The sequence below is a fragment of the Thunnus thynnus genome, chromosome 19 (assembly GCF_963924715.1).
Source record: "Thunnus thynnus chromosome 19, fThuThy2.1, whole genome shotgun sequence".
In the NCBI taxonomy this organism is placed as follows: domain Eukaryota; kingdom Metazoa; phylum Chordata; class Actinopteri; order Scombriformes; family Scombridae; genus Thunnus; species Thunnus thynnus.
This window is the reverse complement of record NC_089535.1, coordinates 5,579,303-5,633,424: the sequence shown is the minus strand read 5'-3', so window position 1 is coordinate 5,633,424 and position 54,122 is coordinate 5,579,303. Positions and strand designations below refer to the sequence as shown.

General features: G+C 39.6%; 1 protein-coding gene and 1 long non-coding RNA gene across 2 annotated transcripts; one reads left to right on the top strand and one right to left on the bottom strand.

The window, feature by feature from the left end:
• The first annotated feature begins 1,132 nt into the window (after positions 1-1,132).
• zswim6 (zinc finger, SWIM-type containing 6) lies at positions 1,133-52,670 on the top strand. Its single transcript, XM_067573886.1, has 14 exons — positions 1,133-2,132; positions 30,588-30,944; positions 32,525-32,673; positions 32,774-32,924; positions 36,493-36,672; positions 37,192-37,368; positions 37,500-37,646; positions 38,331-38,477; positions 40,390-40,650; positions 44,328-44,463; positions 45,217-45,374; positions 46,684-46,847; positions 46,944-47,025; positions 49,734-52,670. Exons 1-14 carry the CDS (start codon positions 1,667-1,669, stop codon positions 50,594-50,596), a joined length of 3,438 nt encoding a protein of 1,145 aa, XP_067429987.1. The 5' UTR covers positions 1,133-1,666; the 3' UTR covers positions 50,597-52,670.
• On the bottom strand, positions 38,496-40,208 carry LOC137170467 (uncharacterized). Its single transcript, XR_010924609.1, has 3 exons — positions 40,143-40,208; positions 39,722-39,853; positions 38,496-38,647 (listed from the first exon to the last, which is right to left on the bottom strand). It is a non-coding gene; the product is annotated as an uncharacterized lncRNA (long non-coding RNA).
• Positions 52,671-54,122: the final 1,452 nt, after the last annotated feature.

Genomic DNA, 54,122 nt, shown 5'->3' with positions numbered 1-54,122 from the left:
TGCTCAAATGTATAATTTATGGTATAAAAATATTGAAATCAGCTTATAAAAGACACTATTTGAAAGTTTTCATTGTATATCTACAGTAAAATAGTGTTTTTTATTGTAATGTAAACCCTCCCCTGCTTGCAAAAACAGAATTTTACACAATAATGATAATAATCTTTAGAAATAATTATAAAATATTGAGGACATGACAATACATGTGGTTCTGTTTCCATCTACTGTTATATTTCACAACTTTATGACACATGTAACATATAAACAAGTGTGAAGTACAAAAAGAGGAAACAAAGGGAATTCAGTCGTGACATAATAAAATAAATAGGGAATTGTGCAAGAAGCTTTTTTATATCCAATAAAAACATAATAACACACAGAATAAGGAACACATTAGCAAATAATGGGGCACAGATGAATAATCAAGTAACATTGGTCAATAATTTAATATATTTTAAAAGTTGTTTGTTGTTTTTTTGTTTTGCAGCTTGACTAGAGAATTGTAATAGAGCTCAATATCAGTTATAAGTTTGTTTTTCTATTGGTCCATTTCATTAAAAAGTAAACATTCTTGTGCATTTAGTGATTTTCAACATAAATTAAAGTCCTCCTCCACTTAAAAATCTGTTTTTCTTCTTGTTCCTACAGTTGGATGTTTGAGCTTCACTGTGCAGAATGATGTATGTTCAGTTTTCACTTTCATCTGCTGAAAGTGGAAAGTTTCTCTAAGCTTATTGTAAATCAGATTTTAAGCGGTTCATGAGAAAGATTTGTGACAAATAGTCAAAACAAATAGTTTGGAAACCAATTGTAGTCCAACATTCAACTTACAGAAGCGTGATGTGGAAACTGGAAGCATTTCACTGCACAAACACATCTTGTGTCCAACAGTTAAACCTAAGAAATGAAATATATTTGCACATTTATAGACTCTGGATTGTTTTTTTTAATAAGGGAGAAGGAGTTGATGTCATTTTAAGAGTTTTAACAAGATAATTTAACTTTTTTTGTGTGGAAAAAGTATCTTAAAACACGTCTAGAGGGGATCTTTTAAATATCTCAACCATAAAAGATGACCATGAAAATGAGCTGTGTTTGCTTTAAAGCAGATCCACATTCCGGTGGACCTTTGAACGTCACAGGAGGGGGGGTTGGTGGTGGGTCGAAGGGGGGGCGGTGTTGCGTTCACAGCCCCCTCCCCCAGAACCACGAGGCTCCTCTGTTGACAGGCCGATCACCGCCCATAAAGGCTCCCAGCGTTCAGCCCCGGCTTTACTGGTTCACCAGTAGGACAATGCAGCCTTCCTGGTGCCTCTGTCTGTAATTTCTGTCGACGCCCACCGGGAGAGCCACAGCCTGGAGAGCAGAGACGGGCGTTATTACCGCGACCCCCGCCTCCCTTTTTTTTTTTTTAAAGCTCAAACTCACAAAGGATTAGCAGCCGTGCGGGAATTCCGCCCTCCAGTCCTTATTTAGCACCGAGCCGACCGGACAGACCACGCCTGCTCTCAATTTGTCAACAAAGGGGTTTGACAAGCCCGGAGAAGCCCTGCCCCCATGTTTCCATAAAGGGATGATTTGGCCATACACGGCCAACAAGCCGCGGGTAACCTCTTCCCTTCCCGATCCCGTTCATATGGTGCGTTGACGTTAAAGCGGAGCTATCATGGCGGAGCGCGTACAGCAGCCCCCGGCCAAGCGGCTCTGCTGTAGACCGGGCTACAGTGCGACATGTCGGCAAGGCCAGCGGGCCGCGGGGGCGCCGTGCGGCGGTTCGGCTGCCGCCCAGGGCGAATCGAGCAAAACCCAGAACCCGGAGACTCTCCTGGACATCGCGGCGCGGAAAGTCGCGGAGAAGTGGCCGTTTCAGCGGGTGGAGGAGCGCTTCGAGCGGATCCCGGAGCCCGTGCAGAGGCGGATCGTGTACTGGTCTTTCCCGAGGAGCGAGAGGGAGATCTGCATGTACTCGTCGTTCAACACCGGCGGAGGCGTTGGCGGCGGCGGCGGTGGCGGTGGCGGCGGCGGGGAGGAGGTCGGAGGTAGCGGGGAGAGCAGCGACGAGACGCGGCTGCCGTTCCGACGGGGCATCGCTCTGCTGGAGAGCGGCTGCGTGGACAACGTACTGCAAGTCGGTGAGTCAAGTAGCCGCTTTATATGCTACAAATACACACATATCAACCCAAAATCACCCTTTTAAAAAAAACCCCCAACAACATTTACGGTTATATAGCTGGAATAATAGATAAAGTGACAACAAAGGGTGAAGCGGTCAGACAGACAGACACAGGGGGAGGCTACAATGGGGGCTTTAAATCTGCTGTGTGCATGAATGGGAATGTGTGACTGGGGCATTTAAATCCTGTTTTTGCTCAGGGCGGTTTGCATTTGAAATGTAGGGCATGTAAAGCCTCAAAATCCACTAATTGTGTTTAAAAAAAAACTCCACAAAGAGGCATTTCCATATCTTCACATCTCAAAAGCCACCAGAATATATGAGAAAAGAGAACTTATAATAATAATTTTTGGAAAAAAAAAAGAAAAAAGGGAAATACCCACATCTGCTTTTCTTGCTGCTGCTGCTGCTGCTTCAGAGGTGTCAATAAATAAGGCGAATGTGATATTTTGAGGTAGTTTGAGGTGAATTCATGACACTGGCAGACATTAAAAAAAAAACACCTAAATACGGAAAACATGACATTAATCCTAATATCACACTGATTAAACGAGCTCAAGGGGACTTTTGGAGATAGATCTTTACATTATAAATAACTTTTAACTAAAAATATCACACAGAAGTTAAAGGTTATGCTAAAAACACAGCCAAGGTCTTTTAAAATCAGTGTTAAATGATTACATGGAAGTATTGAGTAATAAAGGAAGTGCTGAGTGAGTGCTGGGTTGGGTCTCAACTGACACACATTACATTTGAATGACTTGTTCTGTTTGGCACAGTTGAAACGTTGCCGAATGATAATTGTTGTGTGTACTTTTTTTAGCATAATGAGTCGACATGTTGTACTTCACTTCCAGTAAAATACAGAAAATATGAGTTTGGGATGAAGTCAGATATGCGGTCGCACGCATTTTCTTGATGCATATTCAGATCTACTGTAGCTAAAGTGTGTTATTACTGGAGTGTTTTTAGTGCAGAATAACCACTACAGAAGTTTGCTCTCTTGTGGCAAGAAGAAGAAGGAAAAAAAAAAGAGAAGAAGAAGAAGAGACCATCAGAGTTACCGTATGTCGGCTTGTTTATAACCCAGTGAGTGAAACAGGAACAGACACCTGTGTGCTGAACTGACAGCCTCCTGTTCATGACAACTTTCCTCCACGCGACGACATGAATCAGTGACTCTGCAACACTGCGTTTTGCGTCATTTAGTTGCTTTTTTTTTATTACCCAGCACACATATCAAATACCCAGCATTCCTATTGTGAGTTTGTTCCTATTTTTATGTTCATTTGTGTCTTTCAAAGCTTCCTGTCGCCTCTTAAAAAAAAGAAAGAAAGAAAGAAAGGCAAACAAAAGCATCTTTTCACTCCCTTGTTAAGTAGAAGAGATTTGGAAGGGAGGAAGAAGAAGAAGCGTATTGAGCACAACGATTCCCTTTTTAAATGGGCCATGATTCACACCGATCTGCAGCCAATCGGCTCAGGTTTGTGTCTTTTTGTGTGTGTGTTGGTGTCTGTAATCACAAAAGACATAAGAGAGACAGAGACAGAGAGACAGAGAGAGATCGCTCAGCGGTGGTGGCGAATCGAAGAGATAGCTCACTTTAAATGAAGACAGTCTTCCAGTTTACAGCCGTTAATCGCTGGCCCGGTCAGCCGGGAGTCTTTTGATTGTGCTGCAGCTTGTCACCTGTGAGTTCAACCAGACTCGGGACACCTTCTTCACACAGCGCTGAAGGACTGTAATCCCATTACTCGGCACGGTTAATTTGAATTGTAATGCAATCTGAACACTTCAGTTTCTGCATGACCCAGTCGCCCCCCCACCCACACACCCCCTCATTCCTTCCCACTACTCCCCCCCCTCAACTTTTAAAATGCAGGAGGTTCATGTGGGCTTTGTGTACTCACTGAAGGGCCACAGGAAATACACACTCTCAACACACACACACACACCAGCCTCTGTCCTGCCAAAACCAGAGGCCTATATATTCCCAGATATTGGGAAATGTTTTTTTCAGGGAAACTGAATCGGGGGTTGTTATTCCAGAGAGAGAAGGTGTGGGAGGGGGGGGGTTTGATCTGCATGCTTACAAAGAGGAATAACAGTAGCGCACACACACACATCATATATAGGGAGGGTTTCTTGGCTGATTGCACCCTGGCTTGGAATTTGCCGGAAAAATAGAGCCAAGAAGTGATAAATAAAAGATGTAATCTCCCCACGTGTGGGCCGTACCAGAGGAGGGAGGTTTGTCGCAGCAGACCTTGAGGAAATGAATTGGCACACATTTGCTGTGGACCCTCTTACCCCACAACAAACCCTCACTGTTAATCAGCGCAAAGATAAAGGGAGCCATTTTTCTTTACACGAGCAAATACAGCAGCTTCAGACTTGAGGGTTACTGTAATTTTTTATTTTATTTTTTTCCTCCTCCCCTCTCCGCATCCTTGTGGTGATGTTATTGAGCTGGATGAAGCTTTTTGCACCAAAAGAAATAACTAAAAGTGTGAACACACAGGAAGCCCGTCGGCACTTTAATACCAAACAATAATAAAAAAATATTTGTGCCTTTTTTCAGCTATAACCTGCAGCAGACACACGGTAACATGCGACGACACAAAAATCAAATATTAAAGGATAAATTCACAGTTTTTAAAGTGTGCCTCAGGTGTCCATATGATCTCCTGTTCATACTGGCTGTTAAAAGATCCCTTTCAAATGTGCTTTTTAAACTTTTAAATACATGACTGTACATTATAAGTGCATTATGAAGGGATCTTCTAATGGTCGGTATGAACAGGAGGAATGATTACAGCAAGAAAAAACATGTTTCACTGTTGATTTAGTCTCCTGACTGTTGTTTTAAGACAGACAGTCCTTTAAAAACACAGAAAAAATGAAAACGCTGGTTTATAACTATTCATAACTGGTCAATAATTGTTGCCATCAGTGATCTAATTGGCTTAAACATTTCGTTAAGTTTGGAAAGTCATGGCTCTGAACATAAGATGGAACTGATTAAAGCTTATAAATGAGATTAAATCCTGCTGTTTTTTAAAAGGTATATGCAATAAATTGTCAAAGCATGTGCAAATAAAAATATGAAGAAAAAAAAATCGGTGAAATCTGCATAAGTTCAAAGTGAAAAATCCACTATAAAGTCAGTATGTTATGGGGTCAAAACCAAAACAAGATCATCTTTAAACAAAGCAGACGAAGCCTCTTTTTTTTTTTTATTGAGTCTGATTCAACATCCTGCGAGCTCCTCCGGCGTGGAGTCACTCTGCAGTGAGTTTCATGCAGAGAAGCAGCTGAGAACATGAAAGCCTTTTGTCTCATTCAGTTTGTACTGAGGGACGGGGGGTGGGAGGGTGGGGGGGGGCAGAAAGCAGAAACACACAAACACTAACTTCTGCTAAAATTTCCAGACATATATAACAGAGGAAAACCCAGATGTGATGAAGTGAAAAAAAGACTACATCTTTATTAATTGAGCGTATTATATTAGTTTAATACAATAATAATAGTCTGATAGTGAGGTAAATATAATGAGTCAGTGTCAGAGGTGTGAGAAAAAAACGTTAGCTACAAACATTAAAACGACTTCCCCTATTTTTGGTAAATTTTCTTTATAATCAGCTGACTGGAAGTGTGTCAGTGTATTTTGGTGCTAATTGTCGACTGTGACGTCATGACAGCTTCCCAAAAATGAAGGGAAGTGGCTGCATTATATCATAAGTCCCGCCCCCTCAATGTTAGCGGATGGGACATGAGCCAAACTAAAACAACCAATCAAAGTGTACGTCAAATACATTATTCCCAAAGATTGTTTCTATCATTTGAGGTCGTTCTTATCATGCTGATGTTTGTCCAAGTGCTCATTTTGCTGATGAGTTTGTTTTTAATTAGTTATTTGACGTCATGATTGACAGCTGCGACAGCCGCTCTCGAACTTCGGTCAGGTCCGTCTCTACCGCGCAGACTCTGGCTCCGAATGATGTCACGCAAGATGGCCGCCCCCTGTAAAGGAGATATTTTGGCTTCACTTTTGCACAGCGGCAGGAAGTGGAGTCGTGTCGTCCATATTTATAAACAGTCTATGGTGTTAATAAGTGTAAGATTACTTTTAGTGACGTTTGTTTCAGTCGTGCTGAAGAACGATGTTGTTTTAAAAGCTTAATCGTCTCTTTAACTTGTGTCTTTTATCAGAAAGTTATGATGAACAGAAGTGTTTCTATCATTTCCAGCCGTCATCACTCACAACTAAGAGTCTACAGTCATGCTAGCAGCTCTGTGAGGCTGCACTTACAGAATAGATGCTAATGACAACATGCTAACATGCTCATAACGAAGATGCTAATGCTGCTAAATGAAAAGTTAAGTTCACCAGAGTTACTGCAGTTCATCCTGAGCGGAAACATGAATGTATTTCACGGCAATCTGTCCAACAGCTGTTGAGATGTTTCACTAAAAAAAAACACAAATATGAACCTCATGGTTGCATTAATAAGGAAAAGTCAGAGGATCAACAGAAACAGCAGCTAACCACGAACATTTGTACAAAATTTAACAGCAAATGTATGATGTAGTTGTTGAAATATTGCTAGAAATGCAACGATTAGTTGATTAATCGGCAGAAAATGAATCAGAACCAGCTATTTTCATAATCAAATAATTGTTTTGAGTCGTTTATTTTGACAAAAAAATGCTAAAATTCTCTGGTTTCAGCTTCTTAAATGTCAATATTTCTTATTTCTTTCATCCTCTATGACAGTTAACTGTTGGTCAGGGAAAAAAACAAGACATTTTAGATTGCATCTTGGGTTTTTTTCTGACATTTTATGGACCAAATGACTAACAGATAATGAAAATAATCACTAGTTGCAGCTCTAAATATTCCAGTCCGAACCACAGCGGCGGATCAACAGATCCACCGACGTTTTCATCCGTGAAACTGCATTTCATGATAAGATTTCCTGGATGTTTCCAGTATTGCGGTTTTGTTTTTGAGGCCTAAACCGCTTTTGGAGTCCCAACGAGTTTAGGTTCAACGCTCTGTCAAGGACGCCGGGAGTAGCTTGATCTCAGGGCTGAGGGGTTTTCATGGTAAACATGACGTGGACGCGGAGCGGAGCTTGAGCTGGTGCGCGTCGGTTGGGGGTGTGTGTGAGTTGAAGTATAGGTCTGAGCTGAAGTATAGGCTTCAGTGACATGTTGAAGTATAGGCTGTGGTGTTTATGTGCACTGAGTGATGTTTATTTCAGATGGAGAATCTGCACTCACTCTGTCAAAACAACTTGAGAATGGAGAGGAAAAAATGTATACTAACAAACACCGAGCAGGGAAATACATGGTTTCTATATATGGAGGGAAAACATGTGCTGTAATGTGTTCGTTACCGGCTATTATTGCACTTTACAGCAGGTCAAGTTCACACCTCTTTTTTTTTTTTTACACACTTTCTCTCCCCGTCTGATCCCCTGTTGATGAGTTTCCATCTGCCTCTGCTGTAGAAGGTCAAAGGTCATTGAAACATCGATGCTGTTAGTATGCAGTGTTTGTTGCTGACGGAAAAAAAAAAAAAAAAATGTGAACGCCTCCGTCCTCTTTCCTCTTCTTATTTACCTGCTCACAGCCCTTAAAGGAAGTCAAGAGATTATTTTCTTGATTAAATGTTTGAAAATAGTGAACAAAGTGTCCCAGAGTCCAAGTTGATAAAGTTAAATGTGCTTGTTTTGTCCAACCAACAGTCCAAAAACCTAATGACACTCAATTTAGAGCTGTTGATTAATTGATTTAGTGCAGCTATGTTAATATTTGTCATTTTTTAAAGAAAAAAGACAAATATTTGCTGGTTGCAGCTTCTCAAATGTGAGAATATGAAGCTTTTCTATGTCATACATGATGATAAACTGATTATTTCTGGCTCTCAGGGATTATAACTGGTGTTTTTTCACTATTTTCTGACATTTTATTGACAAAACAAAATTCGAAACAGATCGATTAATCAAGAGTATAACCGGTACGTTAGTTGATGATGTAAATAATGGTTAGTTGAAGCCTTTATGCTGAACATTTTCTGGATCCAGCTTAAGATGATTTGCTGCTTTTTTCATGTCATTTGTAGCAATAAACTAACAATATTTCAATTTCTGAGTGTTTGTCAGTCTATTTTGGGCACTTTTCTGTATTTTTGGACATTTTATTAAGCAAATAATTAACCGATTAATCAAGAAAACATCCAGCAGATTGTGTCATAACAAAAATAATCAGTAGTTGCCTTAAAAACATAGTTTTTCTCCTTTGGGAACAGAAAAATGCTTAAATCTCGTTTCAGACATTCTTTCCTTTCTGTCAGACAGAGATCGCGTGTTTATTTGCACGTCCGTACCAATTAAAACTCAAGCGCTGCTGAAACGGTTACGACTGAGTTTACGTCAACATTACCGTCATTTTGTACACTGACGTGCAGAATTTGAGACTCGGCCCTCAAGTCTGTCACAGGCCTGTTGCTTCATCGACGGAGGGCTGATAGAGGGACTGATGGTCTGCTGGAGTCCGATACGCTTCTGTATCTGGAGTTTTTCCACACATTTCATCTTGTGATATTGATGAAGAAGCGCTCTGGTCTGTAAGGTCAGAGGTCAGGTTGGCATAGCGTCACTCCGCAGTCATATCTAACTGGGTGTGATGCATTTCTGAGTCCAGAGTTCAGCCAAAACTTCACCCGCTCTTCCCTGAAATGGACGTTTTGGCTCGATGATCAGCCGGCGAGGTGCGGCGTCCTGAGACAAGTGTTACTCCTTCTTCACTCGTCATTACGTACTCCTGCTTCATGATTAGACGCTTCACTCAGAGAGCTCTTGACATCAGAGTCAAGTAAGCTTCAGCTCAGACTTGGATGCTTTTTTTTTTACCAGACGGTGGAGCTGATCCTGATCTTCTTTTACAGATCTGTATTTATATATAAATCTACTATTTAAACTACTGCTTAGAATAAAATACCAGGTTGTATTACAATCAATCAATCTAGAACACCTGATCGATGAATCTATTAGTCATTGGACATAAAATGAATCAGCAACTTTTGAAATAATTGATAAATCTTTTAAGTTTGGCTGCAACTAACAATTATTTTCATTATCGATTAATATGCAGATTATTTGCAATTCATTGTTTTATCGCTTTGTCTATGAGTTCCATCTTGAAATGTCTTGTTTTATCTGATTAACAGTCCAAAAATTTAATATATTCAGTTTACTATCATGTATGACACAGAAAAGCTTCAAATCAACACATTTTACAACCTGCAAACCAGCAAATTTTTAGCATTTTTGCTCAAAAAATGACTAAAACTATTAGTTGATTATCAAAATAGGTTGACTAATTAATTAATCGATTAATCCTTGTAGCTCTACTTTTACATCAGTGTTTTTAACAAAAACATTTTCTGGTTCCAGCTTCTCAACTGTGAGAAACGGCTGCTTTTCTCTGGTTTACATCATAAATTAAAAATCTACGGATTTTGGACTGTTTGTCAGACAAAACAAACAATTTGAAGACAATTTTTTTTGCTATTTTCTGACATTTTAAAGACAAATATTAGAATAATCAGCTGATTAATTGGTTATAAGATGAACAAACCCACTTTAGCTTCATAATTCTGAGAGAAACAAACATGAATTTTAGTCTATTTGTGCACAACTGTTGCTTATATTAATCTCTGATATTGTGATTCAGCACATAGTTACACTCTCAGCTGCTAAACTCAGCATACTATATTGAATTAAACTTGAGCTAAGCACCTCACAGCACAAATTTGTTGTAACACACACACACACACACACACTCATGAAGCTTCAGGCCTCTTGTATACACTGATTATTGCTGGCTCGCTTCCTCATCTGCAATTTTATGAAGAATCGATGAATCGGCGCTCACCTACTGAATGATGCAAAGCTTTACAAGCATGCCGAAGGAGCTCGCACACACACACACACACACACACACACACACGCGCTGCACTCGGCCCTTTAGGTTGTTGATCAGCATTAATAGTGTATGCATAGCTCAATATGCTTCTGCTCTGCAAGATCAATTTTTATTGGAGCTACATGTTTTGAAACGAACGCTGGGCTGGATTTTCAGACCAGCCATTGGCAAAAAAAAAACCTGCCATTTTGAAAAATGATTTTACACTTCAGTGAGCGTGCTTGTATAAATTTTAAGGGGGGAAAAGAGTCTAACTGAATGTTAACAGAGGCACATCTGAGCGGAGTGGACAGTGAGGCAGTTTGATGTAAAAGTCCCACAACTGAGTTAATCTGAGTTTTCCTGTTGTTGCTGGTTGAAGCCTTGGAGTTCTGCCCAGGTATTTTCCAGGTCAGTGTCAGACACCACGAGGAATGTAACTAAGTTTTTCATTTCTGCTTCCACATGGACATTAAAAGCCGCACGGACACATTCACATTCACATTTTGAATGGACTTTTTGGCTGCGTATAAACACATTTTATGTTTCATGAGTTAAGACTTTTAAAAAGAAATTCCTACGAGAAGACTAAAACCAAAAAGTGCTCTCTGACATGCCTACCGAGTCTGTGGCACACTGTAAGATGAGGATTTAATTTTTTAAAGGGGACGTATCCTGCACATTTACAGCTCTATATATTTATATTCTGGGGCTCTACTGGAATATCTTTGCATGATTTACAGTTCAAAAAACTCCTTATTTATCTTATACTGGCCCTTTTATGCAGCCCCTCAGTTCAGCCTCTGTCTCAAACAGGCCGTTTTAGCTCCTGTCTCTTTAAGGCTCACTCTCTTCTGATTGGTCAGCCTCAGGAAGCTTCCTCCTCGCTTCTTTTTTCTTGTCCTTTACTTGAAATAGAAACTTCTCAAATACATCTGTACATGTTCGAGCCCGAATCCGATCCGAAATGTTCGAGTGGACAACGCAAACAACCTTAACGACGATGTTTGTTGGCTTGTGTGAACAATCTGATGTCAGTTCAATGAGGAAGTAGAGGTAAATACGGCTTTTAATGTGAAAGGAGCATTTTTACAGATGTTCACCTCTAGTTTTAGGACTTTGACCATGTTTAACATAAACATCCGACATTATAACAGCATAAAAATAACAGAAAATCACAAAAATTAAGATGCGTCCCCTTTAAAAACAGCAGTGTAGTTTTTTTGATACTCTAACAGGAAGAGCGAATTTTTTGGGGACTATTTTCAGCAGCGGATTAATACACATTTGGTGCTCTAGCGAGTATTTCTGGCAGCAGGACAGTGTGTGTGTGGGATTGAGTCGAATTGATGTGTTTTTAATAGTTTTTTGGACAACAACGGAGCTCTGTGGCACAGAGGAAGAATATATATATCAGGCTTCTTGTTGGTAGATAAATCCCGTTGTTGGTTTTGGTCTTTTCATGGGATTTATCGACGATATAGAAAAATATTGAACGTCACCAACCTTATCCTTTTAAGGCCTGAGCCGGTTAGCAGGTAACATTTGCTTATAATCTTTCGCCACAGCTGCTCCAGACTGGTTTTTAACACCCTTCCCACATCCATCCACATCTCCCTGATCTGTATTCCTCTGCCGTATCCCTTCATCATTAACCTTCAACTCAAGGGAGAGGAGAGGCGACGGAGCAGAGAGGCGGATGGAGGAGGGGAGTAACTAGTTTACCTCCGTCTGCCCTCGACCGGGCTCGATAAATCCCGTTTTGTTCTTGGACGACACATAATGCTACTGCTAATATGAACAGCTAGATACACCTTTTCCTCCTAGAGCTGTAGAAACCAGCCAAGTTGTCTCTTTTCTTTGTGGTGGTGGGGGGGGGGCGTCTGGGGAGTTTTATTCAACCCCACACTGTCTCAGCAAGTCAAAGCCTGCCGCTGTCCTCGCCGCATGGGACTCCCGGGCCCCCATGGGGTCGGTCTCCGTAGACGAACGCCCTTCGGACCTCTCCGCAGCTCTGCAAACAAGAGCGCCGTAGTTAATAACAGGTGAACCGCTTCGAGCATTTCAAACATATTAGTACGGCTCACGATTTTTTTTTTTTTGTGGTCTGTTCTCGATCTGCTCGTGAAGAAGTGTAGAGGAAATGAGATGAGCTGTGAGGGCCTGTGGTGAGAGACTGTCTGAGCGGAGCAGCAACCGGCTCACCTCTCCCGGCCTCGACTGTTAATCAGAAGCTGCTTATGAGCAATGCTTACCTTTTTTTAATGGGAACTTAAAGGTGTCATCCATCAGAGGGCCGTTACCTTAGCTCGCAGCCAGAGCGTGCTTAATGAAGACTGATGGTTCCTCTCTTTACCTCTCCTCCTTGTCCTCTCTGAACACTTAAATCACTCGTGTTTGTTTAGCCAAATTCAAAGACTGTGTGTCACATAAACTAAAAAACCCATCGACTGAGACATGCACATCTTCCTCCCCCTCCCCCCCCCCCCTCCTCCTCCCTCAGCGTTGTCACGGGACCTATAACCATCCGCTTCCTGTTCACCTCTTTACTCGGGGATCTCCTGTCTGCTTTCAGTTTATTATTCTGCCTCTTTGCATGCTCCACCTTTCCACCTACGTCTGTATCTGTAATAACATGCAAATGATCTCGTTCTCCTTGTCCAACTGAAGCTGCAGGCCCCCCCCCCCCCACCCTCCCCACACCCCCTCACCCCCCACCCCCCCTTCCCAACCCCTTCGGCATAGCTCTCTGACTCATACATGGGACGCTGCTTTTGGGTGAGCGCCTCATTGCTTCAACAGGTACACATGTTGAGGTTTAGACAAGTAAAACCAGGTTTTTAAGGCTCACCCTGAAACTATTTGATTATTTATCCATCGTTTTAAAGACTTCCAGGGAAGCTGTTGCACAACTTTAGTGCCACGTATGAGAAATCCTTCCATGTCCTCTTGACTCCATGATTTCATCCGAGCTAATCGATTGACATAAAATAAATCGGCGACTATTTTGATAATCAATTAACAGTTTATGTCACTTTTCAATGACGTTACAGCTTTCAGTCGTCTTATCTGTTAGTAAATTGAATATCTTTGACTTCTGGACAGACGAAACAAGCAATATGAAGGAAAAGTGTGACGGATTTTACGCTATTTTCTGACGCTTCATAGACCAAATTAATCTATTAAAGAGAAACTCAGGCGATGCTCATAAAGTCAGGGGGACTTATAAGAGACTGATTAAAAAACAATGACCAAAAAATCAAAGCAGCAGGGGCCAAAATACCCTTTAGTATGAGTCAAAATGCCTTTAGTGTGAGTCAAGCTTCAGTGACTCTGGATCCTGCAATTCCCATAATGCAACTTAATAGGGTCAGAGGAGTGAAGTGTTTTTCTCCATTCTGTGTTCCCATTTCAATTTTTTTTTTCTTGAAATATTAACCTCAGTGTTCCTTACGATAGAAACACAGGAGTCTCCTGAATGAAATAGTTTTAATTATCTTAACTTTGTTTGTCTGTTTGGCTGACGGCTTGAAATACTATAATACCCACGAGTCAAAAGGCATCAAAATTGATTTGTAGTTGTTGCAGGAATGAATAAAACACAACGCCCTATTTGCTAAAAGTATTCAAAAGTAACCCAGACTCCAAAAGTGAATTAATTGAGGTCTATATTTATCTTCTGGGGCTCTACTTGAATATATTTGCAGCATTTACAGTTGAAAAAAAACTCCTTATTTATCTTACAGCTCCTCGGTTCAGCCTCCGTCTGAAACAGGCCGTTTTAGCTCCTGTCTCTTTAAGGCCTCCCTCTCGATGAGCCCTGATTGGTCGGTTTCAAGCAGACAGTAGTATAAAGATTTCACATCTTTACTGGAAACTTCTCAAATACGTCTGTACGTGTTGGAGCTTGAATACGATCCGAAATATGAGAGTCAGCAACGCAAACACCCTTAGAAACAAAGGCTACAGAGCAGAGGGGGCGTTTGTGGGCATGTGCAAACAATATGATGTCATCACAAGGAGGAAGTAGATGTAACTTGGCAAACAAAACGTTCAGAGCAGGCTGAAGCTTTTTGACTTTCTATCTATCTCTGTTGACTTTTTTTTTATCATAGACATACAACATCATAACAGTATATAGACAACAGAAAATCACAAAAAAAAGCATGATATATCCCTTTAAAACGGCTGAGTAGTACTCCCTGTGATGAATAAACTGACTTTTATGTGTGTCAAGAAGTAAGAATATAATGGGCAGATTCTTCAATAATAGTTGTGTATGATTAGGTTCCTTTTAAAAGCCTTCACAAGGTCACACTCACACCTCCAGGATGACACAAGCTCTCACAAGCCCTGCAAACTTCTCCGGTATGTTTCTGCACAAAAGGGGGGGGTATGCCTGGCATGCGCCTACAAGTTGAGTCATTGTTTTCATCTGTTAACGATGAGTAATGTCAGTGAGTATGACGGAAACCGAACACGTTTTTAAAACCATATCGACTGGGCTGTAATGCAGTTTAAAGCAGGGAGTGGTAGCTGAGAGGAATGGATGGTGATCAGACGCCGGGATGAGGTTTCATCATGGTGTCCGCCGAGGTGAGATGTGAACGCCAGCCCCCCCCCCCCCCCCCCCCCCCCCAATGTGTGTGTTTGACAGATATCATTTTTATTCACCGCCAGAGAGAGAGAGAGAGAGAAAAGAGAATTAATATCTATAAAGTCTGAGCTGCCAGCGAGTATAATCATGATCATATTTCTGTTTTTTTGTGTGTGTGTGTGTGTGTGTGTGTGTGTGTGTGTGTGTGTGAGAGAAGCACTCAGTCATGGCAGTGACATGACGAATCACATCGCAGCTGAGCAGGAAGGTAGCTCCAGCTGGCAAATGAGATGCAGAACGGAAAAGAGATGGTTGCTCTGCTGTAGCCTCTCAGGCAGGAACGGACTGATAATGTGGTTCGACAGAAACCAAAATAACCGCGCACTCAAACAAAGAACGAGCAGACTGATGATGAGGGTTGAACAACTTGATTGTAGTGTTATTTAACCTCCAGCAGTAACACCTGCTGGTTAAGCTGAACGATTTTTTTTTTCTCCCCCCCCCCCCCAGAAATGTTGAGCAAGCTGTGTTGTCTGTTTAACCCAAATAGAAAGGAGGTTGAGGGTGTGTGATTCTGGTTTGATGCTCTGCCTTGATAACGTGTGACCTGCATCCTGTTTTGACAGTATGGGGCCCCTCCTTCTCAGTGACGCTGTAGGAAAGTATTTTCCTCCTAGAGGCACGCCGTTATGACGTTACGCTGACAGTTAAACGGCTGCTCTCAGTCAGCCAGACACAAAGACAAAGCCCAGAGTATGTTGTTGGGTTAGTTTATTCAACACACACGAACATACAGTACATACATGCCCACATACACAGCTTGATTCGATTGTTAATGATTAGACAAAAGCCTGAATCTGTTCAAACATGCAAAAGTGCAGGTTTATCCACCGTTAGCTTTTCAGATACAAAAGACTCCCTTTCTTAGTGATGTGATGAAAAATGCTCATTGATAATGATGTTAAATGTTACTGAGTTGGGTTGGGCACCATTCACATTTTGATACCAGTACCTGTAATAACTGTAAAACTTTCTCTTTGATAACAAAAATGTAATTTCAGTTGTAAAAAATAAGTCAAAACTTCAAAATTTCAACATTATTTATTTAGAACATTTTGTTTGGTAAGGTAAAATAAATAAGAATAAAGAATAAATTACTAATAAACAAGGTAAAATAAGTTGTTTACCTGTTGGAGGTGTGTTGGTCGTCTGCAGCTCTTCATCAAACATCATCATCACCGTGGCTGCTTGTACTCTTCCTCCTTCCATTATTTCTAACTGATCCGCTGAGCAAATAGCTCCAAATAGCACAGCTAACAAAGCTCCGCTAAGTCAGTGATTAAAAACATTTAATGTCTTCATTAAGTTCTTCACAATAACAACTTTCTGTTAGTTTGTCAGTGGAAAGCTTTTAATATGAGGAAGCAGCAGCAGCAGGAAGTGTTTTCATCAGCAGTAACTTAACACGACTCCGATACGGCTGAAAATGATCAGGATCAGGATATCTGAAAGTACAAACAGGAACACAGGAGAGAATTTCAAGTGCACGTATGTCATTAAACTAGGAGATAAACTTTTATCAGCATTTATTTGAATTCACAACACGACTCGCTCTCAAAGTACCGGAATTTGGCACCGATTGATCTAACGTGAAGAGGTGCTCGGTAGAACCAACGTAATTCAGTCGGTACCCTTAAAAAAAGTTCAATCAGCACCCAACCTCGTTACTGAGACACATAACTTAACTCAGCTAACAGTTTCTGGTGTCAAACCACAAAACATGATCTTTAACTATGACATCACGGGGGTTTTGGAGGTTTTTTTCTCAAGACAAACAACATAACAGGTCATAATGTCAGACGCCCTGAAATGACATATACTTAGTTTGAGTGACAGCTGCCGTCTGAATACATGTGGACAGATTTCTTCATTTAGAGGAGGAGGAGGAGGGTGGATGGAGGCCTCAACCCAACAGTGGACTTTACCACAGGTGACCACTGTTGGTTTCCTGTTTCCAACCACGAGTAGGGACAGTTTTTTTAAAAACCGCAACTATGGTCATTCTGTAACCTTAAATCTGTGGTTATTATTGTAGCCATGAAGATGAAGGCGGTCTAATTTTAAGGAAGTAGTAACTTTAACCCACACCACGCTTCTTTAACGTTAACCAGACCTTTAACACAACGTTATCACACCATAAAACGTCATCATTTTTAACAGTAATGGTTTTGGAAAGCACAGACGAATTATGTCGTCATGGTGATTGATTGGCGCCAGATTAGAAAACGCTCCTTTGTGTCTTTCTGGAGTCACGTGGTTGTTTAGGAGGACTTGTTGGGGATTCGTCATTTACACACTACAATTTATGAAATGTACTGAATATTAGTCACACAATTAAATGTATTTTGTAATGTACAAGTTAATTCCACACCAAACAAACTACCTAAAAGATTCGATAAGCCGATTCTTATCCGATAAAATGCTATCGGACCCCAATCTCTAATTGAAAGGTGGGATTTTGGCGTTCCATATCAAGAATAATAAAGAACCCAGTCCAGGAGAACAAAATGAGGTATAATAGGAGCTCCAGGATTATAATTAACAACTATATGCACTTCACCAACTTAATTTCCATCTGACAACAAAACACAAATAAAGAAACTTCTACTGTATGTCCATGAGTCTGTTGAACAAGTGCATGCTGGGAAGCTTCCCTACACATCTACACTTCATCTGATCAATACTCAGCCAATCATGTCAGTGCTGATCACGGTTTCGACTCTCATGTGGCCAATATTTTAAAACAGGAGCTTCTAGATAAACAGATCAATCTTCTACCTTTTTATCTGAGAGTTAATCAGATAACTTTAGCCTGATAACAACATGTTAGCCTGGATTAGTGAAGCCATTGTTTCAAGAACCAGACGCTCTGACTCATCATTGACTCAGCAGCAGCATTAAGGAAGCGAACCCTCTTGGTTCTCACTTCGTCACATGTCCGTCTGACGTATAGTGTGAAAGTTGAGGTATGACAATAAACATTTACAGGAAACGGATGGCCCTGTGTGTATTTTTATTACCGTATCTGCTGTAAAGTTATAAATGCTTTGCTTCAGTGACGTTGTTTCAGTTGTGAGGTTACAAATAATCCTAAAAATTAACATACAGACGCTAGCTTTAAAAAAAACCCCAACAACACGTGTGCTACGTTTGACAGTCCTCAGTATAGTTCACACTCATCACACGCACTGCTGTTGTTGGGTTGTTTGTGACCTCGAGGAAGCAACTGTTGGTAGTTCAGAGGTCAAAGGTCACATTGGTGCGCCTCATGGAGAGAAAACCGTCGTTGGCTCGTGCTGCCGTCCGCAGCAGGTGTGTGTTTGTTTGAACAGATGCAGAGTAGAGGACAGGACGGTCCGTGTGTCCTGCAGCGTTTTCCTCTCGGTCGTTTTCTGTGATGTGTCAGTTTTTTTTTTTTACAGTTTATAGCTCCGCACCTCCTACTCACTTTATGGCCTTACAAGATAGAGGCAGACAATAGTCCACAGTGCTGGTTTTAAATGTTTAACATTTTATTAAGTGTACTCTAGATAGTGCGTACTAAAGATTACAAGTGTTTTTGGTTTATTTTCTACATTCCAGCCATTCGTTTCCATTCATTTCATTGCAGAGACTTGAAACTTGCTTAAAAGAGGTCATCCATCACAGTAAAACATTTCAATTACATTATTTTTTTGTCAGTTTCCGTATTATAAGCAGAGACGGATTGATTGTGCAATTATGGACAATCTGACATCGGAGATTTGTGAGTCACCTGCTGAGTAGTGACCTTTTTATTTCAAGAAAACCACCAAAGTCAGATGATCATTTTCATTCTGTCAACATAATAGAGCTGAAACAATTAGCTGATTAATCGATTAGTAAGTAGACACGTATTTTGATTATCAGTTTATCATTTTGAGTAAATTTTTTATATTATTTTATGTCTTAAATATGAATAGTTTCTGGTTTCTTTAGTCTTCTGTGACAAAACAAGGACGTCATCTTTGGGAAACTGTGATCGACATTTCTCACCGTTTTCTGACATTTTATGAACCAAACAACTATTAATTAATTGAAAAAATAATCAACACACAGTCGCAGCCTTGCAAAATAACTTGTTAATGGAACGTAGAGCAAAAATGATCAATAGATAAACTGATTAGTCAATCGACAAAAAACTTAATCGGCAACTATTTTGATATTTTATCGATCTTAAAGGCCATTTTAAAATTCACTGGTTCCAGAATTTCAAATGTGAATATTCGTCAGTTTTCTTTCTTCCTTCTGCAACGATTTGTCAATTAATTGATAACTTGATTAGCAGAAACTTAATCTGCAACTCTTTTAGTTGTTTTAGTAATTTTTTTAAGTAAAGACGCCAAACATTTGTCCTTAAATTTGAGGATTTGATCTTTTTTTTTGTCGTACATGACATTTGAAGACGTCTCCTTCAACACTAGAAAATTATAGGACGCATTTTTCACCATTTTCTGGCATTTCATAGACAAATGATTAACTGATAAAATAATCGTTAGTTGCGGCACTAATTATTAATAGATGAAGCTACTGAGCAGTTTATTAAGTAGCTAGAATTAACCCCAACTTTACCAACTGCAACATTAAAGTGATGATTACACATCAATGCATCAATAATTATTATAATCCATGATATTATTCTGAAGAGCCTTCTGCTTAATGACCACTGTAACTTCAGATTCTTTAAGTATATTTTGACGCTAATACTTCAGCCTGGGTTGACACATTTTCATTGGTGCGAATATGAGTTGACTGTTTGTTTGGCGTCCTCCATTTTGGCAGCGAGACCCGTTACAGAGTAGAGACTTCGTGCTTGGAAAAACATGACTGGACTATAATCTCAGGAGATAGTGAGTGCTGATGCAGCGGAGGGAAATGGTGACATTAAAGGGGAAGCAAAATGCAGAAACAGCTGGAGTTGCACCACCACAATCCCGCAGGAGCAGAAGCAACATTCAGGTTACTCAGAGTTAACTTTAGAGACGTCAGAGACCCGACGGTCTCCCAACGCATTCGTTCCCACAGCGTTCCAGTTCTCTGAGTGAGCTTCTCCCCTCGGCCTCTTTGCTGACCTGCTTCACTGAAGTGCTGGATATTCCCACATCGGGTTTTTATTTTCCCTTTTTTGCTTTTTTTTTTTTTTTCCTTTACTTCCTGGTTATTTTGGTCAGTGTTTTAGCTGGTGTGATCAAAGACATAATGTAAATAATTCAGAGGTTCGAGCATCTACCTTTCCTCTTTGTTGCCCCCTTTTTTTTTATTCAGCAACATCAAAGACACTTCAGCACTAGAAGATCTTCAGTTCATCACTATCTTGTAGACATTTAAAGGAATAGTGAGTTTAATTTGCTTACTTGTCAAGTTACAGTTAGATGAATGGATTAGTGCTGCAACCAACAATTATTTTCAATATCGATTCATCTGTTGATTATTTTCTTGATTAATTGATTAATTGTTTGGTGTATAAAATGGTGAAAAGTGTCAATCTCTGTGTCCCAAAGTCCAAGGTGACCTCCACAAATGTCTTGTTTTGTCCCAACCAACAGATGTTCAGTTTACTGTCATAGAAACCATAAAATATTTGCATTTAAGAATTATTTGATTATTAAAATTGTCGGTGATTAATTTTCCATTGATCGACTAATCGTTGCAGCTCTAGAGAAGATTGTTACCAATCTCATAACTGTACACTGAATATGAAGCTGGAGTCAGGAGATGGTTAGCTTAGCTTAGTTTAGCTTAGCTTAGCATAAAAACTGGAAGCAGGAGGAAGCAGGTGCGCCAGGCTGATAAAAAAAACCTACTCAACTTGTTTTTATACTTTGGTTTTTGTACACAAATGAGATATAAGGTGTTAATTACTGAGCTTTAGAGGCTTTTGATAGGCCAGGCTAGATGTTTCCCCCTATTTCTAGTCTTTATGCTAAGCTAAGCTAATTGGCTCCAGCTTCATATTTAACAGATGGACATAAGAGTGGTATCGATTTGCAAATTTGTACATTATTCAGAGAATATTCACGTCTCAAACATCGTTCATCATGTCTTGGAAAACAAGATTGAATAAAACAACAATCAGATGAACGTGTAAGCAAAGCCTAAAAGGTTTTATTTGATTTTATTTGTGTCTTTGTGGAATTCCTGAGCTCATTAGTGGCACCAGCGCAGCCTGTGAGGGTCTCTGTAGAGACCGAGCCGTATCTCAGGAGTGGGAACAAATGCATTTGGAGAGGAGAAGCGCTGGCTGGCCTGCTGATGGTCCTCCGAGGATAAACAAATGACTTTCACTGAGCACATCGGGAACAGACAGCACTCAAACAAATGCTTTTAAATAGGGGAAGACAGGGGAGGGGAAAATCCTCCTCTGTCCCTTCTGATGGTCGTCATTCGTCTTAGTCAAGAGTGTTTGTCGGTCCCTGATTGTCCACCGAGGAGACGCTTTTATCAGGGAGCTGAATGTAAACAGAGCCCAAATGTAAACCAAATTTACTCTGTTTTAACGTTATACAACACTGGAGTCTGACCGATGTTAGCTTTCTACAGATATATTGGTATATGTCAGATGTAAAGTTAAATATCAGAAATGCCAAATTAGGTAATTTAGAAACAGTGTCACTATTAGGTAGTTTCTCCACCAAAGAAATAAGAAGAAATAATCCAAGCAGCAGCAACCTCACACAAATATAACAAAGTAAAAAGGATTAAACAAACATTAAAAAATAGAAATAAATAATTAAAACACACAAAAATATAAATAAGATTTGCAAAATGTTCTGCTTAGCATGTAGGCTATCAGTATGTCACAAATAAACAAATACAAATCTATGACATCAGTGTCAAGATTGTTTGTTTACGTTTAAAAAAAATTACTATTGCCTGATGTTTCATTAGCATGTTTCTTGAATATGGCTCAGGCTAATTGATAAGTTGATAGACAGAAAAATAATTGATTGATTGTTACTTTTCAAGCTAAAATTGTGAAACATTTCCTAGTTCCAGTCATAAATGATTGTAAAGTGAATTTATTCGGGTTTTATATCACAGAAAACATCATCTTCAACTCTGGAGATTTATTTTGTGACATAAACTAAACAATTAATGGAAAAAATTATCGTCAGAATATGACCGTTAGTGGCAGCCTGATTACACACTGTGTTCTGTGTGTTTGTGCACACGTACATGTATGTTTGTACCTGCTGTGTGAACCATCAACGAGATGGGGCCTTGTATTGAAGCTACCGTGTGTGCTCTGCCTGTTAATCCGTGTTCCTGCAGCACCGTGCTGTCGCATGTACAGTATGTCTGTTTGTTTCAGCAATCCATTAAAGCCAAAGCTGAATTACCAAGGGGCCAAAGCTGGCGACCGCCCCAGGGTGTCTGCTCCACAGCCAGTCACCATCACACATGATGAGGCCCTTTTTTGGTGTGACAAGACCTTCGTTATTTTCAGTTTTGTCCCTGTATGTTGCACATTTCTAAAAATAATGTGTTAGCACAATCTGGGGCCAGGTAGTATTCCAGCATGGAAAAGCAAACTTCAGGACCTTCTAGCATGTTAATCCTGCAGGATTAAAGCTGTATGACACTTACACTGAGTGAAATATTCTAAACTAGGGCTGCAGTTTAGTTTTCTCTATTAATTCATTAAATGTTTTGGCTGTAAAATGTAAGTTAATTGCATCACATTCATATTAGTTGAGTTTCCATCCATCTGTGTTTACTCACATTTTCAATTTGAGCATAAGAAAACAGGATTAAAATGCAGATTATTCAGAAAAACTTGTAACTGAAATATCCCCCAAAAAAAGGTTTTTACGCTCGGCTGAGATGGAAATTTTAGTGTATCAATAAAAAACAAATTGAAAAAAGTGCAATGGGAACATACTTAGTGAATAAGTGATGACATACATGAAGCATGTGACTTAAATTTGAGTTTTATGCTACATTTGGAAACCTAGCAAGAGTTTACTTTGTTCAAACATTGTTCTTAAACCCAAACGTTAAATTTACAATGAAAAAAAAAACAACCACAACAGCAAATCCTCACATTTTAGAAACTGAAACCAGCAATATTTGGCTTTTTTTGCTATAAAAAATGACTGAAACCATCAATGGATTGTAACAGAATAGTCCTAGATTAATTTTCTGTCAATCTACTAATTGATTAATTGACTTATTGAACTTTAATCCGAATGAAAACAGGTTTTCACGGCTGTACCTCACGACTACCTCACGTGACACCTTCCTTTGTAATCCTCAGATTAGATTACAAACACAAGTAGATAGTTGTAATTGATGCTCTGCTCTGATATAAACCACTGAGAGGTTTCTACTTGTGTGTTTTCACTATTAAAAGGCTCATCTCTCTCTCTCTCTCTCTCTCTCTCCCCCCTCTTCTCACTGGCAGATTGAGTCTTTTTAGTGCAGTGGCTCTTCTCACGGAGAAGCCAGTTTCCTCCCAGTGTTCACCACAGACCAGACAGGCCTCATTGGAGCCTGAATGGCAGCAATTAGACACAAATTTCAGCCGAGGTCCCCCCCTCCCCTTTTTTTTTTGTTTTATTGGACAGTGAAATGGACACCATAAAACAGCGGTTTCAGTGGCGTTCGCTTGAAGAAGAGTCGTTTTCTTGTCTGGGTGACGAGACTGTTTGCAATTTCTCGTGTGTTGTAAAGGCGGCCTCTTGTTTTTCTGAAAGAGCTGAGGAATTTCTGTCCACTTGGTCGAAGAGGGCTCCTTCCTCCTTGCAGTATTTCAGTGCAGTTTGCTATTTCTAGAGCTGTGTTTCAAAAGCAAGGGGGTGGGGGGGGCTGAGTTGGAAGAAAAGCAGATAACAAGCCAAACTTAACTGAAATTGAAGTAAAACTGGCATTAGAAGTAGTCCACAGCATTGATTAGTATGTTCATACTGTAAGAAGCTGTTGGCGATTACTTAAGAAGAACACAGACTGACCCAGTTATCTCAAATCCTCATTGACCTGATTTTGAGGTGCATCCTTCAGCTCTTAACAACAACCGCCCCCTTTTCTCTTAACACATTAACTTATTAGCGGACATTAACTTATTAGCAAAGCCAGGCTAAGCTAAGGCCCCCCACTGCCACCACTGCCACCGCTGCCACCACTTTACACTTTACAGTGGTAACGGGCAGATTTACCTCCCAAAATTTATAGTAATTTTTGAAAAGAATTCAGACAGAGGTAAACAAAAGCAGAAAACTTACCTGACAAATTTCCTTTAATTTTTAGGTATTTAACAATTAATTTTACAGTTGCAATTTGGTACAAATAATAATAACAAATAGAAGAAAGTGTTAAGCCTGTTTAAGTTAATGGTAGTTAATTTGTAAAAAATCTTTATAAATTTTAACAGTTCTTTAACTGACAGAAAATATTTAGCTTTCAGTGTGTAGTTTTGTGTGTCCAACAGATTACTATATTAGGTTGTTTCTTAAAAACTGCATAATGAGCACATTTCCCGTACACTACCAACTTACATAACCCTTTCAAAGAAATGTCGTCAATGTCGAATCAACAGTTACAGCAGCTAGTTTAGGAAATTGTGGAAACAAACGGTAATATAAGGTAATATGTTGTTTGACACACAAAAACTACACACTAAGTCTGATTTATTAAGAATGTTTGCAAATGAACAACTATAAACCCAAATATAATGAGTTTGCATTTACCAATCAATCCAACTTAACACTTTTTTTCTGTTTTTTATTATCATTTGCACCAAACTAACCATTAAATACCTGCGAATTACTCAGAACATTTCCAGGAAGTCAGTATAAAACTAAAGGACCAGCAGCTAGCTAACCTCTAGCTAGTTTATTAAGCTAACATTAGTTTCTAGATTAACCGAGTTTGTATTTACCAATCAAACCAACTTAACACTTTTTGTTCTATTTTTTTATTATTATTTGTATCAAATTAACCATTAAATAACTGCAAATTACTCAGAACATTTCCAGGAAGTCAGTATAAAACTAAAGGACCAGCAACTAGCTAACCTCTAGCTAGCCAATTAAGCTAACATTAGTTTCTAGATTAACCGTTTTGTCTATAAAATGTTTTAAAATGGTGAAAAATGCCAGTCTTAATTTCTTAGAGCCAAAGACGATGTCTTCAAATGTCTTGTTTTGTCTGATCAACAGTCCAAAATCCAAAGAGATTCAATTTACTGTCATTTATGACAAAAAAAAAAAGTTTCAAATCATTACATTTGAGAAGCTGCAACCACCAGATGTTTGGCGTTTTTCCTTTAAAAAACAACTAAAACGGTTATTCACTTATCAAAACTATTAACAGCTACACCACAGACCCTCTGTAGGCATAGTGGGAGGCTGATCTGAAACCAGTTTTTGAGGACAGATGGTAATCAGTGCACCGTGACTATTGATTGGTTGTTTACTTCTCCTTCCTGCAGCCCCAGAGGTGCCTCTGCATCTCCACGGGTGAGAGATTAGGTTCCCAATTGTCATCAGAAGAACACACTCGCATACACAAAAGCACACCTTCGGCCGAGAAGCTCTTACTAACGCCTGACTGGCCGGCCTTGGATCAGAGGCTGAGCTGACTGAGTGGCTTACTGGTGTGTCGTGGATCTCGCTGGCTTTTGTGCTCTGAAAGAGTCCTGTTAAGTGGAGGCTTTGGCCACATAGCTGATAATGACCCCCCGCAGCCACAGATTCAGCCTCTGGCATGAAGGTCCCCTTTAGACTCAACTCTGTAGGGAGCTGAGCTACTGCTCTTTCACAGGCTAACGTCCTGGCCTTGTTTTCAACCTCTTAAAGGACGAGTTCACAGTTTTTTGAAAGAGGTTTTCCTCGTTGTAATCATTCCTCCTGTTCATACTGGCTATAAAAAGATCCCCTTCAGATGAACTTTCAATGTAAGTTGCAAGAAAAACCTCCTGTCTACCTGTTGTTTTAAGACAGATTTGCATCTTGATGCATCTGAGGTTTGCATCTTTAGCTGTGACGTGTTTTCCAGTGAAATGGATGAGCGGTCTACAATAACAAGAGGGATTTAAATCAAATCCATCACATATGATTGGACCGCTAACGTGGGCGTAACGTAGCGAACATACGGAGCTGCAGAGAGAACATTGTTTTGGAAATTAAAGTAAAGTTTTTTTTCTCACTGCTATAACACCTACTCTTCCTCTGTGATGCAGCTACTATGACCTACAAGACTGTTTTAAAATGTTGGGTGCGGTTAGCTAGTCTCCAGAAGTCACATTTGATTCTATGAATTTTTATAAACGCCCCTGAGTTCAAGATGATTCATCAAACATTTGAAAATGTTTACAGGAAGAGCAGGAAGACAGATTTCCAAAATGATATTTTTTTTTGGCGCATAACAAGAGATAACCGAACAATTAAAACAGGAACACAGGATTTAAACTGGGAAAATTTATTTTTTAGTTCACTGTGTCTTTAAAAAAACGCCATTTTCCCCCACTCCTCATCGCGACTTCCTCCTCTCTGAAACCCTTCAGAGACAGCTTAACTCGACGACCTCGGGCTTAATTGGGAATGAAGTGTTAAAACCTCGGTTTTCCAGGCTGGTGTATTACGCTGCGTCGGGAGTGCAGGAGTTAAGTTTGGTTGCCATGCGGTGCACAGAGCTGTATTATGCAAGCTGCGAAGCACATACACACAGAGAGGAAGTGCATTACAGAATGCTGAGCTCAGGGCTTTGGCTCGCCGCCAAGCATACACTCCTGCGTGTGCACACACACTCAGCTGAGGGCATACCGATTTTTCCAGCAGCACAGCGGTCTCCTCCTAGCGAGTCACTCTCTCTCTCTCTCTCTCTCTCTTTCTGTTACGTCAGTAGTTCAGCTGTGGGCCAGGCATGACTGGGGCAGGGCTGCGTAACTGAGAGCACCATGCATTTCTCTGTGTGTGTGTGTGTGTGTGTGTGTGTGTATAAAAGACAGGATGTGGACTTGTGGTGAAGTGTGATCCAGCGTGTGTGTGTGTGTGTATATGTGTGTTTGTGTGTCATGTGTCTGCTCAGCAGGAAAAGCAATAGCAAGAACTGAAACGAGGTTTTCTCTATTTCTATGCAAGTTTCGCTCTCGCATACTTGTCTCGTAGTCCTTCCGCCTGTTTTGTTTTGGCTCAGTTCTGTATCTCGCAGCTCCGCCACATCTGCAGGCAAACACCCACTCTGTTAACGATATTCTTCCACCCAACAGGGGTGATATGTGTCACATTTATGAGAACATTTGAGCTGATCTCCCAGCTAATGTTCCAGGGTGAACAAGTATTTTTGTGAGCATGTATGTGTTTGTCAGACTTGAATAACAGGAAAAATTAGTAAATTCCAGTGTTAGATTCTGTGATGTGATTCAGAATATTGTCACTGGAAAAGTTTTACCACAGTCTTTCTGTACGGCACTATTTCCCTTGTTTGTTTTCATCTGTTTAGTCTTTTTTTTATTTTTACATAGTTGAATCTGACGGGTCACAGTTTTTGTTGGAACAGTGTCACCCGAACCACTTTTTAATTTAATTATATTGCTGTGTCATTAGTTGTAGAAAATGTTAGATGCTACAATGTGAGCTTTTTAAAATGTATTTATTTATGCAGTTATTTCATAGTCAACAGTTTAGGTTTAAGGTATAAGGAAATACAGGAAGAGACAGCATCGTCTGACATGCAGCAAAGGACTTCGTCTTATTTCTGTAGCCTCTATTTTGGTGTGGACATTAGTGTTTCCATCCCCAAAAAGAAAAACGCTGCCCTGCAACGCCACATGAAAACTAATGACAGTGTTTTGCAGGTCTGTGTTGCCTTCTGCTGGACAACGCTGACATGCAGTACATCTTTGTTTTTTGATTTGTTGAAGACAAAGAGCGAAATCATTTTTACTTTTAACACATTTTGCAACCAATTATGACAATAAATGCGTACATAAAAAGGAAATACATACAACAATGTCTATTGTATTTCACTCTATTTCTTTGACTTGTTTTAATTTAGGCATTCCAGTCCTCCATAGATACTCCCCACTCGACTAACTGGAACTGTAACATTAAAGCAAGGCTGTGTAACTTGTTCCTAATTATAAATCAGAAAATTGGCAATAAAACAAACTCTGGATCAATCCAATAATCTCAGGGGAATTGATGCTACAGCTCTACTTGGACTGGTATGAGCAAGAGCTAATATAAGCTAATGATAGCCAGTGTTAGCTAATGTTAGCAAGCTTTTATGTAGATGTAGCTGTAAGTGTCGCTACTGAATCAGTTTGATGACTTTATTACCCTGTTTACACCTAAAATTACACCTTAAAATGCAATCTGTATCTGGATACGTTTTCTGGATGAGGAAAAAACGCACATTAATGCAAAGTGTAAACGCACTCAGAACGCGGTGTAAACTAAACAGTCGGACCAACTAGCTCGGCCTCTTCCTGCCAGCTACAGCAAGCCCCGCAAAAACTACAAGTGGTAGCAGCTGCTGGAGGTCACTTGCTTTTCAAAAATGACTCCGTACTTGTATCATTATTGTGGCTGTCAACTGAGACACCTTTTAATGATACATTGCATTGATTTGAGTAGAAGTTGAGCCTCTTGATTGGTTTCTAAACAGAATCTCAGATGTTTATTTAGGCCGCCTCAGAGACGGGGGGCTGAAGGAAGGACCTGTGACGGAGCGTTTTCTTGGTCTTTTGGCATTTTTTTTATTTGCTGATGTCGTCTGTCATCTGTTACTGTTTGGCATCACGGCTTTTATCAGCCTTGCAGTCGGCCAAGTCACATATTTCTCAGTTTGCATGACAACATGACTCACAAAGTACATCACGCTCCTTTGATTTAGGACTAAATGTGCATGTGTGATTGCACTGCAAGTATCTGTGCATGAGGACAAACGCTTTTGTCATATTTTATAATAAGTTCTTTTAATGAATTGATCTTATAGTGTTTAGTGCTGTGTGCTCCCACAGTGAAACAGTACAGACTGCTAATCAACTCAGATGATAAGTGTTTGCATCCGTTTTCATTCTGACACCATCTGTTATCACTGTTAACCCACTAACCCAGTCAGATATGTACTTCTACTCACTCTGACTGTCTGCATCTTGTAATCAGAGTTTTAGTCATAAAGAATTTGCTGTCTTATCATCGTTTACCAACACATGTCTGGTAGTCTCTCTGGACTTACGCAATATTTAAACCTAAATCTCACATGCAGCTAAAGTTGTTTCAAATCTATATGTACCATGGTTTTCTTTTTTTTTTTGTTAAAATGGAAAATGAGAGCTCTTCAAATCCGACAGCGTTTGCATCAGGGTTTATTTTCCTGTCAAATACCTTACGCTTCAAGAAATGTGAGTAACTTTAAGATCACATCCACATCCAAAATATGTTCCTCCATCTCTCTTTGCTTTCCCCAAAACACACCTAGAGGCCTATAGGTTTTTTGACTGAGAGGTGAACATAGGTTCAGTGTACAATAGCAGGTCTCTCTGCCTGTGGTGAAATGATCCCGTCAGTCCTGAGAGAGCGAGGAGGTGTTCAGGGTAATGTAAGCACTGGAGTTGTTGTGGAAGGGAAATGAAAAGAAAATGAGAATATTTGGCTCTTTGTGCTCGCTGCCTCACTGCCCTTTCACTCGTCTTTCTTTCTTTCTTTCTTTTTTCTTCTATCTCTCTCTGTCTTTAACTTTTTTTTTCACCCTGCCAGCTCTTTCTTGACTAGAGGAAAGTTAAGTTAAACCACATTTTAAGGGAATATCTGGTCTGATGTTTCTTCAAGAATGGAAATTTGGGATTTTAGCAGAATAGAAAAGTAGTTTGTGTGCAAGTTTCAAACTTCCTCAAGCCTATTTTAGGACCGCAACTAACAATTATTTTCATTATCGATTAGGCTGCTGATGATTTTTTCAATTAATCAATTTGTTGTTTGGTCGATAAAATAAAATTGGGAAAAATGTTGATAACTGTTTCTAAAGCTCACGATGAAACCTAAAATGTCAAAGATATTCAGTTTACTGTTGTAGAGGACTAAAGAAACCTGAAAATATTCACATTTAAGAAGCTGGAACCAGAGAATTTTAGTATTTTTTAAAATTAAAAAATGACAAAATGATTAATCAATTATCAAAATAGTAATTTTCTGTCAATCGACTAATTGTTGCAGCTCTAGCCTGTTTATTTTATGGCATTTAATGCATCTATGATCAGTATTTTATATCAACAGTTGATCACATGACTGTCGCATCTTCAAATAATTTTCACCCGACTCTGCAGCTCTCAGCTCGACGTAGCATTTTAGCTTCTTTCAGCTCGTTGTTTTGGTTTCACAACCTGCATCTTTCCTGTTTTTTTGTTGCTCTCATAGCGTGATTTTAGACCTGTTTTTAGAAAAAAAAAAAGGTACAAAAACCCACCTGCTCAGCACCAAACAGCAGTCAGACACAGTTAGCAACTAGCTGGTGAACGTAGCGAAGCATTTAGCAGCTAAAGAGCCAGATATTTCCCTCAGGAGCTGGTGGAGACCAAAAATAGAGATAAAAGAGAGTGAATATTGGATTCACATTCGCCTGTTGGACAGAAACACAACAAAGAATGATAATGTTGCTCCATAACTGTTGGAAGTGTAAATAGGCAACTGTTTGCTAGCATGTTAGCCATATCAACTTAAAGGTTGTTCACAGTGGTCACAAAATCTGTTATTGCAGGTTTAAATTAAGCGTTTTTTTTATTTAAAAGCAGCTGATTGACAGTTGTGATTTTCTCTGTTTCAGGGTTTCATCTCAGCGGCACAGTAAGGGAACCTGCCACGTCTTCAGAGCCCGAGTTGGTCTGCAACGTGAGCGTCAGCTTCGACCGCTGCAAAATCACAGCAGTGACGTGCAGCTGCGGCAACAAGGACATCTTCTACTGCGCCCATGTGGTGGCACTCTCACTTTACCGGGTACGGAAACCCGAGCAGGTCAAACTGCGCCTGCCCATCTCAGAGACTCTATTCCAGATGAACAGAGATCAGCTGCAGAAGTTTGTTCAGTACCTGATCACAGTCCATCACACCGAGGTGCTTCCGACGGCGCAGAAACTGGCGGATGAAATACTATCGCAAAACTCGGAGATCAACCAGGTTCACGGTGAGTGGAGGAGCGGGAATAATGGTCATTATCTGTGATTTCAGGGGAAAAACAGGCAGGACTTCCCCTCTTTAACACACATACGGTACAGGCTTAAACAAACACAAACACACATGCAAATGCGGGTACCTGTGTTAAATTTCCTTCGTCTCGCACCAGTGGAAGTCCAGCTGGTGGCTGCCATCCTGGGAGAGGACTCAGGAAAAACAAGCTGTTTAGGAGAACAGGATGGAAACACACACACACACACACACACCCACACACTTAAATCAGGTCAAGTCTGACTAGAACACATTACAAGAATGCATGAAGTGGGGAAAAGTTTAGGAGGCGACTTGTGTTTGTCTTTGTCTTTGGACCATCGCTCATTTGGGCATCACAATAGAACAGAAAGTACCACAAAGTACATGAATGAGTTGTACAAAGTGTGTAACATAATGTTTCCTAAAAGACTGAATACACAAACCTACTGACATACCCAGGATCCAAATCCTAGACACCTTGAAATTTTACTTAATTTATATATTTATATTGAATTCATTGGTTTTAAATTGTTTGTGTACTCTGCTTTCTTTTGTACTTATGTGATGTCGTTATATTTATATGTTGTGTGTACGTGTGCTTTGTGTTTTTATCCTGTGTTACACAAAAAAAATCACTCATGAATTGTAAAATATGGAAGAAACTCTGTTTACATATAAATGTACACTGTAAGGTTAATCTGCAAATGATGTTTGGAGCATGTTAGAGCCCCAACGGACATGTAGTACTTTATTATAGAACAGTTGGTCAATATTTAAGGTGCGTTTTGTGGTATTAGAGGTAGTTTTTTATAAAATATGCTCTATTTTGCTTGCTTGAACACATTTTAAATGAATTATTGTAGGGCTTTGGTGGTACTTTGTTGTACATTAATACACTTGAGGGATGTTGTGGTAGTTCTTTCAGGTAATTTTATAGTAGTTGTTGGTATATTAAGGTGTTCTTACGGACATCTTTGTGTATCTTTGTGTTAGTTGGGATACTTTGACATAACCTGAAGTACTTTTTAAATACAGTTTGTGGTCATTTGGGTACATATCGTAGCATATTGTTCTGTATTTTGTGTACTTTCACATTATTTTATTGCACATATTTACTCTTGGATACTTAATAGTTGAATATATAGTACACAGCAGTATTTTGTGGTATGTATACATGTGAACATAATGACTGTTGACAATATGACAGTTTTCTCTGCTTTCATGCTCACTGTGGCAATTTATAGATTTTGATTTAACCTATTTTGCTTTTGTTTTATGGATTTAATCCTCCCAGGAGTGCATGTTGAGTGTTTTCTTCTCTTATATTGGCCGGTTATTGTTGCAGATTTTGCAGAGTTTATGGTATTGATCGGTGTTTAAGCTTAACCAGCACTGCATTAATGCACTAATGCATTAATGCAAATGCAGCAGGAGGTGAACTATATGCTGATGCAGGAATATTCACGCCAGGTCTTCCCCCATACGAAGAAGCTGTTTATTACTTTTATCGCAGTAAATCTTGTTAAGTTAATCGCAGATTGTCATCGTTCGGTGCAGGAGCTCCTGATCCGACGGCGGGGGCGAGCGTGGACGATGAGAACTGCTGGCATCTGGACGAGGAGCAAGTTCAGGAACAGGTCAAGCTCTTTCTCTCCCAGGGCGGGTACCATGGCTCGGGGAAGCAGCTCAACTTACTGTTCAGCAAGGTAACGATCTTCAGAGCGATCGCCCACCACGTCTACGCTCGCATTCGCAAAACGTCACGTGCGGCTGTACGTTTTACCCACAATGCCCCTGTCTCTGCAGGTGAGAGAGATGCTGAAGATGAGGGACTCCAACGGAGCTCGCATGTTAACGCTGATCACGGACCAGTTCATGGGCGACCCCAGACTGGCGCTGTGGAGGCAACAAGGGACCACCATGACTGACAAGTACAGGCAGCTGTGGGATGAGCTAGGTACTGTGAGAGCAAACACACACACACACACACACACACACACAGAAATTGGCGATTCTCAAACAATTTTGCCATTTTAACTCCACATAATGTTACGATGATCTAGTAACCTTTAACTGTGGTAGTAGAGTTAGTGATGATTGACCTGCAGGTTTATATACATTATATTTTCTTGCAAAGGTTAATGTGAAACTCTATCATAGATCAATTTTAAATGTTTTAGTTTAGTCCCAGACTTAAAATATGTCTTAAAAATTGGAGAAAAAAACATTTTATATCAGCAAATATTCATTAAAGTAAACATTTTGCTTTATGTTTAAGAGAAAAGAGCACAAGTGCACAAACATGAGTACCCTTGGACTACACTATATGATAACTAAAATACTTGAATTTTTAAATATTTTAAAAGAACTGAAATTGTGCCCATTTATTTAATTTCCAAGGTTGTAAACATGACCTGTTTATTAATTCAGGAAGGTTTAGGTTTAAAATAACAAAAATAGATCATAAATGTAATTAATCTGCTTTAGGAGACATAGAAAGGAAACATGCAGCAAAATATAAGCACATTATTGTCTGTGTGTGTGTAATAAAGAGGAGAATACATCTATTAAAAGGAATAATGGTTTAATTAATCTGTTTTCCTTAAGAGAGAAAGAAGAAAGAAACACAGTCTTTATTTCAGGGGTGAAATACAGGATTAATCCACAGTCTGCTGTTTTATCTCCTTCAACAAAGACAATAACTGCTGAAGAAAAATCCCCCCTTCTTCATCCACTGCTGATTATGTAGCATGTGGCTTTAATTGAGGCCTTTTTATTGGCTTTGTTTTGATAATATTAAGCTTCATATTAAAAGCACTTTCCAAACAGAGATGGTTCACTTTAGGTCTGTTGGTTTACAGACTGAAATATCTCAACAGCTATTGGATGGATTTTCCTGCAAGTTGATATAAACATTCCTGATCTTCAGAGGTTGAACTTTATTGTTCCTGTAACTTTCCATCTCGCGCCACCAACAGGTCAAACACTTAAATTTGTCCAATATTTAGATTTATGACTAAAATATTGGACAACTTAATTGTTTGTGTTTAGTGCTAATATAGCAAATATTAGCATGCTACGTCACTAAACTGAGACGGTGAACATGTTAAACATTAGCATGTTAGCATTGTCATTGTGAGCATGTTAGCATGCTGATGTTAGCATTTAGCTCAAAGCTGCTGGGAGGCCGTAGACTCTTTGTCTTGTTTTTAGAGACGGCAGCAGCAAATTAGCAAATTAGCTTAGCAAAAAAATATGTGTGAGAAAAGTTAAATGAAAAGAAAGATGATATCATTTAGAATTTGATTTAAATGATATTTGGCTGTTCTACTAACGAACGGAAATCCAACATATTTGAGTTGTAATACAAAATCTTTTTCATTTAGCCGATAGAAACATCAGAAACCAGTCTGATAATCAATAACTGTCATTTTTCTAGCAAGATTTCCAAACATCAGTGGTCTCCAGCTTCTTTTCTTTGTCTTATGTGATTGTAAACTGAATATTTTCTTATCTCTTCTTTTTATTGTGAGCATATCAGCATGTTAGCATTGTCATTGTGAGCATGTTAGCATGTTGATGTTAGCATTTAGCTCAAAGCTGCTGTGTGGCTGTAAAGGTAAATGTAATCAAGCAGGAAAAGAAATAAGATAATAATTATATTATTTAGGATGTGATGTAAATGATATTTAAATTATATTTAGCTGTTTTACTAAGAAATGGAAATCCAAGATATTTGAGTTGTATGAAATCTTCTAGAGTTCAAACAATTAATCGCTTAGTTGATCGACAGAAAATTCATCAGCAGCTATTTTGATAATCAATAATTTTCCAAACATTCATTGTTTCCAGCTTCTTTTCTTTGTCTTATTTGATTGTAAACTGACATTTGACATTAAACTGACTGATTTTATAGGACAAACATTTAAATCAGGAAAATAATCAACAGATGAATCAATAATGACAATAATTGTTAGTTGCAGCCCTAAAATCTTCAATAAAGTCTTTAAAAGGCACCAACAGAACAAAATAAATATACAGAAATACACAGTGACGAAGTAGCTTTGCTCTGCTGTAGTTTTTTCTCTGTATTTCACTCAGAGCTGCTTCAGTCGGCAGCTGAAGAATCTACTTTTGTTCATTTGTTTGTGATGGAAAGTGATTGAAATCACTTAAAAATAAACGAAGCGTCACTTGGATCTAAGCTGCGATGTGAACATAGTCCCTGGTGCTGCAGTTTGCACGTCAGAACAGAAGTAGATTTTATTTACAGAGAGAAACAATATTATATATATTTAATATCTTATCAACAGGAAAAGCTGTTTACTGTTTTATGTTGTTACTGTTCTCTCTGCTTTTGTTTTTCTGTTTTCTCCCCATCCTTGATGAAAATTCTTGCTGTGCATTTCGTCACTCGCGTCTGACATCACTCCGCTCGCTTGGTTCCCCCTCCGTTCCTCCTCGTCTCCTCGCTGTTGTCCTTGGTGCAGCCTTAACAAAGAGACGGGAGGATAAAGCCTCTCTCTCTCCTCTCCTGTCCCCTCCCCCCATACCGCCAGCACTCCCTCACCTCTCGCCTCCCGTCTTTTTTTTTTTTCTCACTTCACCTCCCTTTTCTTCTCCTCTCCCGTTTCATTTTGTCATCTGTCATCCTTTATTTATCCCTATTCATTGTCCGTTGCTTCCCCCCCCCCCCCCCCATCCTCTCTTTATCCGTGGTCCTCTCGCAATCTGTATCCAGTGTCTTCTAGTTTTAGTCAACAATGCAGGTAATCTCACCTCACTTATATACTTATATCCTCACGCTAAAACTACATGACAAGGTGTTGTTCTTTATGTGTGAGCAGACCTGTTATACTGCTTCCTGTATAATATAATAAACAATTACATCTATTTTAAATATTTTTACAGAGGTTTAGAGTAATATTTATGACCTTTCCAAAGCTGTGATGCATTACTGAGACTTTTAATCTTACTAGCGACTGGTTTCTCGTCTCAAAAGTAATATTTTTATTCAAATTCTGCACCTGCAATAAAACATTACTCTATTTCTAATTGTTTTTTTTAATAAACTAATAAATTGGTGCTTTTTTTTGCTGTTTTCTGTCCTGTGAATGATCAGAAAACTACAGAGCATCGATGCCGAATGTAGTTTTTCCACCTCAAGTGAAATAATCGATAATTTAACTTTCCATAATTCAGCTTTTTATCTATACTAAGGGGTTGATGATTAGGGCTGCAACTAACTGAACTTATTATGCTCATTATTGATTAATCTACCAATTATTTTCTCGCTTAATTGTTCTGAAAAAGGCTCGTTTTAATTTTGTAGAGCCCACGGTGACGTCTTTAAATGTCTTGTTTTGTCCAGAATCCAAAGATATTCAGTAAACTATCAAACACGACACAGAAAAGCAATCGAATCTTCAAATTTGAGAAGCGGCAACTTGCAAATATTTATTTTTGCTTGTGTGTGTGTGTGTGTGTGTTTGTGTGTGTGTGTGTGTGTGTGTGTGTGTGTGCAGGAGCCCTGTGGATGTGCATCGTGCTGAACCCCCACTGTAAACCCGAGCAGAAGGGTTTCTGGCTTCGACAGCTTCGCAGGTGGAACAGCGTGGACGTCTGCCCCTTGGAGGACGGTAACCATGGCAGCGAGCTGACCAATCTGACCAACGCTCTGCCCCAGGGTCCTCCTGGCAACCCAGGTGAGATGACACCCGGCCAAAGCAGAGACATCCCCTCCTTTTTTGTTTTTTTTTTAAACAATTTCGAAATCGTCTCCTACATCTTTTCTCATCTGATGAGCGTTTGGTTCTGATCTCTCCTGCAGTGTCTCCTCCTCCTCTGTTCTGCTGCCGTCTTAACGCCGTTAAGTCTTCTTTCTCCACCCTCCCCCCTCTCTTTTAATCAAGTCTCCTTCCTTCAATCTCTGTGCCTTCAAGCCTTATTACCTTTTTAGTGTGGCTAATAGAATGAGCCTAATAACACAGTTGAGGTCCTGCAGCTTTTTTTTTCTGGCTTCTATTTCTTGCGTGTGCTTCCACTAAATCAGAAAAAAAACACAGAAACTCGAACATTTCTGCTGGATAGTAATAAAAATGTTTGGAATTAGGAGACAGACTCTGTTATTATTGCTGCTGTTTTGTCTGTAATGATCCAACATTGTTGTTTTATTGACATTTTTCAATTAAATAAACAATAAAACTCGTGCTCGTCTCTCGCAGATTCACTGACTCGGCCTCACCGGACGGTGTTCACGCGAGCGATCGAGGCCTGCGACCTGCACTGGCTGGACCCCCACCTGCAGCACATCATCACCGAGGACCACTACACCAACTACTGTTACCATGACAACCTCGACAGCTCCCTCTTCGACACCCGAGGGTGGCCGCTGTGGCACGGTGAGTGAGCAGCGACACGAGGGGTTTTAGAGCGGGAGACAAATTAGATTAATAAGAGGAAAAATATAAAGGGAGAGATTGAAACGTCTTTTCATCTCCTCCCCGTCTCGTCTCATCTCTGGCCTGTGCAGAGCACGTCCCGACCGCGTGCGCACGAGTGGACGCCCTCAGATCACACGGTTACCCCAAGGAGGCGCTCAGGCTGGCCATCGCCATAGTGAACACGCTGCGGAGGCAACAGCAGAAACAGCTGGAGTTCTTCCGTGCACACAAAAAAGGTCAGTTTATCTTCCTTCAGGCTTCAGTTCAGTTTCATATTCAAGACATTTAACCGCTGCTTTTGTTCTTCTCCCAACACATTTAAGGCTTATTAATCAATATAAAGCATGAATCTGGTTTTTGTATACAGAGATTTCGTGCCCCTTGAAAAGAACACCAAGCTTTAAAGAAAGAAAATCTAGTAGCATTTGAGGTTTTTGATGAATGTTGTTCTTATTTCACACCTCTTTAACTCTCTTATTCCATTCAAAAACTGCATAGAAATAAACCTGAGAATGAAGAAGGCAATCACATTCTGCAGAGATGCTTCAGAAAATTTAATATGGGGCCATAAAACTGTCATATATTTACAATTTTATATCCAATATGTGCATTTTGGGAACAATGTTGGAGCCAAGATTCCTTCTGTCAATCATAATCCAGTCAAACCATCTAAGACACTTTTACCAGCAACAGAAAATAAAGCTGTAATGAAGGAAAATAGCTCCCAAACCTTTGACCCAGACTTGCTTAAAATGCCAGAAATATAATTATACACATGTTGTGCACCTTTGTCGACTGTTTCTCATAAGTGTGCACACATTCTCAGTTTCTATGGCACTTTCTATGTTACTTCAGTCTTGCGTTGTAGTAACACCCGGCTGTATAAATAGCATGTTAACAGTATGAATGTGTTACTGCAGAGCTGCTCCATAAAGGCATGACATCAGTCACCAACCTGGAGGGCTGGGTGGGACACCCTCTGGACCCCATCGGCACTCTGTTCAGCACCCTCATGGAGACGGGGCGGGGCGTCGAGGACGGAGCCGCAGTCCTGCTCGACTTCTCAGGTAAACACACGCTACAGATACGTAAAGGTGGAGGAAGTTCTCAGATCCTTTACTTCACCTCGTTAAAGCTGCTTTTCCTCGAGGAGGACTTAAAGGTTGTTAACCTGGACCTTTGCAAACCCTGAACCTGCTGAACTTAAAGGGCCACAGTGGTCGGTTCTGCTTTTCTGCTGTAGTTTACAAACCAGGAAGCATCGGATTTGTATAAGTTAGATGTTGTTAATTGTAAATTACAGTCAAGTCTTGTGAAATACAAAATAGAAAGGACAATAAAAAGAAGAAAAGATCAACATTGAATAAAATAATACATTGAAATAAATAAAGTAAAAGCAGATTAAGTTCGTAATGTTTTCAAACATGTATTTATACTGTAGTTGTAATAGTAGTAGTAGTAGAATTAATAGTGCATATACTCCTCTTTTTGTTTTGAGGAACTTCTGTTAAAGATGTCAGATCATGAGGGAAAATTGAAAAAAAGGGGAATCTTGTAGAAAAATACATTTTTCCCATGATAACGATTACATAAACAATTAAATCAATCTTAGGATCTTTGCATTAAAAATATAACTTATTTAATAGAAATATAATATAATTATGTTTATGTTGGAAATGACAGTAAGGTTACAGTTGAAAAAGTGATGAATGAGTGATTCATTTTCTTTTCTACAGAAAGTTCAGTAAGCTTGAAACAAAAACATTTATGGGTTACATGTTATAGGATTTTAAATGTATTATCTGGCTGTATTGGGTTTATAGAGTTTATATGGTAATGACCACTTTTTATTCCAGTCAGTACCCCCCCTCCCTCCCTCTTCCCCAAAGGGTCACCAGATAAATCTGAGGGGTCGTGAGATGATTAAAGGGAGAGGAAAGAAGAAAAAACAAAGTTCTGATACACAAATTCATATTTATTGTTTGGACTTTTCTTTAATCTTTGCTTTGCTTAAATGAAATCAACTGAGAAGTTCAGAGTCCTTTCCTAACAAGTCCTGACTAGACACTGCTTCTTTGTAAGCCAAACATATTTAATCTTTAACAATATGTTGTGTTTTAAAACAATTTGCAATGTAGAATCTTTATCTATAAAGTAATCAGTAACTACAGCTGTAAGAAAACTGATAAATGAGTAAAAAATACAACATTTCCCTCTGAAATGCAGCAGAGTAGAAGTATAAAATAGCATAAAATGGAAATATATGAGTGCAAGTATCTCAGTATTATATGTAAGTACAGGAGTAAAACACCTTTTCCTGTGTGAGCTTCCAACGTTTTCACTGCAGCGATCCTTCCTGTCGGAGCTTTTTAGGCCCTCAGGTTCCAATCAGCAGTAATGACACAGACGTGCTGATTGGCCTCCAGTCATCCTCCAATAACAGCTCATGAATAAGAAATGCGGCAGGAAAAACACTCCAATTAAAATGCATTAATTATGCAGAGGAGCTCTTGCTAGACGAATTTCACATAGTGTAGCCAGAGAGGACGGTCACATCGCCGCGTCGTCTCGGCTCTCGGATACGCTTTGTTTCTCTTGTAAAGTAGGTAAAGTGACAGGAAACATGTTGAAGCTACTGCAAGGAAGAAGTTGTGAAAGTTTTCAATTAAGACTCTTCTATTTATAACTGTGTGTGTGTGTGTGTGTGTGTGTGTGTGTGTGGTTGTATTCACCAGGGACTGTTAACCCTCCTGGGATGAACTGTGAGGTCTGCCAAGACATCATTAAACCATTAAAACACATGATTACCATCCTCAGGAGACTACACACTCTGAAAAAAAAGAACACCAGGATGAACTAATAGATCAATACATTTATCAATACTCTGCTCAATTCACAGCCCACAGGGACAACTCTCCTCTTAAGTCATCTCTCACCCTGTCGCCTTTTTTTTTTCTCTCTCTCTGCTTCGTCCCTCAGGCTCGCTGGGTTCAGGCAGGAGGACGGAGCACGCCGTTTGCCCGGCGCAGCGTTTCCTGGAAGAGGGGGAATCGTTCATGTCTCTGGCCATAGAGACGGCTCTGATCGGCTTAGGGCAGCAGAGGGTGATGCCAGACGGCCTCTACGCCCAGGAGAAGGTGTGTCGCAATGAAGAGCAGCTATTGGCCAAGCTGCAGGAAGTGGAGTTAAACGACACGTTGGTGAAGATCTTCCGCAAGCAAGCTGTTTTCCTGCTAGAGGGTGAGTAAGACTCACACGTCATTGTATTTACAGGAACAGTATGTGAAATATTTACTGGTTAAATGAGAGGATTTGCTGCTTTTTCTTTGTCTTATATGATATTAAATTGATTATCTTTGGGTTTTTGCATAAAATGAGACGTTTGAAGACGTCACCTCAGGCTCTGGGAAGCTGTAAATAAGCGTTTTTCACTATTTTGGATGATTTATAGACCAAACAATGAACAATGAATATTGGAAACATCATTAGTTGCAGCACTTAACTGAAACAGTATGCAAAGCAAGACGTGGCTACTCTGAAGAATCTAAGCTATGAAAGGTATTTTTGGTTTGTTTAACACTTTTTTGAGCACTACATGATTCCAAATGTGTTATTTCATAGTTTTGGTGTCTTCGGTTTTGTTCTACGATGTAAAAAATAGTAAAAATTGAAAAAAAAACAACCTTAAATGAGCAGGTGTGTTGAAACTTGTGACTGTTACTGTAAAGAGCATTTGGTCCTTTTTATAAGTACCACAAGACTACAAGAGACTACAGCCGTGCTACTACAGCAGCTTTCTGAGGCTGTTCTTGCACACAAAGGTGCTTTGTTCTAAATGCTAACATGTTCATGTTTACAGGCTGTAATGTTTACCACGTTCACCATCTTAGTTTAGGGTGTTTGCATGCTAACATTAGCTTATTAGCACTAAATATAAAGTACAGCTGATGCTAATAGGAACGTCATTATTTTTGCAGGTAATTAGTCATAAACTAAAGTATCGGACAAATTAAGACTGGAAATGAAAGGTCATATGTTCACTAAAGTTATTAAAATTCATCCTGAGGGGAACATTAATGTGTGAACCAAAGGTTTGTGGCAATCCATCCAATAGTTGAGACATTTCAATCAAAACCACAAATGTGAAGCTCATGGTCGCTCTAGAGGAAAATTCAGAAGGTCACCAAAGTCAGTAAGGATTCATCCTCTCAGCACCATTTGTATCTGTACCAAATTTCATGACAATACATCCATTATTTGTTGAGATATTCCAGTCTGGAGCAAAGCGAGAAGGGGGGGGCCCACCAATGGAACCATTAGCATGGCTAAAAATATCCCAGCATGCTTACAGATGTGTGCCTGTTATATTCTAAAGGAACAGTTTGACATTTTGGGAAAGATGCTTATTAACGCTCTCGCTAAGAGTTAGATGAGAAGATCAATACCACTCTCTATGTGTTCAGAGAGCTTTATCAATCCTCTCATCTAACGGTCGGCACACAAAAAAAAAAAGGCGAATAAACATATTTCCCAACTAACTGCTCCTTTAAATGCTTCCATCCCTCAACTCCCATATAACCGACACATTATCCGCACACAGGAAGATTCCCATTTCACACCCTGAAAACACAACCAGCTCTTTGTGCTTGTAATTGTCTGTTATGTTAAGTGTGCGCGGTGTTGCGTTAACCGTGTGTACTTAAGTGTGTGTGTGTGTGTCTCGTTCCGTATGTGTTCGTTTTACACTTTTGAATGTTTGTACTTCTGTATTCATAATTGTGTGAGTCGATTGTTTGTATTGTAGGTCTGTTTGCTGACGTTGTGTGAATGTGTGTGTGTGTGTGTGTGTGTGTGTGTGTGTACTGAGGGGTATAATAAGCCAGTGTGTGTGTGTGTGTGTTTGTGTGTATAAGATGTGGCTCTTCATGGTTCAAGGCCCTTTTCACTTAAAACCTACTAATGATAGAGCTGGTCTGCCTCCCACACACGGCTTCTTCTAACTCACTTTCTGATTATAAGACGCCATATCTTATCTTTTTGTACATATAGAATATCTTAAAGGAACTTAATGTATCCCATAAAACCAGCAATGATTCGCTCTGACTAACAAGCATTGTGTGTAATATATCCTCTTCCTCTGTTCCTCCGTCGTTGTCCAAAAACTATTAAAAACACATCAATGAGCCACACCGGGTGACATGTTCCTTCATCATCATGAACACACACACACACTGTAGTTTATTTTGACTCAATCCCACACACACACACCGTCCTGCTGCCAGAAATAGTCACTAGAGCACCAAATGTGGATTCATCCGCCACTGAAAATAGTCCCTAACAAACGCAGTATTTCCTCTTGTTTGAGTAACGTTTGCTAGGAACTGCAGTGCCCAGCTGCTTTAGGAAACTATCCATTTGTCAGCTGTGTAATTTAAATATTTGCATCTTGAGTAAGAACCGTTTAACACGGGGCTTTTCCGTTCCTGTGTGTGCGCTACCACACACTACACTTTGGCAGTAAAATCATTTCCACAAACAAAGGTGAACGAGCTGCACAGACAAAAAAAAGGGTGGCTCCGTCTTATAAGCTTTTCCTAGAAGCTGTCTCTGTACTTAAATAACCTCTTAAAACACAACCTCATGTCTGTGTATATTTCTTTTTTATGGCGATGTCAGTCCACCACTTTGATCCAGACTAAAATGTCTCTCAGCGTCTGTTAGATGGATTGCCATTAAATTACATACATACATTTATGTCCTTCTCAGGATGACTTGTAATCATTTTAATTAACTTTGGCTAACTTTTCATCAAGCACCATCATCAGTTTAAACCTATAAACCTGCATTAACTGATTTTTTATTGACATATCGTCACCTTTTAAGTTGATATATTGAACTTTTTAGCAAACGGTTGCTTATTTCCACATCCAGCAGTTATGGAGCAACATTATCATTCATTTAGAGTCGTGTTTCTGTCCACCTGGTGAATATAAAGTCCAATATTCACTCTCTTTTAGCTCTGTTTTTACTCTCTACCAACTCCTGAGGGAAATATCTGGCTCTTTAGCTGCTAAATGCTCCACTATGTTCACCAGCTAGTCTACAGCTAACAGTGAGCAGGTAGTGTATAGCAGCTTTTTAGAGCTTTTTCTCTGAAAACAGCTGCCTGCTGCGACTGAAAACGACACTATAAGAGCGCTTAGAGTGAACCAAAACAGTAAATTTGCAGCCAGACAGCTAAACAATGAACTGAAATTCACTATAAAGCTCCGTAAAGCCAAGAGGAGCTGCAGAGTCGCTAATAATTCTCTGTAGGTTCATCACTACGAGCCACGACTGACACATTACACACTGACATTTCATATATTATCATAAAAAATATTGATTATAGCTGCTTTGATTTATGTCAGAATATCTACAAAAGTAACAACATTCCCTTCAGCCTGAGCTGTACTTTGTGTTAAGTGCTAATTAGCATGCTAACACGCTAAACTAAGAGGGTAAACATCATCCTCAGTGTTCAGCTCGAAGCATTACTGGCCCTCAGAGAGCTGCTGGCGTGGTTGTTTTGGTCGATATGCGATTCCTGTAATTTCTAACATGTTTCAGGAAGTACTGCGATACTAAGCAGAAAAGTCTCATCTCTGAAGCCAAGACGGAAAACTGTGGTTGACTAACAAAGCGGTCATCATGCTGAATCATACTTTTCATCACTGTGTTTAATCAGCGGTGTCAAACATGTTGAAATATCAAGCTGGGTAATAATCTCATACACGAGGTCACTGCCCAGTCATATGTGAACTATCATGCTGCTCTGCACGGCATGTTGAAATCTTTGTTTTCTTCGAGTTGACTTTGTACAGACTGCACTGATCCCTGAGGTGATTTTCTAACAGTGTTTTCTGTGTTTCCTCCAGCTGGTCCTTACAGTGGTCTGGGGGAATTACTCTACAGAGAAAGCGTCCCCATGCACACTTTTGCCAAGTATCTCTTCACCTCCCTGCTACCTCACGACGCCGAACTGGCGTACAAAATTGCACTGAGGGCCATGAGGTGAGTTACCTCCAGTTAAATCTGCTTCTGGCCTCCTGTTTCCTTCCTCTCAGTGTGTCTATGAGGAACTAAGAGATGAGAGGAGGAACAGAAATAAAGAGAGGGGCAGTGTCGGTCGGACGAAGCCTGAAAATGTAAGCAGCGTGTGATGGATACACAGATAGAGAGAAAAGGAAGAGGAGAGGCAGATCTGGGAGCTATCTGGGGCAATGTTTAATGACAAAACCTCCTTTTGCTGGAATATTCACTAAATAATTAAACACTGCTGAAAACGAGTTTTATAAAATGTGTGAATAATAAATATATGCTGTTGGTTTTCTCTCTGACCGCCACGGGTGTTATGAAACTTTATTTCCTCTCTCCCAAATTAAACCCCTTTGATTTTTTTGATATGTAAATCTTTATATTTTTTTAATTTGAAACTTGAATTACAAAGGAGGAATATTAAACTACTGAAGCGTGATATCACAGCAGCTATATCGGGATATAACAGGAGTGCAGTTGGGGGGGTGGGGGGCAGGAATTGAGTTGTTATTTTTAAACCCATCCTTGCCTGAGGCGAAGATCCACCTGAGTTTAGATGTGCAGGCAAGCAAAGGAAAACTATTGATTTAATCTATAAAAGGAACATTACACTCTGATAACTTCTTTACCTCCATGAAACCTTCCTCTAAGTGGACAGACCTGATCCTGTGTGTTTCTTGTGTTTCTGTATTTCTGTCCGTGTCTAATAAAGTTTTTCTCTGCGTTCAGGCTGCCGGTCCTGGAGTCCACGGCCGGTTCTGGCGACTTGTCTCGGCCTCACCATATAGTGTCAGTGGTGCCCAATCGTTACCCTCGCTGGTTCACTCTCAGCCACATAGAGTCCCAACAGTGTGAACTGGCCTCCACCATGCTCACTGCTGCTAAAGGTACACACACACACACACACACACACACACACACACACACACACACACACACAGCTTTTACAAGCCCACAAACAGTTGTTCAGTGGAAATGTTTGTTTGTATAACAGAGTCGTTCTACCACCATGACAAAAAAACACACTTCTCTCATTCTACCGAGATCCCTTTCACATAATAACATAATTCCCAGGAGTTTGACTGGTTTTAGTGGTTCTCAATGAACCCACAATGCTGTTCAGGAAGATACACGACGACGCACAGGGACACACAAGGACGATAAAAAAATAAAAACAACTATTAGACAAATAGACGACAACATACATACAGTGTTTTTGTAAAGAAGTGCTGAAATAATATCGGATTTTTTTATTACTATTTATTATTATTTATTAAAGTTATTGCTAGATGCAGTCAAGTTATTCAGTTTTAACATTAAACCTTAATTATTATGACATAAGGCAAGTTTATTTGTGTAACACATTTCATACACAAAGTGCTTTACATAATGCATTAAAAACAGCATAAAAACCTTAAATGCAAATTAAACAAAAAGAAACCTTTTAAAGAAAATTGAAATGTTAAAAATAGAGACACTTATTGATATTTGAATATATATAAATCAAACAAAAAATGCTTCTCATTATAGTAACATACTGACTTATCTCATTAAAACAAGAAACTTCCCTTGTTATAACTTGATAAGTGTGTTTGTTGTTATTACTAGAAGCTTCCACATGATGTTAAAACATGTTTAACATGTAATTATCGTGTCTGGTTTGGTGTCTGATTGTCAACAATCAGGCTATGAATGAACAGAGGAACACGTCTCATCCCGAGCGTGAAATAAAACCGAATCAAACCATTTAAAGCAGTCGCTGTCATTCTTCCAGCTGATGCAGGACAAACTGTCTCCTCTAAAGAAATCAACCAGAACTTTTGCTCATTTTAACAACATATGGAAGTTTCTTGTCATAACAACATACCAATTTATTCTGTACTAAGGAAAAATAATGAGAACGTTTCATGATATAATGAGCTTCAGTGATAGTAGTTTGGTATGTAGTAATAACATAAAAAATATCCTGTTATAACGAGAAAGGATCTTGTCAAAAGGAGAAAAGTTTCTCATTATAATGAGGTAAATTCTTATAGTATTAAATGTTACAAGCATGTTTGTGTGTGTGGAGACAGAAAACGATCCTGTCATGTAAAAAAAATGAGGAAAATAACCATCAGACAGAGTGAGTTATACAGAGAATAAATACCGGACGATGGGAATAACTTTGCCTCTGTGTTTGTTTGTTGTTACCAGGTGATGCTCGTAAGCTAGAAATAGTGTTAGAGTCCATCCAGAAGAACATCCACTCCTCATCTCATATCTTCAAACTGGCCCAGGATGCCTTCAAAATCGCCACTCTGATGGACAGCCTGCTGGACATCACACTGCTCAAAGTCTCCCTGGAGCTGGGCCTTCAGGTAATAAACACACACACACACACACACAGAGAAACACACACACAGAAACACACTCCATATCCTGCAACCTTAAAACTGATCATATGTTTCTTACAGGTGATGAGAATGACTCTGTCTACCTTAAACTGGCGGAGAAGAGAGATGGTGCGATGGCTGGTCACTTGTGCGACAGAAGTCGGTGAGTTTGGTCCCCCCCCCCCCCCCCCGCCCTTGGTTACTGTCGCTATGCCTGTCAAGGTTTCTGTTCTCGCACGGCACATGTGCAGTTTAGAGTTGCAAATAGACGACGTCATGTGACTCACAGTTTGAGCTCTTCTACAGCTTTGATCGTTATGAAACTCTCGCGGTTAAATCATCAGTACAAAAGATGAACAACTGTGTTAAATATCTGGTTCCTTTAGTAAAAAGTTGAAGCTGCAAGACTGTGGACTTAAACATTTAGGGGTAGAAGTTAACTACGACTCCCAAGGTGCATTTCAGCAAGAAACAGCCAATCACTGAGCTTAAAATTTAATCACATGCACTTCAAACGGCGGGTAGAAGCTAAAGATTATGGTGTTGACAAAAACCAAGCGTTTTGAATTCATTACACTCTGATTCTTGCCTCTGATTGGTTTCGTCTCCATAGCAACAGCAACTGAAGCAGGTAGCAGGTATTGTAGCATAATTAGCCCTTTAACTCCTTTATTTAACCAGATTTGAAAACACTCACGCTAAAACATGGAGTAACGTTAATGCAATGTTTTAAGTAAAGAACTAGCTAAATATTCTTTCTTGTTGTGTGTTTGGTGAAAGAAATACTTGCTAAATCACCTAAAAAAAAAAACAACCTGTAAAACCATATGAGACAGATTCTAACTTAATAAATCCTCTGGAATGAAACTGAAAACATAAACTATTGTGTTGTCAGTGTCAGTGTTTGATGTTAGTGAATTACATGAGTCTAAACTCATTCTTCCTTCAGAGCACACACATAAATTATATGAATATGAATTTTTAGCTCCTTGCCACTCAAAATAAAAAGGTAACAGTGTCATTACTTCAAAGACAAACACAAAATCACATCTTTAACAGCACATCAGCTATTTTTTCCACACCTTGATGATGTCAAAATGTTAGTTGCAAACATCTTTATAAAAGACTGATAATAAAGTTATTTTTGCCCTGTAACACTTGAACATTTCACTCTTTATATTTCATTGTAGCTATTTTTTCACACAGAAGTTAATGCGCGGTAATTACCTTCTTGTTCTGGGCGAAAGGACTTAAATTAACTATAAAAGTGCACCTATTTGCTTATATTCTTTTGTGGCAGAAAAGGAGGTGACGCACCTCACTTCTGGGAACTCTCTTCCCATTGAAACACAAACCTTAGTTATTTTTGAAACAATGGGTCTTTGATTTCATACAGAAGTAAACAAAAAGCAGCTTCTCATTTTCTAGCTGATCGATTTTGTTGTCAGAAATGACAAATGCAGATTTTTATCAGATGTAGGTTACCTAGTTAACATCCTCTTAACTCCGTAACCAGGCTGAAAACATCTGTTTGCTTGTTTGTTTCCACAAGACCTTAAAAGTGGATTTCGGAAAGCTTTCAGAGGAGGGAAGGAGGGGGAAAGGAATGACTGGCAGAGTAGTTATTATGGAGGATTGTGGCCTGTGGGCTGACTAAGTGGGCCTTATGTTTGGACGGGAATACTGGAGCCCAGTGGCTGATTTTTCCTGAAGTGGACAGGAAGCTGAGTCCAGAGGGACGGAGCTCTGTGGGGGGAAAACCCTCCTCCCAGATTATTTCTTGTGAATGCAGGGGAATGACAAGGAGTCCCTGTTTCTGTGAGCAGAGCTTTGAATTGATTCATTGAGAACTTGGCAGTTGGTGATGTAGAGAGAGGCCAGGTCATATAATGTCGGAGAATTTGAAACAGAATATCCAATTAGAAAGTAAAAAGCCATTGTAAGACTGTTAAAATACAAACATGCTGTTTTGGATTTTGCCTCAGTTCATGAATTAGAGTTTAATGTTGAGAATAAAAGTTCTTTTATTGTAAAGACTACATGATTTAAAGGATAAAGCTAGTGATCTTCTATACTTTTGTTATTGCAACAAATCCCATGAAAAGACCAACAGTGTCCATTTGTTCCTACTGAAGACACAAATATGAAGTTTAATTTGTGGGAAAAAAGGCTAAATAATTTGCTAGAACAGCTGGGCACTGCAGTCTTTGCAAACGTCACGCAAACTTGAGTAAATTGTGAATTTGTTGGGGACTATTTTTAGCAGCGTATTAATACACATTTGGTGCTGTTGTGAGTATTTCTACGTATGTGGGTTTGAGTCAAAGTAAACTACAGTGTGTGTGTTCATTGTAATGAAGCAACACGTCACCCAGTGCAGTGTTGTGACTCACTGACGTGTTTTTAATAGTTTTTAGACAACAACAGCGCTCTACTGCACAGAGGAATAAGATATATCAGACTTTGGATAAACACAGTACTTATTATTAGGATCCTGTTGTTTTGACCTTCTTTGGTTGTTTTGTGGTTGATGTGTTTATTCGCTGTTGCGACACTGCAATTTCCCATTGGGATTAATAAAGTACTCTATCATTGTTGGTTTTGGTCTTTTCATTTGTTGACACTAAGAAAAACATAGAATGTCATAGACTCATCCCTTAAGGATCAACTTCATTGTTTCATCAGGGTGTATAATAAAGGGCCTGTCATATGTAATGTAAAAGAGGGCATCATATTTATGGATAATAGTACCAAATTGTAAGTATGTAAAATAAAAAAGAAGAGGACCTAAGATTGAGCCCTGGGGAACACCAAAATGAGCTGAACTTTCCGTCAGATCTTAAACTAACATGTACTTTCCTCTCTGTGTAGGCGTGTTTGCACTGGACAGCATCATGCAGAGCTGGTTCACCCTCTTCTCTCCCACTGAAGCCACCAGCGTCGTGGCCAGCACAGTCATGTCCAACAGCACCATTGTCCGCCTGCATCTGGACTGCCATCAGCAGGAGAACCTGGCCAACTCCGCCCGCACTCTGGCCCTGCAGTGTGCCATGAAGGACCCCCAGAACTGTGCCCTGTCGGCTCTGACGCTCTGCGAGAAGGACCACATTGCCTTCGAGACAGCCTATCAGATTGTACTGGATGCAGCCGCCACAGGAATGAATTACACACAGCTGTTTACAATAGCGCGCTACATGGAGCACCGCGGTTATCCTATGAGGGCGTACAAACTAGCAACGTTAGCCATGACTCACCTGAACCTCAGCTACAACCAAGACACACACCCGGCCATCAACGATGTCCTCTGGGCGTGCGCTCTCAGCCACTCACTGGGGAAAAACGAACTTGCAGCCGTCATCCCCCTGGTGGTGAAAAGCGTGAAGTGCGCCACCGTCTTGTCGGACATTCTGCGGCGGTGCACGTTAACGACGCCGGGGATGGTGGCGCTGCACAGTCGCAGGAACTCTGGGAAGCTAATGTCTCTGGACAAGGCTCCACTCAGGCAGCTACTGGACGCCACGATTGGGGCCTACATCAACACGACGCACTCTCGGCTGACGCACATCAGCCCGCGCCACTACAGCGAGTTCATCGAGTTCCTCAGTAAAGCCAGAGAGACGTTTCTCATGGCGCACGACGGACACATCCAGTTCACACAGTTCATAGACAACCTGAAACAGATATACAAGGGCAAAAAGAAACTCATGATGCTCGTTCGAGAGAGATTCGGTTGAAGGAGGAACAAAAAAAAGACCAAATGGCCCTTTTTACTTGAGTCTCCTTTTTTATCCTTTCTAACTTGAAGTGAAAATCATCCTAAAATAACATTCATGCAAATCTTATTCCTATGATTTGGGACTGCTGGGTCTAATGTGTTACTGAACACATTTTCCTGAAGGCAAATAATTAGAAATAAGACTGTGATGTGGAAAAAGGGACCATTCATTGACGATGAATGGGACTTTTTATTGTTCCGCGTAGACAGACTCGTCTCGGCTGAGCGGACGATTTAGCGCTCACACGTTTTTTAATTGAAGAGCCCCAAGATGATAGAAATTTGATATGAATATTTAGGGTACATTTTCTCCTACAAATGACGAGTTTGAAGAAAAAAAAAAGACTGTAAACCTTAAAAGCAACACCTGGTATTGATGTGTATAAAAAAAGTTTGCAGAAGGAGAAAACTGTCAATTCGTGGAAGTTAGTGTGTTTCCCTTTATATGTATGAAAGTGAGAGAATAAGAGTTTTACACTGAGTATATACTGTATTGTCCAGTGGCAAAATGTCCACCTTGCACTCCTCCTACTTCCCTCAGCTAACATTCAACAGCCTCAAAGAGAAGACAAACGGCTTTAAACCAAATGGAGCAACTCCATCTGAAGTGACAAGTACCTCTTTTTAAAGGATCCAGCTTTACTCTCCCCGCCTCCCCCAACAGTCTTCGCCCAGCTCTACTCACTGTAGTGAAACTGTGTCAGAATTTAAAGAAGAAAAAAAAAAAAACTTCACTGGGTTGATATTTGTATCTGCCATCTTCAGGCTGATTGTTCTGGCTTTGCAGTGTTGTTCACGCAGACTTCTCAAACATTCAGTATGCTTATTTTACACACACATTTGTCACAGAAACACAAAAACAAACTGTCATAGTGCTTGCTCTTGTGGAAACTTGGCAACTGTCAGCATACATTCTCAGGGATTTCTCTAAAAAAAAACAAAAGCAGACAAAAGAAAAAAAAAAGAAGAGAACAAAAGCATTTTATTGTCCTGTATATATGAAAGTATATGTCTGAATATTGAAAAAAAAATGTATATGTTAACTAATTTATGACAGAATATTCTATGTAAGGCACAATACTTGAAGCTGCAGTACTTTGGTTTTTGGAAACAAACAAGAAAAAAACATATCAGAAGGACTTCAAAACGTTCGCCTTGCATTGCATCGGGTGGGTGGGGCCCAGTTCAAACTGTTGTATAAGCTGGTTTGGCCCTGCAGACATATAATGAACTGCAGAAACTGGCCAGGAAGTGGACATGCAAAGTGTGTATTCCCCCCCCCCCGAACACACAGACGTTGTATTGAGGATTGTAGAAGTGACTGTGGAGGCAGCGCAGCGACGGCGACGTACGGTGCGACTCTCTCGCCAAACTGCTGCAATATTCCAGCGGAGTGAAATCTTGTCCTTCTGCGGTCACGACAAAACGTTAAGCTCCGTTTAGCGCCCAGCGTCCCACGCCTCCTCCGCTGACATCCCGACTTTGTGCAGGACAGAAAGTTGCTCTATACTGTAGGTCTTGACTGTTCCACTTTTTTTACGCTTTTTGTGTTTCTTTTTTTTTGTTTTTTTTTAATTTTCCTCCTCTTCAATTGATTTTTTTTTTTTTTTATTTCTCTCTAGAATTCCTCACACAAGAACAGCCTTCTTTCTTGCCTTGTCTTAATGCTTTAAAATAACCAAATGGGAGTTCTAACTACCAAACTTTTTTCATAAGCCAACCAACTTGGGTTACAACGTTTTTAGTGTCTTTTTAATTTGTAGCTCGACGGCTCTGTATTCTGTGCTTTAAAAGCTTCATTTCATCTGTTTTCTCCAGTGTTGTCTCCTGTTCCCTCGTTAGAGGTCTGTTGTTTAGAAAACCCTTTTATTTATTACGTTAGTTAAATGATTGTACAACCATGTCAACATGCTCATGAAGTTGAAACTAAGATTTGATACACTGATCGATTTATTTATGTAACTAAATCACTGTTTTATAAACTTGTTAATGAATCAACATTTTGTTTTGATTAAATTAGTTTTTTGAGAGGATGAAGTCTACGTGTTCTTTGTTATTTATTAGCTTCTTACTATAAAGTAAAAGGTTTGAGGGTGGACATTCATAGTCGTTTGACAAAATCACTTAATGCAAGGTACACTTACTTAGCTTTTACCAGAGCTTTCAACCACATTTAGTGTTGTATTTTTTATGTATTTCATATGTAAATTTACCACATCTGATTCAGTACTATATATAATTTATATACAGTTTTCTAATTTGAAGTTAAATTTGATTAATTTGAAGTTAAAAGAGGTTTTTAAACATCCATTGCTGAAAGTCTGAAAATTATATATTTTTTATGAATTTTACAAGCATTTCTGTCATCTGGAAAGACATCTGTAAATATCTACAACTCTGACCTCCCTGAGCATATAAATATACTGTTTAAACAGTAATATCTCCATTAAATACAACATTAATTAAGAAGGAAAAAAGATTCTTTGATTGTCTGAGTGTTAAATATAAGATAGAACAAGATCAACTTTATTGATCCCACATGAGGAAACTGAAATCTCACAGCAGCAGAAGTACAAGAACAAATGCGTAGTACAGAAAAATAACTTTACAAAACTAGAATACTATATTTAATGTACATTATGAATATTATAGTATAGCACAAAGAAACAATAAAAGTGTCTAAATACGATGTACATCAACATAAATAAGAATTATAGTGTCATGCTAGTGTCTGTGAGACTGTATTTAGGCACAACAGTGCTTTGAGCTAAATGCTAACAGAAGCATGCTAACATGCTAATGTTTAGCAGGTTCAATTTTGTGCTAACATAACACACTAAACACTATTCTCATGAGTTTTGCAGGCATTTAGTCATAAACCAAAGAATTGGACAAAGACAGAGGAACCGTTAACGGATCGCTAAAGTTGTTCATTTTCACCTTATGGGAACCATGAATGTCAACACAAAATTATATGTCCAATCCATTTAGTAGATGATGAGATATTTCACAGAATAAATGAAAAAAATTGACTGTTTGGTGGCGCTAAAGAAAAAGTCAGAGGATCACAAAAGTTATTGTAATTTATCTTTAGATTCCTTAAATATGTGGAGCAAATTTCATGGTAATCCATCCAATAGTTATTTCAGTCCAAACCGCCAATAAAAAGTCAGGGGATCACAAGAGCAATTGTACCTTATCCTCTGGGCACCATGAACGTCTGCACCGAATTTCATAGTAATCCATCTGATAGTTGTTGAGATATTACTTCCTCCACCACTGGTAACCATTACAAAGTGTTTACGTGGGATGAAGGTGAATCCAGGTTCCTGAAACCAGCAGGATGTGATGTTTAGCCTACATGAGCAACACATAAACCAGGATAAACCTGATCATAAGCAGGATACTCGTACACATATAAATGTTCTTTATGTTTCAGTCTCTGTAAAATCCTCCTGACTATTGATCCAGATCGATCCAGATTA

Coding starts and splice junctions, on each gene's coding strand:
- zswim6 (XM_067573886.1), top strand. CDS start 1,667: ATGGCGGAGCGCGTACAGCAGCCCCCGGCCAAGCGGCTCTGCTGTAGA. Junction 2,133..30,587: donor GGACAACGTACTGCAAGTCG/GTGAGTCAAGTA, acceptor TCTCTGTTTCAG/GGTTTCATCTCAGCGGCACA. Junction 32,925..36,492: donor GCAGCTGTGGGATGAGCTAG/GTACTGTGAGAG, acceptor GTGTGTGTGCAG/GAGCCCTGTGGATGTGCATC.